General features: G+C 41.8%; 1 protein-coding gene and 1 non-coding gene across 3 annotated transcripts; both read right to left on the bottom strand.

Moving 5' to 3' along the window:
- Positions 1-729: 729 nt before the first annotated feature.
- CCAR1 (cell division cycle and apoptosis regulator 1) lies at positions 730-44,673 on the bottom strand. Of its 2 annotated transcripts, none has more exons than XM_045024426.1 (25): positions 44,530-44,673; positions 42,612-42,729; positions 29,851-30,023; positions 29,254-29,298; positions 28,159-28,191; positions 26,896-27,089; positions 25,996-26,110; positions 25,721-25,913; positions 24,138-24,267; positions 23,695-23,856; positions 22,508-22,733; positions 19,394-19,507; positions 17,910-18,076; positions 16,956-17,166; positions 16,078-16,161; positions 15,005-15,190; positions 12,275-12,466; positions 10,167-10,400; positions 9,691-9,802; positions 8,073-8,155; positions 6,645-6,791; positions 6,221-6,341; positions 5,165-5,350; positions 4,359-4,564; positions 730-1,557 (listed from the first exon to the last, which is right to left on the bottom strand). In XM_045024426.1, exons 2-25 carry the CDS (start codon positions 42,682-42,684, stop codon positions 1,498-1,500), a joined length of 3,447 nt encoding a protein of 1,148 aa, XP_044880361.1. In that variant the 5' UTR covers positions 42,685-42,729; positions 44,530-44,673; the 3' UTR covers positions 730-1,497. The 2 variants fall into 2 exon arrangements, with proteins under 2 accessions (XP_044880361.1, XP_044880362.1); XM_045024427.1 differs by having other exon boundaries at positions 28,159-28,185.
- On the bottom strand, positions 18,355-18,417 carry LOC123375248. Its single transcript, XR_006581369.1, has one exon. It is a non-coding gene; the product is annotated as a small nucleolar RNA SNORD98 (small nucleolar RNA).
- Positions 44,674-56,731: the final 12,058 nt, after the last annotated feature.

Raw genomic sequence — 56,731 nt, 5'->3', positions numbered from 1 at the left:
GCTTTTTAAAACAAAATACTAAAAAGGTATTTAAGATGTTGCATATACTATTTAATCTTAATTGAAATAAAACAAGAGGGGGAGTTTTTGCATGCTATTTTAATGGTTAAGAATGTTGCACTAGTTTGGCTTCAAATAACCAAAACACAAACAAGTACCAACTTAAGACTTTTTTTTTTTTTTTAAACAAAACAATTTCAGGCATTTTAATGCATTTTTTTAAGGAGCCACATGAGTTCCATGTAGGTTATTTATACATATTATGGCACTTTGATTTTTTTTAACAGGTTATTTAGTTATCCAGGATAGCTAGGTACAAAATCAGTTGGCTAAAATTCTCCATTCTAGCAAGAAAAAACAATTTGTCTACCCCCAACCTTTTTTTTCTTCCCCTCTGAAAGTTTTCTGAAAAGATGCACCAAACTATGATTTCTCATACTTCATATTTGATATGTTGCCATTGACAAAGATGCCAAGTCAACTTTTAATTTAGATCCCTGGTAATTTACACACACACACACACACACACACCCCCCCCCCCCCCCCCCCCCCGCAACCACTACCATCAAAACAAAAACTGTCCTGCCCTCTATAATTTAATCTTCTTCTGGAGGGCTGTTTCAATCTTAGAAGGAATTACACAAGCTATGAAAGAAGTCAAATTCAATTAAAGGAGACAATTTAAAATGGTAGCATTTTCTCCAGGTAAAGCAATTATATGACATCCACTGGCCTGGTATCCAACCATACATTTTAATACACCGCATCTGTTATTTAAAAAGTAGCATATATATCAATCCAGAAATAAGAACAGTTAAAGGAACACAAATGACATACATTAAAACCGACCTGTATATTTTCATATAAATCCCACAGCCCTACCAACACTGTAGAGGGTTTCTATTGCTTTCTTAATTCATCTGAACTACTATATATTGTGAGGCTTTTAATAGGAGCAGCCTTGGGGGAGAAAATTACAATTGGAAGGGAAAAAAGTTGACAAGTAAAAAAATTCAAGCATTTAAAAAAAATCTTAACTTGCAAAATTAAGCCGCATGCTATTGTATGATTTATATTTGAATTTAAAAAGACTAATTAGACAAATAAAAATAAAACCGTAAAAATGGCAATTCTATAAATAACGAACATTTTGATTTCACTAGACTTTAATGAAAAACCATTTGGTAATTAAATACTTGCTACTGTCCATTAAGTTGATGAACTTTATTAGGGTTAAAACTATAACAAAGTTCATCCTAAAACATTTTGCAATGCAAAATTATTTTCTCTCAAGGAGTGTCTAAATAAATTGAATGCTATGAATTACAAGCAATCTTCAGAAGCTGACTCACATTCATAAAACTTTATACATCTTTTTAGAACTAAGAAATTTATACTACTTAAAAAAAAATCAAACATGCATCACTTCCATACACTCTGATATCATGATTTATATTACATTATGTAACACCTTTCTTCTAAACAGCAGCAGTTTTATCATACATTTGCTCCATTTTCTTTGGATTTTTGATCTTTATCTTCGTTCTTTACAATATCCTATAAAAAGGGGAGAAAAGGTAGTAGTGTAAGTTCTGTTAGCAGTATAACTAAACTAAGCTGGAAACCAATTTAAAGGGCCTATAAACTTAAAATGAAAACCAGGTACACTGTTTTAACTTGTTAAACTGTCAGGTGTGTTTTATGAAAACTATTATTTCTAAGCTGCAACACAATTCCTTCCTGAAAAATTAAGGGCCCACAGATTAAGCTAGGCACAAAATTAGGTCCATTTAAATTACCAGTTTTATAGTCCCTTTTTTTTTTTTAAATTATTATTAAAGAAACCAAAAACATCTAGAGTGCAATGTTTTGCAACCCAAACCCTGTTACCACATGCCAGTATATGAGAATCTGAAAGTGAAACTGACTAAATTGGCTTGTTGATTTTCATTGTTCAAAATAAGTAAAACATAAAAACTAAACAAACATGAACAGTAAAAAGCAAACTGGATTCTTAAAAAATTCAGTTTTAATGATCTAAGATGCTGTTTTTAACATGTTAATTACGTTTAAAAAATAAACTCTCTTTAAATGACTGGGTCCATTCAGTTACTGATCATCTTCCTCTCATGTGCAAGTAGTACTCCTGAGGGCATTCTGCGCCAAAAATTAAAAATTCTGTACCAAAACACTAAAATTTGTGTGCACAATATTTTAAAGTTCTGCAAATGTTATTTGTCAAATAAGTGTGGAGGCTTCGGCATGGCATTGGGGAGCACAAGCCACTGGCTGCACAGAGGTGGGAGATCACTATGCGGCTCCCCCACCCCAAACACTGACTCTGCAGTGAGGCTGCACCCAACCCTGACAGCACAAGAACTGGGCTGCCCCAGAAACACCTGCCCCCCATGCCATATGCACCAGGTGTGGGCTGCCAGGCTCAGCAAGGCAGGATCCAAGTGTGCAGGGGCTTAGCATGGGGGGATCCAGGTGGGGGTTGAGAGAGTTCTGTGTGGGGGCAATCTGGGTGCGGGCGGCTCAGTGGGGGATGCGGGCACAGCAGGGCTCTGGATGCACAGGGGCTTGTTAGGGGGTTCTGGGTGCAATGGTAATGGGACTCTACAGGGGGTGTCCAGGTGAAAGTGGTTGGGGCTGAGCATGGCAGGGGGGTCCTGGATGTGTGGGGAGAAGAGAGCTCAGCAGGGATGTCTGGGTGTGGAGAGCTCAGTGAGGGGTCCGGATGCTGGGGGAGTAGGGCTCAGTGGGATGGGGATCCAGGTGCAGCTGATTGGGCCTCAGTGGGGTGGGGATCTGGGTGTGGGTGGCTCATCGGGGCAGTGCAGGGGGAGTGGGGCTCATCAGGGCAGGGGGTGTTCTGAGTGCAGGGGGGTGAGGATTGGCGGGAGGGTCTTGATATGAGGGGGTCTGGATGAACAGAGGTTGGGTGGGTGGGGGAGTAGCTCCCTGTATAGGAATCCCTCCCCTTGCAGCTGAGGAGCGATGGGTACAGGAAGCGGGGGTGGGGAGAGTTTGCAGAGCTTCCTGAAGCTGGGGAAGAAATCTGGGGGTGGGTCTGACCCAGCCCCAGATGCTGTGCAGGGGAAGTGGAAGTCCCGTCCTCTCCAGCTGGGACTAGCAGCTGAGCCTGGTGCAGGGTAGGGAGCTGGGTCTTCCCCAGTCCCACCCCCTGCCTCAGTGATTTACCTCTCTGCTGGCTGCCCTGGGCACCTAAAACATACTGCTGTGGAGGGTTGCATGACCACTCTCATGGCTTCCCTTTGCTTCCCCAAAGAGTCTTTTTTCTTCAGGGAAGCAAAGAAATCTGCTGGGGACATAAATCATGTGTAGTGGTGCAGGATTCCCCCAGGAGTAAAGTAGGAGATTCAGAGGTCAGCACCACATCTAAGTAGCAGCTTCGGTGAGCCCTCCCACAGAAACATTGCTTTGGTGAAAATAAATTATGGAGAAATGACCATCTCTTCATGGATAAAGTTGAAGCTAGCTTTCCTTTATAAGTCTGACTTTGTCCATTGCCCTCATCTTCAAAACTACAATTCTCCTGAAATTTCACTTATATCGTTTGATGGTAGAGTAGAATTTTTCTGGTAAATCAAACAAATCTGGCATGTTTCCTAATCTTTATTTTTTAATGGGCCCTTCCAAGATGCCATATAGTGTCACTGAATGAACCTATAGCTGAAAGCAAGGAACTTTTGAGTTCTAACACCACCACTGCCACTAAGTGTCAGTAATAGCCTACATTTATTCACGCATAATTTAATTAAGCCTTATAACATCCCAGTCAAGTAGATAAATATCATCACTCCAATTATAAATAAAATCAAACTGATGCTTACAGATATAAGCTACTTGTCCAAGGCCACACAGGAAGTTATTGTCACAAGCAGGATTAGACTCCAGGCCTCCTGACACCCAAAGTTGTAGGCCTTATTCACTACACCAGAATGCCTCCCATGCAAGTCTCTGGAAATACTCTACCCACCTACATCACAAGGATTTCCATATGATCCTTTTGCTCAACATAGGATTTAAGGTGGTGTATGGGACAGATTTCAACCAGTGGGTGATACGAAGGCAGAATTACTGTGGTTTTAGATACCTGAACTGTTACTTTTCATAGATAAGGTTGCACCTTAAAATAGTTTTCTGGTTTTCAGATTTTTTTTTTTTAAAACTACAACACTATTAATATTTCTTTCCCTTAAATGACCAATATGTATTTATAGCCTTAACTACAGATTAATATGTACATTGTCTGGGAATATTCTGAAAACTCATTTTAAAATAGCTTAGTTTATAAAGCGATTACATATAATAAAGAGTTTCAAGATTCTAACCTTTTTAAGAACGCTGTGTATTTCATCCATAACTGTGGCTAAATTTTTGATTGTCTTATTCAGCTGCCCCTCAAATTGCAAATTGGTATCTTCTGAGGTCTTCAAATTCTCTTGTAGTTGGTTTAGGTCTTTTTTTACATCTTTAAGCTCTCCAGACAGGCTTTTGTTAGAGTTCTCCAAATGTAATATGGTCTTTTCATCTTCATCTTGAAAAACAAACAAACAATCTCAAGTCATCTCAAATACCTTATACTATGCCTCTTACCATTTCTTTCTGCAACCTAGAAAAAACATTAGTACAAAATTTTAAAAGATAGTATTAAGCGTTAGCACTAATAAAATGTGATAATTAATATTTAAGCTCCTTGGAGTTTGAGAAGTAAAATAATCTCTGTGTTATACTTCTCCACATGGGGCATTAAATAATTCACTCCCCAGAAAAAGTCCTCAGGTAAAATAACCTGATTTTTTATGCAATTCAATACTGAACTCTGAACTTGCTTGTTCTTTGTATGACATAGATTTGCACTTAATTTGATCAGTAAAGGCAAACACCACAAAGGACTAACATGGCTAACAATGGTACTCCAACCTATTTGATTGGCTAATCAAAAGTTTTAGCTGTGCAAGTTCAAAGTGTGTGACAGAAATAGGGGAAAATAGAATTTAATAATGCATAACTGTTTTATAACACCAGGTCATAAACCAAACTCTAGAATGTTTGAGTGTTATCTACTGTATATGTAGTATTTTATAATAAACATTTCGGAACAATCATGGTATATCTTCAAAGTACATTCTCAAACCTGTTTTCTCTTCCAGCAACTGAAGTTTTTGTTCTATTTCAGCCCGCACTCTTTCACTCTTCTCTAGTTTCTGCAACAGGCTCCCTACATCCACCATAGCTCCATTGTACACAATTAGGCCAACATTTTCTTCTGTGCCCTTAGATTCCTGTTTTATAGTAGGGGATGGTAGCAGCAATCTGTTTCCTAAAATAAATTAAGTAATGTTACAAAATATGTAAAACCATTAAAATTGTGTTAGTTTTCAACTGACCAGAATACTAAGAATGATCAAACTCGAACCTTCCGCCATGTGTTCAAAACCTTCTAAAAAGACCAAAATCTTAAATATGAGAACCAAGGTGCTCTCTGCATATGTGGGGGAGGAGATAAAAACCAGGTAGAGTCAGATGGGGGGCCTGAAAAGAGAAAATGCTGCTTGCATAACATTCTTCCCATCCTCCTTTTATTGAAGGATGGCTGCATGAATTGGACTCCATGCTAAGGGAGAGGGGTAGAATGGCTGCCCTTTGTGGGGAATGACACTGCAAACACATTCTCCACAGGTAAGTAATCCTGATAATCAGCAAACTCACCCACTTTCCCGTTCCAATATACGGGGTTTGCACAGTAAACACAGCAGAGAGCATGGGGAGCCTGAAGCCCTGGGTTCTGCAAACTGTGCAAGATCTATGTAGTCTTCACAAGATCTGCTGGTTTGAAGGGCTGAACTTGTAACTTTTTCAAGGGAATACATATTTTATCCACTCTTATCTCCGTAATACAGCAGTGATTTTAGGTGAAGTTTTGCAACCAGGCAAATTAGTACTAGCTACCTAACACAGAGGTCCCCAAACTTTTTTGTGCCTCCCCCATACCCGTCTGTGCCCCCTGCCCCGCCAGCCACAGTTGGGAGCCGGAGGTGGGGCCAGAAGCAGACACAGGGTAGAGTGGGGCTGGGTGGCACTGCCTCCCTGCCCCTGTAGGCTGGCCCGGGTCCCACCACACCCATCTGACACATTTCTCTGTACCCCCACCCCCCCTGAGATCACACCCCACAGTTTGGGGATCACTCACCTAACATATCTTCCTGCAGGGCTTCAGACTCTTCCTGATTTTCTTCATCTTTTGAGGTATCAGTTAATCTTCTGTAAAAGCAAGATTCTCGAAGTACTACCTTATTAAGTAGTTTCTTAACCTAAAATATGAATATCAATATTATGTTACTGTGTTGAATAATGCTATGATAATAGTTTCATATATTTAGAATAGTATTTTTAAAAGAAATATTTGATTTAAAATATTAAATTAAGTGATTGTGTTAAAATGCAAAGAAGCCTTACTGACTGCAACTTTAAACAAGTCAGGGAAAAATTAATATTTATAACAGCACTAACTTGCCCACAATGAATATGAAACCTTTAAATATATTATATAGTTTTTTCCTGCAGCATTCCTGCCTCATTGCAAAACACATTTCTATATAATTATAAAACAGAACCTGAGCACGTGAAAGATGTAGTCCAAGTGTATACAGTATCTCCTCCATGTCCTTTTCAAGAAGGTATCCACAATGACTTTGATCAAAATAAACAAAAGCCATCAGAAGATCCCTGTTAACTGTAATCATCTGTGTCTTATCTTTCTCCTGTAGAGAATACATTGTATATTAATTAGTAAGTTACAATATCAGTGTTTCCTATTCTTTATAAACAATGACTAGAGTGCTTGGGTTAACAAGGTAGATTCCCTCTACCAATTTTACCATTTACTTTATGAGGCAAAGTTACTACTATTGCCAGTATTTTACACATTAGGCTCATAAGTATAATGTAGCTTCATTTAGTATGACCTCTCTCATACAAGCTATACCCAAAAATTCTTAACAGAATTAAAGCACAGAAGACAGTTTTTTGTACATGTAAACAGGAAAATATTCTTCTTCCTTTTGCTCAGGCTGCCATGGCTCTATCAAATGAACATCCCTGCACCAATGGTATACAAGTGTGCTCGTAGACAATGCCCCCTCAAAAACAATCTCAAATCTTTGAATTGACAATTATTTTCATATCAGAATACCCATAACTATGATTAATGAATATTAGAATCACACAAGATCCTGGGATTGATCTGCAGTTCTGCATGCATGCTTAATATTGTTTTTACACCTCCTTAGCTTAAGAGGAGAAAAGGGGTATGATTAAAAATCTGTTTTACTTTCTGATTTTTGGTAAATAAATCCTAGATTCACTATGTTATGGTTAGTTTTCATTGTTCTGAACTTGGAATGTGGCGAAAAGCCATGGTTATTTCTGAAGAAGAGGCTCTCTTTTTGTGTACGAGGAGACTTCCAAAAGGATTCCGGACATTATAATGGAAAAGTTAGTTTATAGCCTAATATTTTGTTGCATTAAAAGAACATCTGATTTACTGAGACATGAACATGGAAACAGCTAAAAAATAAAAAGAACTAATTTGGGATTAAATCACAGAAACCTCAAGGGGCCAAAAGAAACTTAAGTGGCATGAATGCATAGGCTGGGCTAGGCCACACTTCTTCCTACCCTCTTTAATAGACAGAGGCAATTTCACTGGATTTCTGCCTGCCTCTAATTAGCGCTTAAAGTCAGACCAGTTGTCTCTTATGGATGGGAAGGACTTACCCACAAATCTTTCAAGCTAATTAGTATCCCACCTAAGAAAGTTTTATTATGAGATAAAAATTTAAAATAACTTATGAGAATTTAGAAGAAAACATATAAGTTAGTCTTCAGAAGCACTCCCCTCTAACTTATTTAGATGTAAAGTTTCAGGCTAAAAGGAAAGTTTCTGAGGGAAACAAACCAGTGAAAACAGATTATATAATGAAAATGAAGGCGCAACCTTTAATATTAAGGCTATGTATAGTTATAAAATATGCAGTAAATACTTTATCTTTAGAAGATCTCTCTTTGCAGTGTCGGTTTCCCTCTCTTCTATCATCTCGCTTGTTCATTTCCTCATCATCCCGGTCTAAAAAACAAAAGTGGCATTCAGCAAATTCAGAGTAAATTAGAGTCTAGAACCACTATTTCAAATGCTTGTGTATAATTTTTAAAGGAAATACAGTTTGCACAAAAAAGTGATCAGATTACAACATTCTCCTCCTAAATATGAAATTGAAAGGTAAAATGTCATTTAGCAAGATTAAAATACTTTTTTTTTTTCTTTTGGCCTACTTTGACACAATGCACTCAAAACTGTCAATTTTATCTTTATATATTTTTCAAATTTTCATACATAGGTTTGCTTTTTACATGGAAACTAGATGGAACATTAGATAAGCTAACTTTAATATAGTTCAAGCGACACCATGTAAGTGAGTAAGAGCCACAGAAAGTCATGCAACTTGCTCTATTAAGGCTCAAGTGTCTCTATATGAGGCAGTATCCTTATTTTTATAGTTTTTATTTCTCCTATTAGGAAAATGGTATTGCTTACTCTCTTGAATATTTTCCATAATGAAAAACATCCCACCCACATAATCAAAATCATGTGTCTAAAAAGTCTCCAAAATTCAAAAGTTATAGCCTAATAATTAACCCAAATGAGAGAAAAGGGTAAGAAGAGAAGATAGATGTTTTACTGTAAGTTCATTTGATTGTGACATTTAGGTTCTCAAAAAATGAGTTATTAAAAGCTTTTTAACAAACTGCTTCTTGTAAGGTAGGCAATATAGTACTAACAAATTCTGAAACAGAAGGGAGAAAAGTTTGGGGAAAGCAGGGCTGGCTTAAGGTATACAGCACAGTAGATCTGTACCTTGGGCCCCAGTTCTTGGGAGCCATAGGATCACTTCCCAATCCAAGTTTTAATAATAAAAAAAGTTTTTCACTTTCATTGTGGAATCTGACCCAACTGTAAACTGCTGCAATGGTGTTTGCTCAAATCTGCTGACAGCTTGACACTCGCTCTGTGAAGTATGAACTTCCCCATACAACTCAACTGGGTGTTCACTCCAAGACGCACCAATCTGAGGGACTCTGTCTACATCTCTCCAACAAAGGAGCGTGTATGTGGCAAAAGGATACAGAATGTCCTTCCCATTTATCCTCTCCTGCACTGATAGGCAGGGGGGACAGAAGGCCACTGCTGCTGCTCCTGGAAAACGGAAGAGGTTTCATTCCACTGTTGCTGCTTCTTTGGGAGGAGATGGAACCAGAAGCCACCAGTCCAAGTGGGGGATGAAGGGACGCAGAGCCAAGGGGACCCTTTATTTTATGGTGGCTAGAACCCATGGATTGTGATAATTTGGCCCAGGAAAAAAAGCATAAAAACACAAGCCAACATTTTCAAATTTGGGTGCATAAAGTTAGGCACTTAATAGGGCTTCAATCCTGATTTTGGCCCTTCAGAATTACACCACCACAAACAAACAGTAATATTAGAGAGTGTCTAATTATACCAATACTTTAATTTTCTAAATTCTAAAGCTCTCAAGTTCAAAAAACATATCCAGACACAATACAAAAGTTCTGAAGAAGTCAAAAAACTTTCACATAATATACCATCATCCTCATCTTCAGCATCTTCCGCTTCCATTGGATCATACTCTTCCTGATTATTGTCATCTTCAGTTTCTTCTTCATCTTTAGTATCATCTTTCCTTTTATCTTCCCTCTGTAATGAAAATGCCTAAAAATTAAGCAATCCAAAGATGGGCAATCGCAAAATGAAAAAATCTCACCAGAATTAATTAAAAACCTCAATACACTATGTATATTCATCCAAATTAGTATGTCTAATGAATTTAAATAATTTTTACGAAACAGCTGAGACACTCAGCTACAACAGTAGACACAAGAGAAAATGCATAATTGTAGAGTTCTTAAAGATTAGAACTACTGTATCTGAGCAATCTTGATCCAGACAAATTAATTAACACAAAAACATGAAGTCCTGGAAATTGCAAAGTAAAATACAGTAAACTGATTATTGCTTATCCAAGCAACGTAGTGTATTTTTACATAAACTAATTGCAGACCTTCCTCTCTTCTTTATCTTCCTTCTTATCTTTATCATCTCCAGATTTTCTCCTCTTAGGTTTTGGATCATCATTTTCATCATCTTTTTCTTCTTTTTTATCTTTTCTCTCCTCTTTTTTGCTCTTTTTATCTTTTTTGTCGTCTCTCTCTGGAAGGGATATCAGTGCTTTGTAGATTCTGACACCAAAATCCCTTTGAAGCATTTCATTGAATAGTTCTGCAAACAATGAAACCTGAATCAAAAAAACATGAGAAAGAGCTGGTGAAGAGAGATATGATATTCTTTTAAAAATACAGTTATACTGTATTTGCATTTAAGTAACCGTATCACTCCTTCCTTATCAAAATTCGTAACACATTAATCAAAACATGGCACTGTATCAGAGTAACATACTGTTTATCTAAAAAAACCCCAGTTTGTTTGAATATGGCCATCTGAAAAAGGAAAGTTAAAATTAAAAAACATTTAAAAAAATATATTGCAGCTCTCAGGTCCCAGATTAATTTTTATTTTGCTATACAAATTAAAAAACAAATACTTGTATAGTACTAGGAGGCAGATATTATGATTTGTTATTGTAACAAATACTTAGTTTAAGCTACACCAGTTCCTAAAGTTAAGAATGATGCAGAGCATAAGAATTTGGGGGGGGGCGGGGGGAGAGATGAGGGAGAGAATGTGGACAGGGAATCAATACTGTCTTGTTGTATCAGAAGAAAACAGTACTGGCATTTAGAACATGTGAATAAAACTATTTTTAAAATGCAGATTTGCAAAGCATAACACAAAAATTAATACAAATCAATCAAAAGCCATGAGCAAACAGTCAATTCACATATCTGCTTCACAGAAAGCCTGTGTACATAATTTAAGTACTGTAAGACTGGCTACAACTATTAATTTATTTTGACTAAAAAGCAGGCTTGTGAATTAGTCCACATAGGAGGATGTGACTGAGTATTACAAAAAGGGGTTATATGAAAACTTGTGCAAGAAAAATAGCACCAGTTAGCCAGTTAAAAATAGAAGCCTGGGGGTGGGTGGGGAGTCAAGATATGTCAAGAACATAAGGAAAATATCAGTAGACTTGACATTGGAAAATGCTCAAAGGGGAAAGCAGAGACCTGGTAATTATAAACCAGTGAGTTTGAGGTATGATAGAGGAATACTGGAAAAGGAAAAACAAAATAGTCTCAAGAGGTTTGCAAATGGATAGTGCTTTTGGCAAACACTATGGTGATCTAAAGATGTCATAAAATATTACATATCCTAGAAAAGCAATTAAGTACGAATTCTGAGCCAAGAGTATGTTCATTAAAATACTACACATATGTAAACAAAGCGTAATTACAGATGTCTGAACATGATGCTTGTCATTTAAATAAAACCAATACAATATTTAACAACAGTTATCAAAATGCGGTATCTGAAATACCGAGGTATTTCTATACACCAAGAGGAACAGCTACAGTACCTATGAGAGTGACTAGCAGAGACAATCATGTAAGTTCCACGAACTGCTTATGTACTAATATGCAAGACATAACATTCTGAACATGTAATGTATTAACACGCTCTTCTCATATGAATACGCAAGATATTCATGAGTACAGAAAAAACACCCAATTGGCTGTGTGTGTGAGTGTGTGTGTGTGAGTGTGAGAGAGAGAGAGAATATGAATATCAAAGGGAGAAACTTGAGAACCTGTGTGTTTCTTTTAGAATTTATAGAGCAGTCATACTGCAGTGATAAATGTGGTACCAATACCTACACAGTTTTTCCAAGTATGGACCAAGGATTAAACTTCACTTAAAATTTGTCTGTTTTTACACTAGTACCTTAATATTTAGAATTTCAGGATATAGTTGCTAACATGAAAAAAAGGTTCAGTTGTAGTAGTAAGTTATAGCAGAATCTGAATATTATATTATGTAATCCTTTCACTGCAACAGAAATACAGAGTTTAAGAACTATTGCATTTAAAAAGTACTTACTCAAATATTTGGTGTGAAAAGTTGGTATTTCTCAGTATAACATCCTACTATACTGAACTCACTAAAATTGCGTTTCATTATGCTGTACTAGATACAAAGTAAACTAATTACCTCAAAAGAATGCTCTTTGTTATCCTCCAACCTGTAATCCAGAAGAACACTAAGAGACATAATACTACAATCAAATTTTCCACTTTTTGCTGCCCAGTTAGGATGTACAATGATTGCTGGTTCATCAGGCAAGATGTATCGTCTCTCTCGTCGTTGACGCTCCATTTCTTCCTGACGTTTCCTTTCTTCTTCCTAAAAAAATAACATTTTAGAGATGAAATTTCAAACCATATATTAGCTTTAAATGCTCACTGCCTTTCGTAGAACGGATAGAAGGCTTCAGTGCTGGGAAATTTATTAACAGAGACTGTGGGCCAGTGGCTCCTACAGAGAGTAGGGATGCTGTCCAGTGTCATCCTCTGCTGTAGAAATCCTATTAGCCAAGGCAACATTCCATAGGGTATGTAGTAGCACCAGATCCTCTGTAAGGAGCAACATACAAACCCTTACTAGCACACGGTGCTAACTGCAGTGTACTTGCTTGATAGCTGGAACGGGACCAAATGATGTCCCTTAGAGGTATGATATGCAAGCTGGCAAGTCAGCAGACATTCCCAGGGCTCTTTTGAGCCCTTAAATTGCTTACATGAGAAGAGTAAAAGCTCCCTACACCACCTTCTCCCAGTGCATAAAAGCAGCACAGATTTACCTTTAGAAGGTAAGTGGTTGATTTTCATTTGTTTTTGTTTTTTTTAAGCAGGGTATCATGTTATATGCAGAAAGAACAGGAGTACTTGTGGCACCTTAAAGACTAACAAATTTATTTTAGCATGAGCTTTCGTGAAAGCTCATGCTAAAATAAATGTTAGTCTTTAAGATGCCACAAGTACTCCTGTTCTTTTTGCGGATACAGACTAACACGGCTGCTACTCTGAAACATGTTATATGCAATATCTCTAGATACAACTGCTACGGACTAAACAAAGATAAATAAAAATACCATTTTTTTAATGTGATTGCAGTAAATTTCATCTTGCAGCAAAAAGCACACAGATTTTAGCTTTTTAACTGCTAGGCCAAGAACATCAAAGTTTTGCCGTTTAAAAATACTCAAGCACAGTCTCTGCTTGCTTTTAAAAACAGTGCATTATTCAATGTTCCAAGAAACAATGTGATTGCTATATGAAGTTACTCATTCAAGTTTGATTAACTTGGTTGTTAATATACTGTTTTCTGATTCAGCCTAAAGGAAGGAAAAATACCAAACTTATCTCTGGGGAAACTGTCACTCAGTGCAGCATCAGTGGCCAGAGACATGCAACAAATATCCCTCAAAGCAGAAGGAACCAGCAAACTTTTCAGGGCTGGCACTAAGAATAAAGTAGTCACCTTCCAAACTGAGGGACAAGAGTCACTCACAGCACAAAGGTCTCCAACTCCGAAGTACTCCCTGGAATTTTGGTGCCTCATTGCTTTTTTGGGAGTCAGCATTGGGTCTTGGGGGTAGAGACGATTCTTCAATGCTACACTATCTTTTACAGAGCTGTAGTAAGAGGAACTGAGGCCTCTACCTGAGGAGGACTCAAATGAACCATCAGAGATAGGCCTATGGAAGACATAGCACTGACCAATTCCCTTCTCAGAACAGGCTTTTCAGTAACAATGATACCTGTGGGAGAGAGGGTTTCAGTTTTGGGCACTGAGGCAAGTCTTTGGCATCAAAGAAACAGGCAACTGGTTTTCTGGTGCCAACAGATGCACTTTGGCATCTTTGTAAAGTGTCTGGTGACAATGGCATCTCACTTGGTCCTTTGCTTAAAGCATGATTTCAAATGCTTATGAAAAGGACAGACTTGAGCATTCAGCTCTTAAGATCTACTTCAGTAGGAAGAGCTGAAACCATGTCCTTCTTACATGTTTTTTTATTATTATTTGGCACCCATCCCTGAATTACCTTTGGTACCATGGTATAGAAGCAGGGCACAAGGAATAATGCACCAGGGAATTGCCTTCTGCCAGACATCAGTCATCGAGTTTTGTTGTTGGAATGGCCATCCCAGAGGAGCAGGAATGCTCACTTCTGGAAGCCAGATTTTTTTATTCAGATCAACTAGAGACACTCTGTGCAGCACCATGCGGAACAGAAAAAAACCGGAACAAAACTACATTGTGAATATGGAAACTACCACTATATTATATGATGGAAAATTTAAAACTACTATGATTTAGCCAAAACTTAAAATTTAATTTTCAAGCTAGAGAATGACAGCCCTAAGTCTGCAACTAACAATGGAAAGGAACCAAGGTAGTTGTGGTCCTGTAGCTTTTTATAGGATTAATTCTGAACATTTTTCAAAATGGTTCACTGAAACTTGTAGCACCAGAAGTGCATACCCCATAAGAGGAAAAATGTGCAGAGCCAATATACTTAAACTCCCTGAGCCTCTTAATGTTTAAAAAAAAAAAAAAAAAAAGTTAAAATCTTACAAAATAATTTATTCTTCCTGTTCCCCTCAATTTTTTTTTAAATGGTCTGAATAACTTAACTCAGGCATGTCTATTTTCAGTGAGTTTATATTTCTGAGTTGGGTTTACTGAGGTGAAAAGTTCAAATGACTTAGCTTAGACAAAGGTTTCATTACAAATCAGCAGTTCAAATTAGAGCAAAAGCTTTCCCATCCCAGACTCTCAATCTGGCTAGTGGAGAACTATAAAATCTTGATTTAACTATTTCCCTCTCCTGCATTGCATAACATTTTTAAATTAAACCAAGTACATCTCAATACCGACCTCTTTGTCATCTTCAGATTTCCTATCCTCCTCCTCCTCATCCTCTTTTTCAGATTTCTCTAACTCCTTCTGTTCTTCTTTTTGTTCTTCTACTTTCAGTTGCTTTGTCAGTCGGGCTATAAGTTGGGATTTTAGTCCTTTAGAGCTAAGAGTACGACTTTCTAATTCCTTGCGAAGGTCATTTACCTAGTAAATAGAAGTTGTGTAAGTAGTACTGATGGATGCCATAGCAATATACATAATCAATAATGCTGAAGTCAGAAATGCAAACATTAGCTAATGAAATCCTTTTTCATCAACATTGGAACAAACTAAATATTAAAAACAATGTATTAATGGCAAAACACATTAGTTTGTAGGTTTCTTGTTTCATCCCCTGAAGCCCCGCCCTTTTCTAGAAGGTATTTTGGTAGCGGTAAGCAAAAAATTGGAGATTTCATTTATTTATTTTTCACTATTTATGTCTACTGTGGAGGAAGTTTTGTTTTATGATGTCTACTGGAGTATAGTTTTGTATATTATTGAGCATATTTAATATGAGAGTTAAATTATGTAAGGGTCCAGAGGAAGTTGTAAGCATTACTTTTTACGTTTGTATACATCAAAATATGTTATATAAATAAAATATTTCCATAGGAAACATGAATGAAGAACTTTGTCTTCCTAAACTAACCTTCTTCTAAACACCGGAGAAGGAATCTCACTTGAGTATAAGTATATAGGCTGGATTACTGTAGACTTCACTTTCAGTTAAATAAAATAAATCTCACTGATTTCTTTAAATTGTACGCAGTTTGAAGATTTTCAATGAAATAGTTACAGCTCCTTTATTGGAATCATAACAGACACTAACACACAACTTATATATTTGGATATCTTTAAAAGAGTTGTTTACCTATAAAATTAGGAAAGAAGATAAAACAGAAGTATTGTTTACCTTTTAAAACTACTGCAGTTTTTTTGAAAGTTTGAGCGAAGAAATGTATCACAACTTTGGCTCTTGATATCAATAATGTTCTTAAAAATAAAAATATACTGTATAATTAAAGACACCTAAAATATTCAAGAGTTACCTTCATTGTTTTTGGATCCAGTTTAGACCAGTGGGTAGGAGTAGAGATCTCTTTAGCTTCCCCATCATCCTTTTCCTCTTCATCCTGGCAAATAAAATTAAGAAATCATTCAGAAAGTTTAAGAGTAATTAATTTATTTTTTAAAATTCTGTTGCTGATCTGTGGCAAGGTCACAAATGTTTCAGACAGTCTTCTCCTAAAGTTATTGTTTAGACAAGTCCACATACACACATTCTACCACTTCATAACTGATCACAGTGCCACTCATCAGCCAATAAAAGCCAGATCTGTGAAACGCAAAAGGGTGATAAATAACACCACAAATAATGTCAGGGATACACAGACACTGCTGGTCTCCGCTAACCATACAGTGTTGTGATCTTGCCCCGATTTTCAAACATCCATAGTCACTCTTGATTTAGTCAGACCTTTCAATATCCCAAGATGCTGATCAGCCACGTGGCCTGAAATTCAAGTGTTTCAGACTAATTCTTGTCCAATTTCAAATACCATAATTAGAACTGGCCACCAGAGAAATTTTAGAAAATGGCAAAATATTTAAGATTGCTATTAGTACTGAATCTCACTCAACAACTGGTTCCAGATTCCAGCAACTAGTTCTAAGATAAAAACAATATTCTGCGCATCAAAAGCACAATTTACTTTCATTTGTGGTATCAGCACACACATTAAAAGTTAGTATACTAGCTGAAATAAAAAAAACATTCACTATACTGCTGAAAGCTGGTTTACCAGTCATTGTTACCAGTTATGTTCCTCCTATGTATGTTTGTTGTGTAGTATGTGGTGTGCATTTTGTGCCTGTGTTCCTGTGCCTGTGAGAAGCAGAAATAGAAAAAGGGATTAGCGTTCAGTGCCTGTTCTCCATCAGCCTCCTTGCGTTCACCCTGAAGCTTCTCGACCAGCTGCTGCTTGTATCCTCGGGAGAGGGTTTCCCACTCTGAGCGGGTGGGAAGGCAATGCCAAACATCCGGGAAAAATAAAACCACTGTCTCCACATGAGCTGGAACTGTACGCCCCTTGTGGGTCTCCTCAGGGCGATGGTAGCGAATCTCTGCAAAACGGTACCTGTTGCAAGGGAAGAAGCATGTTGGAAAAAAAATTCTACAATACATTTTAAAGAGCCTAGTTCACTTGTAGCACATCAAGTAAAGAAACTTTGCTGCAAGAATCTGAGGTTTATCTAAAGAAAAAGTTATGGAAGCCATATTTTCTCTTTTGGCACATTTGTACAATGTATTGCAAAATAAAATGGAGACGAGTGAACAATATGCTGACTGCTATAGGTAAACCGATGTACTTGCCAGTTTGTGTTAGGAAATATAATCCTCAATTAAAAGGAAAATTTTCAACACTTAAATTTAGTGTTAAATAGCAACTTCATTCATAAATTGGTAAAACAGTGGTAAGTGTTAGACACAGGACAAATAAACTCATCAAGAAAAAATATGGCTATATAACCAACAGCTAATTAATTATTTACAAAAGAATAATGAAATGAAGTTCTCTTGACGATCTTCTCCAGCTATGCATGAAATGGAAAATATTTTCAACATACAACCATTACAAAATTACAGCATAACATGTACAAAATTCAGAATTTTTAATTAGTTCTTGATGCATTATTGAACACATTTGGCACCAATCAACCTCTTGTTACAAAAGGGAACATCCCTTCAAGCAGTTTACCTGCACCACCACCGGCTGCTAATAAAGAAAAAATGGTTTAGGTTTTAACAACAGTTCTGTCTAAGAATAATCAGAAAACATTTATTTCTATAATATATTCTGTTTTGGAGAACGGTACTTACCATTGTGTGCACACACTTAAGTCAATGCCTGTTAGAGCCTTGCAACAACGGATAGCAGTCTTAATCAGCACAGAGGGGTCCTTTTCTGGATCAGGTCCATCCAGTGATGGGGACCAGTGTCCTCCAATAGCCATAGCTTCATCTTTGCCTTTCATACCCACTAAAAACTGGATAAAAAAAGTCTCCTGAATGTTTCCCTGATAGGGAAAAACAGTTCCCCAAACTGTAAGAATAAGACTATAGGGTACACAGAGCATGAAATATACATCCAATTTTGAAGTCCGTTAGTAGACTACAAAGAATTATTCTGAAATCCATACTTAAAAGTCTCAGTCAAGAAAGACTTGCATCTGAAGAAGTGGGTATTCACCCACGAAAGCTCATGCTGCAAAACGTCTGTTAGTCTATAAGGTGCCACAGGATTCTTTGCTGCTTAGTCAAGAAAGAGTTCAGCTAATTTTTTTCCACAGCATTTCAGAAATGGAATAGGTTTAAAACATCATTACTCATTCTTGATTTGCAAGACTTTCCATTAAAAAAATACTTTATGGGGACAGGATTATGCCGTGGAACATTAGTTTTGTAGTATGGCAACATGCAGACAAACCTTTATGATAAAAGGTAAAAATAATGTCTCAATTGTAAAAAAGATAAACAGATACTGCCTTATAAAAATGAGCTAGTAAAACAACTAATGACTGATATTTATATAGCAGACTTCATCCAAAAATCCAAAAGTGCATTACTGATTGATGTACAAATGATAAACTATGGGGTTCATTTGTCTACTGAAATGCAACCATATTTGAAGTAAAGCAGATGCCTTGAAATATCATCCAGCAACACTACATGACAGCTCATGATGGAAAGTAAGTATTGTACCTTCTCCAAATAAAACCATAAGAACAGCCATACTGGGTCAGACCAATGGTCCATCTAGCCCAGTATTCTGTCTTCCAACATTGGCCAATGCCAGGTGCTTCAGAGGGAATGAACAGAACAGGGCAATTAGCAAGTGAGCCCACCCCAGCCATCCAGTCCCACAGGGAGCAATCAAAGTTACTCAACTGCAATACAGATTGGACTCAGGGTCCAAAAATGCTTATTTATGGCAAAAAGGGCCATGGGAGTGTTTTAAAGACCACAGGCTCAAGCACCTCGATCAGTTACTGAAAAAAATAAGTATTTATAGTCACCAGAAATTTCATAGTACATTCTGCAGCAACAGAGTGTTAATTCCAAGGATATATTTTAAATTTCAACTTGGATAGAAAAAAATATTTTTACTTAACTGTTGACTCAATTGGGTATTTGTCACTCCTGAGACTTGAAAAAGACATAATGCTTGTGAAAAAGGACTACATAAAATAAGTATATTGCTAATTAGGCCTCTCTAGATATTTCAGTTTGAATACACAAGGTTTAGACCTTTGTCCCACCAATCTGAATTCCCATGGTACCTCCTGCTGAAATACATTTTTTACCTTGACAAGTCTAGCAGGATGTTGAAATCCATCACGAAGTTCTTGTGGATCTTCAGCAAGGGCACATGATTTATGATAAAGATCTTCCATACTAGGACTAGCCATCAGCATCACCTGTTACAGAATCAGTTAAAACAGCCTTGTTAAGACATCCTAGAACAGTTGTAAAATGCCCAAACCTTACCAACACTTAATCCCCTTGAGTATTCCCACTGAAGTCAACAAAACTACTTGTGTGCAACAGTAAGAATGTGCATTGTATTTCCAGGACTGGGCCCTAAAGTAGCAAGTCAGAGTTACCCTACTACTTCTACTTTATTCTAATGACCTTTAAGACACCCAAAACAGAAAAGAAACACTGAGTCTGGTAGCAAGTTGTCTATATTAGTGCATATGTCAGCATATTTACTGTATATACAAAAGCACTGAGTTACTAGGATATGTAATTAAGACACTATTTCAAAAGGTAACTCGAAAACCTACTGTTTACTAAACATATTCACGAACTATAGTATTATGCATTCAATGCTCTACACAGCGATGGGCACTGAGCACACTTCTGGTTTCAGTCAGGATCTTGGTTTCTGAATACCGCCATAACATGATCTGTCATCACATTTTTGTTACAACCTGGCCTAAGATACTAATAGCACCTCTCTTCTTTCAACCACTATTTAGTGTGGTTTTAACAAAAACTTATTTACTACACTAACATTAATTATGGAAATACACAAGTTGTTCCATCATTAAGTTTGAAGCAAGGTTTCCACTATATTCCTGATTTTGACACTCAGCCCTAACTTCACTAGAACCAAGTGAAATTTTAGATAGATTTTACATAGGGGTAGAACTTTTCTGGAAGTTTAAGGCAAATTAGTCAAGGCTTTTTGGAAACACATGGATTAAAAGAGAAACACTTTTTCTTACTAAAATGTTACCCCTTATAGCAACTCTAGAACAGATTGGTCTAGAAATTCCAGATTTGCTGTTATCTGCTAGCCTTAGAAGGGACTGGGGCATCTGACTAGTTTTAGGGAAGACTGTTTACAAAACTTAGTTATTAAGATGTTTTAAATGTTTATTATGGTCCTGATACAGAGTTTATGGACTCACAATGGTCCCAACACGTAGAATAGCTGGCCGACAACTCAACTGAAAAGGGAGGTAGTCTAAGAGTAGTGGGAAAGAAAGCACCACTACATGAGGAACGGTAGGAAGGAAGCCATACGGGAGGGACCAGTCTAGAGAGAAAATGAAGTCCTATTTAGCTGTCTAGAGACCACTCCCTAATAAATGCACTCAGTGCCCCACTCTCTCAGCAGCTAGTTTTTTCCCCATAACAGGAAGAATGGGATGCTGGGATCAACATTTGGTGTGTGTGTGGTGGCGGGAGATGAGAGGTGCAGTCTATTCTGGGGACCAGAAGGAGAGAGATCTCAAGATAAGCATCATTCTGCCTAAAAATGTCTTAGAGATGACAGTCAATCTTACAAACCTGAAGAAATTCTGAGGCAAAAAATATGATTAAGTTATAATATATAATATAATTAACTTATAAGTTTATAACCAGTTATTTATGGGAAAATCCTTTGAGAATGCTGTACTTCTCTCAAATCCCTCAGATTTTCAAACATTTGGAAATTCAAAGTTAAGTTTACATTAAAACACACCAAATAGGTGTGGAAAAGCACAACTAAGGCCATTCAACAGCCTAAATTCTACTCCTGTATCACTACTCAAAGAACAACTGATATGCAGGAAACCATCCTATCCTCAAACAGAGGGCATCTTAATTGCATCAGTGATTCAATACCACCTTACTTGCCTAGAGACTAATCATACTGCGAATTCTCCAGATGTCTAACCTACTTGTTTCAAGATAAATGCAAAGCTCTTGAGAAAATGGACGTTAAGTAACAGATGGCATTAAGGCTGTAAATATCTAAATTTAAGTATTTTGTCTGGTAACAGATAAATTGCAATCTCTTTAATTCAAAGATCTCAAAATGTTTTACAAGCATTAATTTCAACACACCCTCTCAAGTTGGCAGGCATCATAACACCCATTTTACAGAGGAGAAACTGTGGCATAAAAAGTGACAACCAAGGTCATACAGTGGCAGCGCTGAAGACAGAACCAGGGGCCAAAAGAGAGAACTACTAAACCATCATCAACCATTATCCTACAGTTAGTGATTATTTTAAACTTTAAGTATCTGCAGGTCATCTTTAAGTTAGAAGATCTAGAAAAGTGAAAACTAACATCCACTTAAACCTCAGTCAGTTTGCTATATGAAATATTAATACAGTAAAAACTTTTTAAACTGGCATGCTGGAGGAATGAGGGGGTGCCAGTAAATTTAAAATGCCAGTTAACTCGGAGGGAGGGACTTGGAGTGCGCACGGGGGGGGGGGGGGGGGGGGGGGAAGAGAGGCACGCCTTGAGGCAAGGGCATGGGAGAGGGCTCGGGGTGCTGGACGGGGGGACACTCACCTCCGGTGGCCCCCCGCAAGTGGCTCCCCATCCCTATTGCTCCTGGCGGAGGCGCGACCAGGCAGCTCTGAAAGCAATGGGCTGGGAGCTGCAGAGTCAGCGCTTGGGGAGGGGGAACAGAGGCAGCATGCCTGCAGAGCCGCCTGGCCACAGCTTCGCCAGCAACAGCAGGGACAGGGAACAGCTTGCGGGGAGCTGCCGAAGGTGAGCGCCCCCCACATCCGGCACCCTGAGCCCCTCCCAGCCCCTAACAGCCTGCCCTAAGCCCCCTCCCAGATCACACCCCGCAGCCCCTCCCACACCCCAGCCCCCTGCCGGCCCTGCACCAACTGCACTATAAACCAGACTTTCAGTGCAGATCAGAAATGCCGGTTTATAGAGCTTGCCAGTTGGTGAAGTGCTGGATAAAAGAGCTTTTACTGTTATAGACAAGAGTCAACTAAAAACATTTGAGCACAGTGAAAAACTATTTGCTAGGGAAAGTAAATGTAAAGATATGACAAAAACAATTAGAAAAATGTTACTCCGCAAGTGTATTCACAAGCTTCTCTCTGCCACCTTACCCCTTTTGTTTTCAAAAATTTCTAATGAAAAGTTGAACTATAAGGTGTCATACAAACCTTTGCGCTGTACAGGTGATCAGCATCTGGTGGATCAAGGACAGCAGTGTTTTTATCTAAAGGATCTACTTCTCTGTGCATTACATAGAAATTGCAGTAGTTCCCCAACTGAAATGGTCTTGACATAGGGAAAGCATCCACCCATGTAAACTGAGCATCAAAAAAGTCACTAGGAATGTACAAATTTTGATAACGTCGTCTCAGTTCCATCATATCACAATTAGGGCTGAAATAACAAGAAAAATGTATTTTGAAAGGTACAGTAATAAGGGATCTAAATCTGAAAATAATTAAGCACTAAGATGTTTAAAGGGTCACTTCACCTTGAATGGGTCCCTTAGAATATGTGCTAACTACTTATGCTAAGCAATCAGTTCAATCTTGTATTTAGCTGTGTATCTTTCCCAGACCCGAAGACAACATCTCTGTGTAGCTAGAAAGCTTGTCTCTTTCACCAACAGATGTTGGTCCAATAAAAGATATTACCCTCACCCACCCTGTCTCTCTACTAATCTGGGACCAACATGTCTACAACACTACATAAAGCTATTCAGAAATATCCACCTGCACTAAGGGATGTGGCAACACCCTATGCTAATGCAGATTTTGTGCATAAAAAAAGGTCTCTGTCATACTTTCTGATGGTTTCCACTTACAAGAAGTTAAAAGAACCAAGAAGTTGTAAGTGGAACAAACTTATATTCACTGAAACAATTCTTGAGAATCTACCCACATTTGCTTATGAAGGATAGAGAAACCTACTTGACAGAAATCCATAGAGGATCAGCTCTACAGGAAGTATGCCCTGCCTACAATAACTAAAGCCACTGGAGGATGGTCTCATTGCACATCACTCAGGTCTACGGGTGACCCAAGTGAACAATCTGGTGTGCCTCTAATAGAGTAATTTCAGAAAGTGGGAAAAGTAAGCTGAAACATCTTCAAAAATATCCAAAAAATGTTGGGCTTGAGTCACACATTTGGCAAACAGCTTTCCAACATCTGTTACTGCTTTCTCTATGTAGTCTAGAAGAAAGCTGCTTATATTTAAATTAAGGAAAAGTCCAAGATAGTTGTTGGGGGGTTTTTTTTTTGAGCTAGCCTAGAGACATGCATCTTACAATAATATGTATTCATTTCCATATAAAAATGAACTTCAACAAAAAACTGATGGCCAATGAACATACCAGTCTAACGAAAACTTGGAAAACTGAACTGTGTAACGTGGGACAACACGCCGTGGTCTTCGAGGTGACCTTTCCCTCTCTCGCCGAGGTGATCTCTCTCTGGAGCGTTTTCTCTGGGGTGACCTCTCCCGTGACCTACGTCTCTCTCGTTCTCTTTCACGACTTAAAAAATGTATATAAGATATGAACATTCCTCATTTTAGAAGCAACAACAAATTTTATGAAAATAGGCCTCTCACAGGTCAATAGTTCTACAAAGATACAATGCATTCAAACAAGAAGCATTTATATAGAACTTTTCATCTGCAAAACAAATTGATGGTACAATCTATGAGTAAAGAAAGAATAAAATCTCTATCAGGACTAAGCTGCTCAACTATACTCAGAAAATTAAACATAACATTTGCTGAACTCCATAAGCAGATTTGTCATCAACAACACACCTTCTGTCATCTTTTCTGTTAGGCATAGGGTCCCCTCTGTCATTCCTCCCTGAAAATCTGGATGGAGGGTCTAGTCTTCGTGCTGGTTGAGGCTGTGAAACTATACGGACAGGAGGCTGTAACAAACCAGCTAAAAAATAAAAACAATTTTTAGGATTTAAGCACAATTAAGAACCATTGCCTATTCTAAACTGTTATAATATTGAATATTTTTAAATCATTCTAAAATTCACTTAATAGTGTTTTGTCCACCAATAAGCCAATTGTAAAACAGTGTATTTAATAGCTTAGTGTTTCCAAAAACACCATTTGATGCCTTTCTTCACTGTGTGAAACAGAAGGTACACCTCTACCCCGATATAACGCGACCCGATATAACATGAATTCGGATATAACATGGTAAAGCAGCGCTCCGGGGGGGTGGGGAGGGAGGGCTGCGGACTCCGGCAAATCAAAGCAAGTTCGATATAACGCCGTTTCACCTATAACGCAGTAAGATTTTTTGGCTCCCAAGGACAGTGTTATATCGGGGTAGAGGTGTACCTTAAAGCAATTTTTAAATTTGTGCAGTAAATTTGAATGGCTTAATAGAGGCTATTACGGTAATCACTTAAAAAACTTCCTGACAAAATGCAATGGATTATTTAGGAAATATCTTCAACTCAACAGAATATATTCAGATTTTGAAGCATATGCTGGGAAAAAACAAATAAATTTCTATTGACCTTTCATTAGGGTTCATCTCAAAAAAGCAAGTGGACAGCTGGATTTGTAGTTGCATTTATTTAACCCCATCTCCAAACAGTTTTGATAAAAATATGTCCAAAAATAGTATACTTAACTGAAACATCATAACTTTCCTAAATATTGTGCTCTAATGGCACCTGCCGGAATACAGGACAATATTTTATTCAGGAATCATTTCTGCTAAAATGGTGTTATAGGTTTTTAATCACTGGCAACATGTTTATGAAATCAATGCCTTTGTTTCATTGGAGTACTGCTCCTGCTACTTATTAGTCATATATCATCATAATTATACTGGTGACATCACAACAATCTTCTTGGTAAATACAACAATAAAGGATTATTTGCCCAGATGCAGAATAAGCAGAATGTAGCAAATATGTTAAAAAAATTGTAAAACATAAGAATTCTCCTAACTTGAAAAACTAAGTTTTCCAGGACATTTCAGGGGATCTTTTAGAATTGCATTCCAATTTTTACTTTGAACTGCATGATACTGTCGGTGAAAATAAATACTATTTTTACATTTTATGGAGGATTTGTTTTTAGATTATAAAACCAATCTCTAAATCATAGGAATTGCAGCAGTCCAGAGGAACTTCCCTTAGCAGGTTTTGTTGAGGTACTACAGATGAGTTCCACATACTGTATGGCTTTCTTCACATAACTCCATGTTTCAACCTGGAATATGATACAGTCTTGCTCTTCTACAATTAACTACGTTCATTTTAATTTTCTTTGGTTTTGTTACTTCATTCCTGTCATGGAACAGGTTTAAACATTACCTATATCAACACAAGAGGGAGAAAAACAAATTTCATGTTTTGGAAGAATACCTTTCTGTTGTGGCTGTTGTAGTAAAGGCTGAGGCTGTGTCTGAAGCAAAGGTGTAATAGAAGCTGCTGATATTTGTGCCTGCAACAGAGACTGTGGTTGTGGCTGTGCCTGAACACTGAAAGCAGTTTGCTGTGCAATAGGCTGAAGTACAGTTGGAGGTGTCTTGAGCAAAGGTTGGGTTTGAGTCTGGTTCTAATGGAAAAAGAGGGAATGCATTGTCAATTAACTTAATCAAAAGAATTCAACAAGAGCTAGATTGGGTAACCACATATACCTGATTTGGAAGTGTTTGAATCCTCTGTGCATTCCATTTGAAAGGCATATTGGGGTTATAAGTAGCTTCTACCAATACTCTATCTCCTACTTGAGGCGTCTTCCCTTTAACAGCACTGCAAAATTTTAAAATAAAAAAGTTGTATACAAGAAAATGTTGTTTAGCTACAAAAATTAGCTTTATACTTGAAGAGTTAATTATGAGGGGAAAATGCAAGAGTTACTAGTAAGACAGAGCCATACTTCTGGGTTCAGCAACTTCATGTACAACACTTCAGAAACTGACCAGGAAGATATGAGAGCTGTTTTTATACTTTAAGCATCTTACAAAATGTATCTAGGGTCACACTGTACCTTACTAGAGTTAAATCTTAAGGTTGAAGGGAGAGAGGACCCAGGGGTAGATCTCCAGAGTTCCCTTTAAATACTCCACACTCAGGGGAAAGAGGAAAACTAGTGTGCGTGGTGGTGGTGGGTTTCAAATTCCATTAACTTCTGTCTGAAAATCCAGTGGAAATAATGTCTGCTTCAGACGGGGCATATACTTAGAGCTGTTACATTCCCTTCCTGGTCCCACACCAGCAAAGCCTCAAATGCATGTGTTAAGACAGAGAAACTGCATGCTACATTGGCTCCACTACTCCGAAGTTCTGCAGCTCCATGGTTCTCAGTCCATTTAGGTTCCTCAGACCTTCCCACCATGGGGTTTTGAGTAAGAAAAGTCCATATTATGAACCTAGCATTAACAGCCACTATCCTATCCAGGCATCTGCCTTTCACTGCTGCTAGATGTCAACTAGCTGCAGAAATGGTCCCCAGTAGCAGAGAATTTGTAAGCTAAATTCTGAAACATTGCTTAGTGATGACATCACAGAACACAGCTGCAGCCAAGTGCACTTACCTGAGCTGAAAAAAGACATCTTCATCCACAAAGCCAAATGTATCATGTAGTTTTGTAACTACCCCTGTGAAGACACGCTGCTTCTGTGGTTGTGTTTGCTGCTGACTTGACCGCGGTGTTGGATAGGAAACAGTTATCTGTGCTGCTGGCTGAGGAGTAGATAGGCTCAGGCTAGTAGGCAGTGCAACAGTTGGCTGTAACCAAAATAAAACATCAAACTCTATAAGCATTCAGATCCCACTGAGCCAATTATAAAGAACAGCTACTTGAGTAAGGCAATGATAAATTCTGGAAGAATCTTTCTAAAAATCAAATACTTTATAAATAAAGGGTTACTTTTCAAAGCGAAAAGCACAATACAAAGCCACACATTACTCCTAAAAGAAATAATTAACTTTAAAATAAATTTAGATGATTCCCTGACACTAAAGAACTCCAATCAACCTAAAAAAAGTTAGACTGCATAGTTTTCAAAAATCCATAGCTCTTCAGCAGGGCCACCCACCATTAACTCAAGCTATTGGGTTACCTGGGACTGCATTCTTACAGTTCCTCCACTCAGCTTACTGGTTCGATTCTGCAAATTAGCAGAGTGTGCAACTAACAAGATTCTATTCTAACTAGTCAATTCAATTCCTTGGCTATTCATAAAAACAGTCAGCAGAATGATGTGCACACAAGTGAATGTGACAAAGTCAGTATTCTGTTTTTGCTGATGGTGGATTTTTAACACCCATTGTTTTGAACGTCTAACACTGAAAAATCAACTACAAATACTTTAAAAAATTGTGCATTTTGGGCCTATCAAGATCTGTAAGATCCCTTTAAAACACTGAAATACTGTTTCTAAAAATACAGAGCATTAAATTATTTTCTCTTAAGTAAAGTTTACCCAAACTGTTGCATACTGTAAAATAATAAAAATCTTAAAGCCCAAGTTAAATTATTGTATGAGACAATATGCAAAAAAAAGTTATTCCTTCTATAGTTGAATGATAAAAATCTTTCCTTTAACTTAATTATTAAAACTAAAACTATGCAAATTTTTACAGCTGGATACAATACAACAAAGCTGTACCAGTAAAACTTCTATCATATTAGTACAGCTCAGATACTACACATTGTAACAAGACAGTATACAAGCAATCCACCATTATCTGTAAAAAAAACCCTTAAAATAAAAACAATGGCCAAGATTACAGATTTACATTGCCCTATTACCTATGTCTGGAGATGAAGACCAAACAATACAGCCAAACTAACCTGGGTTAAAAGGGTCTGCTGAGGTTGCTGCAACTTAAATTAAAAAAATTATAAATTAATTTTATACACTTAAGGAAACTGTACAGTTTTACCTCCTCTTTACAACTAAGGGAAAATAGCTTTTGCTTCATTGACTTAGTTATCTGAGTGGAAACAGTTAATGCATTGGAATTCGATCATTTCTGTAGTCATATTGTGCATATCTATGAAAGTGTGTCCATTTGTACATTTCATTAGGACCACAATTTCCAGACTTACTCAGTAATAGACATTTCAGTTTTCTTGGTTGTTTCACCATCATAAATCACTAACATTTACGACATGTGAGGGAGTGTCTCAAAAGAGACAGTTTGAGCAGCTGGGAAGGGTTAGGACTGTAATGTATCAATCCATGTATTCTCTCTCACAATACTGTAATTTCAGGTATGACAACAATGTATGCAACAGGGAACCCCTTTCGACAAAAGCATTCCAGCAGTTGAACTACATGGTATATTTAGAGCACGGCATTTGTCATGGACCATATACAGTAGAACCTCAGAGTTATGAACACCTCAGGAATGGAGGTTTGTTCTTCATAACTCTGAACAAAACGTTATGGTTGTTCTTTCAGAAGTTTACAACTGAACATTAACTTAATACAGCTTTGAAACTTTATGTAGGAAAAAATTCTGCTCTCTCCTTTTTTTTTTTGTAGTTTATGTTTAACAGTACTGTATTTGCTTCCCTCCCCTCCCCTCCCCGCCCCCGTCTCTGCTGCTGCCTGATTGCATACTTACAGTTTCAAATGAAGTGTGTGGTTGACTGGTCAGTTTGTAACTCTGGTGTTCATAACTCTGAGGTTATACTGTACATACATGGCACAGTATTTCAAATTCCCCATGCAGCACAAAAGGTAAACTCCTATTCTAGAGATTTCTTTTTATAGATGTGAAGTTAGACTCAAATTCTCTTTCATAAATAAAAACAAACTATTTACATTGTTTGTTTAAAGAAAATATTCAGTAAGGAGAAGTTTCTGGAGACTAATCCTGCAAAGACATGCACACTATAGTATAAGTTATTTGTGATGTACACAATAAGAATTAGACAAACCTGTTGTTGTACACTATAGAGCGTCTGCTGAGGTTGTGAATATTGCTGAAAAACATACAAAAGCAAGACCACTGATGAACAGAAATTACAAGCCAGCTGCTAAATCCCTTAGGAAACAAACAAATACAAAATCTAACGTTTATAAATTGCCCTAAATCTGTTTTAGAGGACACACTGTCAAATTCGCTCATTTCTAATACAAAACTTGACCAATACAGTCCACCAATTACTCTTATAACAAAGATCTTCAGAATTAAAAATTCATCCTGGATCATCTCAGCGTTCCACAATATCAAACATCATCCATTAATCCTGCCACTCAAAATAATTAAATATCTAGGTCACAAAACATGAAATTATGTCAAATACTGCTAAACTATGCATTGTGGCTTAGTGAAGTATTTGTAACGATCAATGTGGAGCTTATTGACAATAAAACTCAGTTCACTAAAAATCGATCTTGTTTGTACAGGGAAGGCAAACACATTTTATTCTACTGGTCCTCAAGTTAGGCTACTTTAGGCTTGAAGAGCCGTTTTCTATATTACAAAGTTCGTGTATTCAGCAGAATCACTCCTAAAACACAATTTTCTTTACCTGTTGTAATGCAGCAGCTGCAGCTGCAGCTTGTTGCTGCAAAGCAGCTGTCTGAGTTAGCTGATAGTTGGCTGGAGTTTGTGTAGTGAGGCCTGCTGCCGCCAATGCTGTTTGCTGGGTATATATTGTAGGAGAGGCTCCAAGCAATGATGGCTGCTGAACACCAAGAGCAGCTGAAAACAGAACAAACAGTTATGCATTAAGACTCTCATCATGGCAAGAAAAGAATCCTTACTCTCAGTGCTAGTGCTTTCTTCCCCTGGCCTACTCCTAACTCTCTCAAGGGGCAGGGGCACTCCTGAATCTTGACTCCCAGCTGCCATTTCTCCTGGATAACAACAAATATTTAAAAAGCAAGCCTTTAAAAATCAAGCTTTGCCTCATATTAAATTAGAATCCATAATAAATAGAACCCACACCCATAATACTACAGTCACCAGGTTTCTATTCTAGCAACAAAAGAAGTTGCTGGAACTCATGCCTCTGTAACAAGCTCTTCTGCAGAAGGGGGTTGGCTGCACTAGCAGCTGTAATTCTGCTACATGGCCGCCCTTGATGACTACTGTGGCTAGTAAGGCGTTAGTTGTAGATTTTTGCTGCTCATGACTGGCAAAAAGGTGGACAGCTTCAGCCTTGCAAGCTCTGCCCTGGTACCCCAAAGTGAAAAATGTTATTTTTTGATGGTAGTTACAGAGCACTGACAGCCACCACAACTCTGCCAGATTGACAAACAGTGTTGTTTCAGATACATTTTTCTTGGAAGAATCAAGAACATGGTACCACGTATAGCATGCACACATACTCTCATGACTTAGCTCTGATTTAGGACAAAAGTGCCTGTGACAAAGAGATGATGCTGAAAGACGTCATGTTTTAGTAATGAGAGCACAAACAGATGTCATTACCAGCGCAATGAATCTTTTAAAATATTTACTTATACTTTAGGGCATTTCAACCCCCTCTGTACCAAATGAGCCCTTTGGATTATTCCTATTTGCTTGCCACCCACTATTCATAAATACAATCCCAAGAAAAAGGAGCAATTTAACATACTCCGTAACAGTGTGACATACTAGCATCATATTGGCTATCCTGTTAACTTCTCTTCTAAAATTACAAGGAGGTAAGGAGTTTGATTTGCTAGTTTTTTAAATAACTTATGTAATTTTAATGTTGTCAAATTAATAGCTTACTTCCTTCTTTCCGTGGATTTTTGCTAATTTTTATAGCTGGATTAATATTTCATTCTGTTCTGAGTTTTTCTACAGGAACCAGAGACAGAAGAAGTCCAGAACCAGAGGGAAGACATCCTAATGGGCCCCTCCATACAGCTCAATGAGATTTCCTAACCACCTTCCCTTCCCCCAATCTTAATGCAGTAAGACCCCCCCCCCAACAAATATATCTGTCCTTTAGTGAGAGACGAAGGAGTAACCTGGAGCACCACCAGGTAATGGGTAGAAAGCTAAGATTTACTTAGGGATAAAGAGGTGAGAGGTAGCTATTCTTTGTCTATTTTCACTAGAATCCCCCTTTTTCTGTTTCCTCTAAGGCCTTAGCACTGTGGTCTATATGCCTCATGCAGCTCCTGGATTGCTTTGATAACTCCCAGAAGAGTATCGATATATCAACCAATCACTTTCCTGGGCTACTCTCAGCGTTATTGAATCATCAGAATTGTTACTGGAGAGACCACAAGAGCATGGTGGAATTCTGCTAGGACAGCCAAATGAATGGATACTTACAGCTACATTACCTAAACATTCATTCTACACTAGTACTGAACTGGTCAAACTGAACTGTAAACCTTGCTGTAGCTCAGGGGTGGGCAAACTTTTTCGCCTGAGGGTCACATCGCATTTCCAAAATTGTATGGAAGGCCAGTTAGGGGAGGCTGTGCATCCCCAAACAGTCAGGCGTGGCCTACCCCCGCCCCCATATCCGCCTCCTCCTGCTTCTCACCCCCTGACGCCCCCCCCCCCCCAGGACTCCTGCCCCATCCAACCCTCCATGTCCCCTGACCGCCCCTGGAACTCCTACCCCTGACTGCCCTCCATCACCCCATCCAACCCCTCCCCTCTCATTCCTGACTGCCCCCCCCAGGACCCTTCCCCCATTAAACCCCCCCTGTTCCCTGCCCTCTTACCGCCCCGCCCCCTAGCCACACTCCTGCCCCCTGACCACCACCCCAAACTCCCCTGCCTTCTATCCAATCCCCCTGCTCCCTGCCCCCTTACCGCGCTGCTTGGAGCACCGGTGGCTGGCGATGCTACAGCCGTGCTGCCCAGAGCGCCAGGACAGGCAGCCGCGCCGCCCATCTGGAGTCAGCCACGCCACCGCGCAGCACAGAGCACCGGATCAGGCCAGGCTCTACAGCTGCACTGCCCCAGGAGCTCGCAGCCCACCACCCAGAGCATTGCGCTGGCAGCAGAGTGAGTTGAGGCTGCGGGGATACAACAGGGGAGGGGCCAGGGGCTAGCCTCCCAGGACAGGAGCTCAGGGGCCGGGCAGGAGCGTGCCACGGGCTGGATGTGGCCCACGGGCTGTAGTTTTCCCACCTCTGCTATAGCTAGTGTGCTTACAATGGTACTTAGAATGTTTGCAAGCACTTTCACGTGTAGACACAAAGTTCCATGAGCATGAACTAATGCTGTAAATGCCAATACTTTCTAGTGTAAACCAATCCTAAGAAAAATCTAACTAGAAAGTTTGTGAAACTCACAGGATATTTTAATAATTTCTATTATGTAAATTTGAGGGGCAAAATCTGAAATTGTACCATTGTAATTTTGTAAAAAGAGTTGCATCTTTGTTGATTTTAGTTAAATTTTGTTAAGCATTTTGCCACAACACCACAGCACAACACATGCTGGTAAAAGCAGATCAGAAGAAATGAAACTGAAAGAACTACTTCTGTAGATAACACTGTTTCTACTTGGAAAAATACTTCACGGGTTCCAAAACTACTTTCAAATCTACATTACGGATGCCAAATTATAGCTCACTAATTAAATACAGAAAGAGGAGGCTTTTCAGAGCGGAATTAATGGGATCTGAAGGGAACCATATCCTCCTTTGAGCTTGTCTTCTAGGCTTGTTATGAGGGAAAAAAAATATACAGAAAAAAAAAAAGGAATCCTCAGAACTACAAAATATCATCTAAAGATTGTAGAGGTGAGCAGACCAGGCCAGAATCCATTTAACTTTTCATAGATTTAATAGTTTTAGGATTTTTACTTAAATTAACAGAATTGTATATTTAAACAAAAGACATAATCTTCACTTCATTAAGCAAGTAGTGAAGTAATAATTCTAAATTTGTAACATTACAATCATTTCCTTATTAATAAACCAGACTAAATCTTTGCTACAAGATGAAACAGGAGAAGTTGACTGAGAAAGGAGAAATAGATCTATATTTGCAGGATGCCTATGCAACCTTAAGTGTCAAGGTAGAAGCCTCTAAAAACAGCAGTGTGTTAGGGCTATGCACACATGCCCTCTTCGTGGGACCAAAAATGTGATCCTAGGATTACTTAAGGAGCCCTAGCACAGCCCAGTTCCTTTTCACAAAGAGCCTAAGACTCAAAAAGAAGAGGAAAAGTGCACATCTAGATAAGAAATCATGTCAACTAACTACATTTTCTATTAAGTAGCTTCTCTTTCTCCTTCAAAAATCTCAAATACAGAATCCCACTTATTGGACATTATGTAATCAGAAAAACCCATGGAATAATGATGGTCTAGCAGCTAAGGCACTGGATTGGTATTCAAGAGACCCAGATTCAATTTCTAACTCTGACAAAAACTCCTTCTGTGACTTGGCCAAGTATTTAATTTGTGTCTAAACACCCCCCCTCCACCCCTCTGAAGTGAAAATACTACTACTCTCTTTCAAGGGTTTCTGTTGAGATTCATAAATCTCCAAGACAAAGAAATTTCTCATGCATAAAGACTACTGCCTTAGATTTACTGGCATTTGAGTTTAGATACTGAGACATCTGTACCCTCATAGTAGGTTTGTATGTAAAGTGTTCTTGAGTTAGACAACATCTGAGTAAATACAGACTGTCTTCTGTGGAATTCTCTCCATATGCTATACAAATAGTGTGTGAGGTCTACGTAAAGGTAACTAAGGACATATTTAAAATGTAGGCTGCATAACCATCTACCACCACAGGTAATTCTTGAGGATTTGAGGGGAAAAGCAAGGTTTGATTTAGGTTTAAAAAACAAAACAAAAAAAACAGATTTTTTTAAGTCAGAAATTCAGGATGGCGGCACAAGACGTTCTTATTTATATGGAACACCGTATAAAGACCTTGGATTTCACGCATTCTCCCTGTCAATAACAAATCATTCCTTCTAGATATATCAAGAGAAACTTCAAATGGCTCAAATAGTGATCCCATAAGGACTGCGACCATCACATCTAAAGAGCAGGAAGGTAGACTCCTTAGGCCTGGTCTACACTGGGGGGGAGGGGGGGTTCGAGCTAAGGTACGCAAGTTCAGCTACGCGAATAGCGTAGCTGAACTCGAAGTACCTTAGTTCGAAGTACTTACCCATCCTCACGGCACGGGATCGAAGTCTGCGGCTCCCCCGTCGACTCCGCCACCGCCGTTCGCGGTCGTAGAGTTCCGGAGTCGACGGGAGCGCGTTCGGAGTTCGATATATCGCGTCTAGATGAGACGCGATATATTGAACTCCGAGAAGTCGATCGCTACCCGCCGACCCGGGCGGGTAGTATGGACATACCCTTAGTATTGTTGCAAGAAAATCCTAAAATAACTAAAGCTAAAGAAGAATCTATTTCGTTTGACAGTACTTTCTTTGTACAGTCAGTTTCAGTTTCCCCTGAGAAGTCTAAGTTATTCTTGTTTATGTGGTTTTCTTTCAGAGGATATCAGGAGAGAAAAAAGTTTAAAGAAAATGTGTACACGGAACCAAAAAAGATGGGAGAGAGACCAACTTCCAACAGTTTTTATTTACTACAGTTAATACAATCCTTTCAAGTATCAGAAAGTTTAGGATGTTTTTATAAAGATTAATGACAATAAGGAGACCCTTAAAAAATATCTTTTCAGTATCATGTGAAAACATGAAAGATACTGAATCTGAGATAGGGCTTCTAGGTTAACCTGCCTGAGTATGCTGATTGAAGAAAAAAAATAAAGTAAGTTGAATTGTGGACATTAACTGAGTACTACCCAAGCAGAGTCCACAATGAAAGGTCTCCCACTTCAGGGCACAAGTCTTCACATAACGTTTACTGAATCACCACCATAATTTTTACTTTATATTCAAAAGGTAGTTAGAGAAGTGAACAAAGTACAGCGATAATGTACTCTCATCAACCTCTTAGTAAGGAGATGGGTCACTGATTTCTGCACCAGAAGTCTCCCTCCCCAATGTTGGTGCTTTCTTACCAAGTTACCTTGCATTACAATAAATCAAACCTCAAAGTCACAAATACATGGAAGGTTAAGGCCTGGACTGCATCAGATAAGATAGGGCACAGCAAAAGTAGCTTTTTTATAGTTGTCACTAGATGAGATTCCAGGTTGTATAAGGCATCAACACGGCGTAGAACACGGCACTTGAATTTGACAATGAGGGGGCAGATGTCCTCCAGAGATTCATGTTAGTGTGGTAGCATGTTCTTCCAAGATTTTGCCTGTCCATTCCAAAGTGATCTGAGTCATGCCAAGGTTTAACTTCATCCAACTACTCTTTATCCAGGTACTGATCTTTGCCATGCAGGCCTTGAGATAAGTGAATGATGGTGTTTGTATTAGCGATAAGGGAAATATCCACATATTGCTGTTATCTGACTCAGCAGTCTTATGATTTTTTTCCCAGTAAAGTAATCTGTATTGCAAAACAATAGCTTCTTGAGTATTTAGACTACTGAATGCTTTAATGAAAGTGATAAGACTGCCCTCTTCAAATTAAGTCTTAGCAATTTCTATTAGTAGGGGGTCCTAGATGCTCATTACATGTTCCAGTTTCACCCAGATACTCAGTAATGCAATCAACCACATTCTCAGTGGGGATGGAGTCATAAAGCTGTGTCTCATCACCATATTGCAGACATTGCAACTCATGTCTCCTCCCAACATCACATGCACATTAAGCAAGAGGAGATGACAAGATGGGACCACAAAGAACCACACAAGAGCACCACTAGAGAAGGACAGTGCTACTCAAGAGGAAGAGTGACAGTCCATCATCAAGAGCACCCTCAGATGTGCTGACAACCACTACCAACAATGTACTCAGTTCTCCTCCACAGGCGGTCAACAGCCACAAAGGACATGGGTCTTGAGCACAAGTTGATGGATGAACTACTCCCAAAACCCAGAGAGTGACACTGATTGAAACTTAAGCAGAGAAGACTTGCCATTTGTCCCCTCCTGCACATATTCTTCCCCAAGCAAGGAAGACAATCTTAACCAAATCAGCAGTGGAATAGGCAAATTAAGAAAGTTACTCAAGTCCTGTTCGTTTAAGATTTCCAGATTGAATTTAGAATGAAAGGAACTGCAGGAGAGTCATACAGGTGCGCCTGACTCTAGAATACATGCAAAAGCATCTTTCAAAGAATCTAAACCTCTACGTCCTCTTGATCAAAACAGAAAGGAATATGAATTCTCTTTAGAGGGAAAGCGATCTAATGGAAGTGTTCACTTTTGAAATATGCAGGCTAACACTGAAGACTTGAGGGATCAGTTATGCTGAGCAGCGTATACTTTGGAATGAGGCTGTCCACTGTGCTTGTGCTCCTCCCCAGAAGATCATAAAATCATAACAATGTAGGGCTGCAAGGGACTTTGAGAAGTCATTCAAGTCCATTCCCCTGCACTGAGGCAAGAACTAGTAAACCTAGACCAGTCCTGACAAATGTTTGGCCAAATTTCTTTCTTTCCGGCTGGTAGCCTGGACGTACCCTTGGAAGCCTATTCCAGAACATAACTACCAGTATAGTTATCAAGTTTTTCCTTACAGCTAACAAATCTCTCTTGCCACAGATTAAGCTCATTATTTCTTGTCCCCACCTCCAGCGGGTACAGAGAACTGATCGGTGTCCTCTTTATAACAGTTCTTAGCATATGTGAAGACTTATTAGGGCCCCCCCGCCCATTTTCTTTTCTCAAAACTAAACATGTCCAATTTTTTTAATCTTTCCTCATAGGTCAGGTTTTTAAACCTTTTACTTTTGTTCTTCTCTGGATGCTCTCCACTTTGTCCCCATCTTTCCTACAGTGTGGAGCCCAGAAATGGATACAATACTCCAAATGAGGCCTCACCAGTGCCCAGTGGAGTGGGACAATTATCTCCTGTGTCTTATATACACTCCTCCTATTAATATACCCCAGAATATTAGCCAACAATGTGATGTACACCTGCACCTCAATAGAACGCGACCCGATATAATACGAATTCAGATATAACGCGGTAAAGCAGTGGAGAGCCCTGGGCCCTTTAAAGCACCACCTGAGCCCCGCTGCCAGAGCTCTGACAGTGATTTAAAGGGACCAGGGCTCCTCACAGCAACTGGAGCCCCGGGCCCTTTAAATTCCCGCTGGGGCTCTGGCAGCCAGGCTTGGGCGGTGATCTGAAGGGCCAGAGGCTCCAGGCGCTGCGGGGAACCCCGGGCCCTTTAAATCCCCATCCAAGCCCTGCTGCCGGAGCTCTGGCAGTGCTTTAAAGGGCCCGGGGCTCCCCACAGTAGTTGGAGCACCAGGCCCTTTAAATCACCGCCAGGGAAGCTAGTCCAGTCTGGCACGGCGTATCGGACCAAACCCGATATAACACAGTCTCACCTATAAGGCGGTGAGATTTTTTGGCTCCTGAGGACTGCGTTATATCGGGGTAGAGGTGTAATTGCAGAAAAGGCTCAGTGTGTGATCCACTATCAACCCCAGATCCTTTTCAGCAGTTATTCATCATTTTGTAGTTGGGCATTTGATTTTTCCTTACTAAGGGAAGTACTCTGCATTTGTCTTCATTGAATTTCACCTTGATTTCAGACCAATTCTCTAATTAGTCACAGTCATTTTGCATTCTAATCCTGTCCTCCAAAGTGCTTGCAAAAAACTATTCCCAGTTGGTATAAAAGCCCAAGATTGAAGATGAGGTTCAAGATGGCAAAGTTGGGTTGTCCAAGCGCCCCAAGATTCATTTTCCTCACTGTCAATTAATATAGCACAGGGGTTCTCAAACTGGGGGTCACAAGGTGGATACACAGGGGTTGCCCCCATTAAATTACCCCTCATTTTTAATTTATGGGGGGTCACACTCAGAGGCTTGCTGTGTGAAAGGGGTCACCAATACAAAAAGTTTGAAAACCAATGATATAGCACAAAGCCATGTGTTAAGATTAATCAGAAAAAGAAAAGCTTTCAAGTCAAAATCAGATTGTTCCAGGTTCAAAGAAGTTTATAAAAAAAATCTGGCTTCACTGGTTATCCACAAATCTTGATTCTGAAGATGGTCCCTACTAAGGATTGCAGCCAAAACCTAAAAGGTGTCACAATCACTGCTGATGGAAACCCTTGCAGGCATTTATGGGAAATGTCCAGCACTATTACTAGGATCTGCAAATATGCTTGCATCTATGAGACTCATTCTCAAGATTTTCTGTAATGCTCATCCCCATAATATCTACCCTTAACCAGCGCAGAAAGGCTTTATTCCAAGTCTTGCAAACAATAAATGCAGGAAGCCATGAAACCAAGGATCTTTACTGGGTTGCTTGCAAGCTGCAATCTTGACAGAGAAGGCTGCTGGAGAAAAGTTGCTTATAACTTTGCCAAACTTTAACAGTTTCAGCTGAAAATTTCTGTGACAGATGTCTCCTCTTTCAGAGAATGAAGATGGGGGAAACACCTTATTTTGACCACATTAAAAAGTCCTTGGGACCTTCTCTTCAAAATACTAGCACTTCCATGCTTTGGAGCAGGCACTTGAAATTTGAGAGGTGGAGGCTTTTGAGTCTGGAATGTGCCTTTTGCCCTCCCCATGAAAATCCACCCAAACTTGGTCAGGTTATAAGCCTTTGAAAAAAAAAGTTCAGTAAAGGTTTACTAGAATTCAACAGCTAAACCCTGGTGAGTCCATTCTCATTGAGCACGTTCAAGTCTCTCACCTCTCCTAGTGTTGACCAGTTTGCTCATGCACCAACTCCAGAGTGACTGAGCATGGTCCCTCACCTCACAACTCTTACAGCTCTGGTGGTTGCATGCACCAACCCCCTAGCGCAACTGAACATGTGCCAGGCCACTTCACTGCAATGGAGGCTCTGAACCAGGGTAGGGCCAAGCACTGTATCTATTAGATTTCTGGGAACTGGGCGGGCAGAAGCCCGCCCAATGCTAAAGGATCCCCCCCACAGCCTAAGGGGAGGACCTACAGGACCTCAGAAACCCACTAATTTCGGGGGACAACTAATAAAAGAACAGGGACAGGAGTGCAGTCAAAGGGTTATAAGAAGGGAGCCTGACGGGGACACCGAGCAGAGAACCCCAGACAGCGCCCACTGCTCCTTGAAGGCGTCAAGGGAGCCAGTGGACGCCGCCCAGAGGAACTCCGCCCAGATACGTGAACCGACTAAGGACCAGAAACAAGCCCCACAGTCGCAGGAGTCTCCATTGGCCAACCGCCTCTCCCTGGTCACGTAGATGGCCAAGCATTGTAACAAGGCAGAAAGTCTCTCTCCTGTGCCCCCAATGGCTCCCGCTGCTGGCAGTCAGAAGCCATCTGATTCAAATGCAAGGGGGACAAGAGACAGCAAAAGTGAAAGGAATAGATAGGGAATGCCACTGGTTTGGCAATGAGAGAAAGACAAGGAGACAGGGAGTAGAGCTGGGAGAGTCTGACTGGAGGGGGAGAGAGCTTGGACAAGGAGATGGGAGGTGGAACTGCAACTGGCTAGGCAATGAAACTAGGATGGGGAGGAGAAGTCTAAAGAGTGGTGATTGGGATGTGGTAGGCAAGGAGAATGAGTCTGGAACAAGGATCCTGGTACGGGGAAGAGAAAGGATCTGGACAAGTTTGAGGGGACAGGGCAAAGGGGGTTAAACTTTAAGAGTGGGGAACAAGCAGAAAAATCTATGCTCCCCAGAACACATTCCCCTATAGAGCCTGGGATGGAACCAAAGATTCCTGATTCTCAACATTCCTCCTGCTGTCAGCAAATACTTTGCCAATGGGTTTCACAGTTATACCATCCCCCTCTACTGTTGCTCCATATAGAAATAGTATGTTATCTTCTATTAGTTACTCCATTAGCTCAAATGGCATTAGTCTGAGTGGTGGAATTAAAGGTTCCAAATGTGATGATCCACATGGGTGTCAATATACTGCCATGTGATGGAAATTGTGTTTTCAGTTTGCTTTTTTAATAAGTCAGGAAATTACATACAAAAAATATACTAAGAACATTATTAAGGTTGCATTAAAGTCAAGCACTCAAAAGTTAGGAAATGCCCCCAATTAAGGTTGTTTGTGTAACCTTAATTTGGCCCCCTAGTGAATATGCATTGGGAATGAGTCTTCACTTACATGATTACATACTATATTTTTCCACAGAACCCCTGCCTCATCCAGTGCATAAGATGGACCTGCACTGAGGATGAATTAGGACTGTTTAGCGAAGGAGACTTGTCTGCAGAATTCCTGCCTCATTTGTTACAGAAGTTGGAAGATGAGTAACAAATGACACAGGTGATGGCAAAAAGAGAAAGGTATCATGATTAAGACAGTTAAATGCTGCCTTGGAGAACTGAATTCTATCCCTGCCTCTGCCACCAAGTTCCTGTGTGATGCTAAGCAAGTCTCTTAAACCAAACTTTTTGGAGATGGTCACTAACTATGTTTCTTATTTTTTCTGGATGCCCAGCTTGAAACCCTGGAACCTCATTTTTGTAAAAGTGCTGAGCACTCTCAGCAGCAGCTGAAGTCAATGGGAGCTGTGCTTGAATATATAGTCACCTATAATGCTAAGTACCTTATAAAATCAAGTCCTAAGCATCTCAAACTGAAAACATAAAATTAGTGCATACTTTTGATCTTACTCGGTGCCTCAGTTTCCCATTTGTAAAATGGAGATGAAAATACTCTTTCACAGAAGATTTGGGAGACAAATTAATTTGTGTTTATGAAACACTCTGATATTATACTGATGAGTTTCACAGAAAAGTCCATGAGAAAATTAATAATTCTGTCTTTAGAGAAGAGTTTGAATAGTGTGCTGTAAAAAAGGCCTAAACTAAAGCCACACACTGAATAATGGGAAAACAAAATATTGCTTATTTGCTCACTAACTGAGCACACTGAATGAGGCAGGGGCTCTGTGGAATAAAATAGTATGTGATTGTGTAATTAAAGTCAGTATCATAATACATATGCACAAGGGGACCAAATTAAGGTTGCACAAGTAACCTTAATTCCGGCACTTTTTTAACTTCCACGTGCTTGACTTTGCAATCTTAATACTGAAATAACCCACAATGTTTAGTTCTGGAGTGCCTCTGTCTCCTCTCTTGGGTCGTAGCAAGCCCACAGCAACAGAAGTACCAAAACACTTGATTTCTTTGACTACTATATAGCAATCTTCAGATTCACGTTGCTGCTTGGGAACCTTTACACTCCTTTACATCTAGAAGAGATCCCTCCCTAAAATACAGCCAGTTGACATAGCTTCAAACAAGTTAGCCTGCAATTTGATTGGGGATTTTAGAATTGCATTAAGATAACTGGCCACAATGATTGAAAAACACTCTTTTGAACATCAAGACAGGACTTGTGGTGCAGGTAACTTTGATAGAGGGTTCCAGTTTGCACAGAGAGTGCAAGCACATCCCACGAATAGGAATCTATACAAGCGATTCTCAAAGAAGAAGTACTTACTACAATACACAAGTACATTCAGTAATAAGCAAAAAGCAAACACCCATTGTGTAGATATGTGATACTGGTTGAAGTTTCCTAAGGTGAAACTCTTAGGATTTCCAAGCAGTTATTCCATCAGCCTTTACTAATCCTTTTACATTTCATCTTGAGTGACGAATTACCATGGTCAAAATGCATTTTACACAACTTTGGATATAAGTGACTTAAGTTGTTCACTAAGATACCTAACTGATTACCATTATTATTTCATTCAAATCTAAGACAGTCAACCTTTAAACGTTAACTGACTTGTTTGGTAAATATTCTGTTATCACTATATCATTTATGTATAAATATCTTCTTGCTGTATGTTTCAGTGTATGCATCTGATGAAATGGGCTGTAGCCCATGAAAGCTTATGCTCAAGTAAATGTGTTAGTCTCTAAGGGTACATCCAGACTACCCGCTGATTGATCGAACTATCAGGGATCAATATATCGTGTCTAGACGAGATGCGATGTATCGATCCCCGAATGCGCTCCCATCAACTCCGGAAGTCCACCAGGGCGAGTGGCGGTAGCGGAGTCGACAGGGGAGCTGCGGCCATCGATCCCGCATCGTGAGATGGGAGGTAAGTCAAAATAAGATACGTCGACTTCAGCTACCCTATTCCCGTAGCTGAAGTTGCGTATCTTATACCGACCCCCCAGTGTAGACCAGGTCTAAGGTGCCACAAGTATTCCTGTTCTTTTTGCGGATACAGACTAACACGGCTGCTACTCTGAAATATATCATTCTGCACAACAGTAGAATCTGCAATTCAACTAGATGTCAGAGTTCAAACATTAAATGATATACAAACTGACCTGGTTGAGATACTGCAGTGGCTGTAAACTGAGTAGCCCATGGGGGATTCTTCTGTCCTCCAAACTGAGCCATGATGGAAGGCAAAATCCTCAGTGTTTTATCTTCTATAACTGTGATCTATTAAAATGAATAAGCAGCTACTGTTATAAATATTTCAGCTAATATTAACAGTATTTTAAAACATGTTCCACAAACTTTTAACTATTCCATTCCTAGGTCAAAGTTTTCTTTTTATACATGAGTCTGGTGTTCAACATGCAAAGCTTCTGAGCTCTGTCAAATCAATGTGCAATCTAACAAATGACAGAATGAGATCTTACTCTCATTGAGACACTGAAGAGCCCTTCATAGAATCATAGAATATCAGGGTTGGAAGGGAACTCAGGAAGCCATCTAGTCCAACCCCCTGCTCAGGGCAGGACCAATCCCCAGACAGATTTTTGCCCCAGACCCCTAAATGGCCTCCTCAAGGGCTGAACTCTCAAAACCAGGGTTTAGCAGGCCAATGCTCAAACCACTAAGCTATCCCTCCTCACATCTTGACAACAAAACTAAAGATATTTAAATGTACAGGAAAAGCTGAAAACTGAATTAAATTAAAGTTTCTAATGAGGTCTGGGGGGATTTTCACAGAAGAATAAAACAATATTTAAATAAGCAAAAATCATTTTTGTGCTCAAAGTCACTCACTCTCCAAACATGGTTGGTTAGGAACATGCAATATATAAATTTTGGGCACTTTTGCTGAGCAGTACAATTGGAAAGTTACACCCAGATAGTTACACCTTTAAATAGGAAGGTTAAGATAGCAGTGAAGACACAGCAATCCTTCTTTTAACTAGAGTTGTTAGTCTCTAGGAGTGCAAGTTAAAGCCAGGTTGAACTCATGCTGTTAACCTGAGTTGCCTTCACTGCTATTTTAACCAGAGTTAAAAACACACTTTTTTTTTTGCAGCGTAGACACCCTAAGTAAGTAATAAGTGGTAAATCCAGTCAATATACAAACAGTTCTTGTGGCATAGAGAGAACGCTTAAATGCCCTCCTCCTTCCCACCTCTGTCACTCTCCCCCCGCCCCCGCCCCATTAGCTAGAGTCACTACAGGAGTTATCTGTCGCTCTCCACCTGTTCCTGGACTTTTTCAATTCAGATTATTTGTTAACTTGCATAGTCATTTGCAAAATGACTAAAGCTTTAACACTTTCATTTAATTATGTATTTAATTATGTACAGACCGTCCCACTAATCTCACAGGAATGACTCACATACGTATGTACAGGGTTGGGACGTAAATTTGTCTACCGAACATTACTCTTCATTGCGATTTGTATTACAGTAGCACCACGGGGCCCCAGGCATAGAGCAGAACCCTAGCGCGGTGGGCCCTGTACAAACACAGACAAGACAGTCGCTGCCCCGAGAGCCACCCCGCAGAGTCCCGGTAATAACCAAGGAGGAAGGGGGCTCTGCCCGCAACTCACGGTAACCTCGATGCTCGAACCCCCTAAGAATCGAAGCCTGGGCCTGCAACCTGAACGGGCAGACAGCGAAGACGGCAGGGGCTGCTCTGAGGGAGTCTCCGCGCGCCCTTGTGAGGCGGCGGGGGCGAGGGCAGGTCCGAGTGAGGGAGTCTCGGTGCGGGAAGCCGAGGGCAGGTGGCCGTGAGGAAGCCTCCCGCTGCCCCGAGCGAGGCCGAAGGCCTCTGAGGGATGGAATCTGCTCAGTAACGGCCCAGGCGAAGCAAGCGGCTTCGTGCGCTCCTCCCCGGCAACAATGCGGGGCCTGAACGCGGGAGCGGGGCCTACCCCCAAGGGATCCCGTCCTGCCTAGACGGGCCTGTTAGAGGGGCGGGCGGGCCGGAGGCCCCCATCGTTCCCTTCGGAGCCTCTCTGCCGAACCCCGCGAGCACCCCTCGTACCTGAGCCAGGCCAGGCTGGGCCTCACTGGAGCCATTTCAAACCCATCTAGCCCACACACATACGCTGCCGCGGCTCCCCACTGCGCATGCCTCCCAGGACGGAGCGGAAAGGGCCGACGGCGCCTACTGCTGACGTTAATTAAAACGTGCGTCCCCCCGCACGTGCTCCGCCAGGGTCTCCGGCGCCACAGCAAGGAAGACGTCACTACTGCGCACGCGCAAAGAGGCGACCTCCGGGCGGGCTCCTGCCGTGGAGGTCGCGGGGAGAGGGCGTAGGCACTTGCTCTGGATGAGGCACTTCGCCGCCATGTTGCTTCGGGGCATATGACTCAAAGGCCGACAGTACCGCCATCTTGTTTTCGGGCAGAGGCTCCCTTGTTGTGTCAAGCGATGCCAATGTGACCTATTTCTCTCTCGCTTGGACCCCGCAGGATTCTCCCTGGCTGTGCTGAATTTATGACACCTTTATGATGCCTCTTCCGTGTGCACCTGCCCCCCCCAAGACTCCTGTACAAAGATCCCAGCTAAAGGAAACTCCAAAGGCTACATGACTTTTTCCTTATTATTTACATGACTCATTACAGAACCTCAGTGTAACTATTCTTTACTAATGATGTACATTATTTCAATATAAAAGTGATGAGGCACCACATTTGTGTGGAACTTTGGTACTGAGATGAGGAATATTTGAGAGAAATGTGCTCCATGAGCATTCAAGGCACTAAATGCTGCATGGCTACCATGCAGAAGGGCAGATCGAGCTGCAGTTGTGCAATGGGACTCCACTCCACAAAAAGTGCACACACATTTCACAGCTGTTGTTGCTGCACCAGCACACAGGACCATTTGGGATAGAGGAAGAACAGAAACATGAGCAGGGCTATGAGTATATGCAACTGCTGGAAATATGTTCCATACAAATAATACAGACGTCTTAGCCTACGGGAGGGGGGGTGTGCTAAGGTTTGACTTACATGGAGATTTCTTGCAAAAAGCTACGTGAATTGGGCTTTTGACTGAAGACAAGCATTTGCTTTGGGCTGAAAAGCACCATAACAACGTAAGATACTGCTGGTTTCATTAAGAGCCCAAAAAGGCATGGATCTTACAAAAGCAAAATTTTACTCTTAAAGAGTTTACTGATATATATTGCTCCATTTCCAATTATATATTGGAAATGGAGCAAAATCCATTTAAAAGGCACAGTGCAACCAGAATTTTTCCCTGAGGGTATATTTTGGCTTCATCCCAATGAGTCATGACACATTCCACATTCACAAGTGGCACAAACTGCTTTATGTTCTGGCAGAGTAACTAGAATCAAGCAACAGTGCACAAAGTACTCCAGATAAATATAGAGTTGAAACAAATAAATTATCTCATTAAGGTGCAAAGAGAGGCAAAGTTATCATATTTATAACTTTATTTATATTGCATTTTAGCTACTGAATAAATTTGATGATTTAGAACAATCTTTACATTGTGAAGCATAGTTCTATAAATTTAAATTCTTTATTCATCCTACTATGCTTACTCAATCTAATCCTTAAGTAGTCTCATTGAAGTCATCTATCTTGTGTGAGTAACTACTCAGTCCAAATAAAGACTGCAGAGCATGGCCCCAGTATAGTTGGTACAGTTCAAGAGATCAAGCGATGTTTACAAGCAACACTCCCTACCATGCTCCTCAGTTATGGAGCATCTCAATGTGCTTATGAAGCATTATAATAAACAGGTCCAAACATTTAAACTGAAAACTAGCTGTGCCATGGGGTATGTGATTATAGCTGTTTACACTCACAGAGTTCCCTTACTGCATTTTCTGAGCTAGTAGTTTTCAGTGTGCTAAACTAACATCCGTGGAAGGAATGCCTCTTTTTTGTTAGTGTGAGGAGCAGTATCAGATCAGCACAGTGAGGGGCTGGTAACCAGAGACAAGACAGAGGGGTAAGTGTAGGGACTAATGGTGACCTGGCAAAGAATGTACAATAATTAATAACATAAACAATAATTGTAAAAATACACATAAGAGAAAAGTGTCTGGAGTTAGAGAACAAACTATTGTGGGTTGGTGGAATAGGAAGAGGATCTAGAAGAAATACAAAAGTGAGCTCTGAGCATATTAGCAATGGTTATAGTCATACTCTACCTGAGACAACAGGAAATCAAGATTGCAATTCTCCTTAAACCTCTAAATCAGTGGCTCTCAACCTTTCCAGACTACTGTACTCCTCTCAGGAGTCTGATTTGTCTTGCATACCCCCAAGCTTCACCTCACTTAAAAACTACTTGCTTACAAAATCAGACATAAAAATACAAAAGTATCTCAACACATTATTACTGAAAAACTTACTTTCTCATTTTTACCATATAATTATAAACTAAATCAATTGGAATATTAATATTGAACTTACATTTCAGTGTAAATATATAGAACAATATAAACTAATCATTGTCTGTATGAAATTTTAGTTTGTATTGACTTTTCTAGTGCTTTTTATGTAGCCTGTTGTAAAACTAGGCCAATATCGAGATGATGCATCCCTGGTTAAGAACCATTGCTCTAAATCATCTCCCCACAAGAGGAGGTCAGTGGAATAACTCATAAAAAGGCCCTTTGGCCAACAGACCAGAGAACAATAATTTTACTAGAAATACAACTAATTTTCAGAACTATGGTAAGAACATAAAAATGGCCATATTGGGTAAGACCAAAGGTCCATCTAGCCCAGTATCCTGTCTTCCGGCAGTGGCCAATGCCAGCTGCCCCAGAGGGAATGAACAGAACAGGTAATCATCAAGAGATCCGTCCCCTGTCGCCCATTCCCAGCTTCTGGCAAACAGATGCTAGGGACACCATCCCTGCCCCTCCTGGATAATAGCCATTGATGGACCTATCCTCCATGAATTTATCTAGTTCTTTTTTGAATTTTTTTTTAAATTTAAATTAGCCTCCCCCTTCACTGGCAAGTTTTTGGCATTGTCCTTTACATGTATGGTGTGGGCAAGACTCATATTGAGTTATTTGGTCTCTGGATCCGCCTGTTTCCAAGTTAAAGCAGGTTGTTGTGACTTTAGTGCTAACAAATAGCAGAAATGGCATGGAAAAAGCACTGGGAAAATATGGTTAAATAAATATTTTATATATTGTGATAGAATCTGATGGATAACAAGGATTTATGGGAGGAGAATGAACAAAGGAAAGAAACTGAACATCAGGAAATACAGCTTATTAGTTAAATTTATTAGTGGGTCTTTCTTTGTCTTTGCCCTATGGCAGGGGTGGGCAAACTTTTTGGCCTGAAGGCCACATCTGGGTGGGGAAATTGTATGCAGGGCCATGAATGTAGGACTGGGACAAGGGGTTGGGGTGCAGGAGTGCAGGGTGCAGCAGGGGGCTCAGGGCAGGGGGTTGGGGTGCAGGAGGGATGTGGGGTGCAGCAGGAGGCTCAGGGCAGGGGATGGGGTGCAGGAGGGGGTGTGGAGTGTGGGAGGAGACTCAGGGTGGGGGGATGGGTACAGGAGGGGTGTGACAGGAGATCAAGGCAGGGGGTTAGGGGCTCAGGGCAGGGGTTTGGGGTGTGGGGTCAGGGCCGGCTCCAGACCCCAGCGCGGCAAGCACGCGCGTGGGGCGGCCCTTTCCCGGGGGGGCGGGAGGCTGGGCCGGCGGACCTGCCGCAGTCATGCCTGCGGGAGGTCCACCGGAGCCCCGGGACGACTGGACCTGCCGCAGGCATGACTGCGGAGGGGGCGCTCGTCCCGCGGCTCGGCTGTACCTCCCGCAGGCATGCCTGCGGCAGCTCAAGCACAGCCGCCGGACCTGCGAACCGTCCGCAGCTGCGGGAGGTCCAGCCGAGCCGCGCGACCAGCGGACCCTCCGCAGTCATGCCCGCGGGAGGTCCGCTGCTCCCGCGGCTCCGGGGCGCCTCCCGCGCATGACTGCTTGGGGCAGCCAAAAAGGTAGAGCCGCCCCTGTGTGGGGAGCAAGAGGGGTTTGGGGTGCGGGCTCCAGCCTGGCGCTGCTGACCTCGAGCGGCTCCAGGGTGGCAGCGAAGTGCAGTGGGGCTAAGGCAGGCTCCCTGCTTGCCCTGGCCCCACGTCACTCCTGGAAGTGACCAGCATGTCTGGCAGTGGCTCCTGGGGGTGGGGCAGGCAGCTCCACCACACACTGCACTCGCCTGAGGGTACCACCCCCGAAGCTTCCATTGGCCGCAGTTCCCTGTTCCCAGCCAATAGGAGCTGTGGGGTGCGGTGCCTGCAGGCGAGGGCAGCACATGGAGCCCTTTCCCACACCCAGGGGCCATAGGGAATGGTGCCGGCCACTTCCAGGAGTGGCGCAGGGCCAGAGCAGGCAGGAAGCCTACCTTACTCCGCTGCGCCATGGGGCTGGCAATCCTGCGGGCTGGATTGAAAGTCCTGATGGTCTGGATCCAACCCATGGGCCGTAGTTTGCCCTCCCCTGCCCTACGGTGCACCTTAGAAATTTCGAACAGGTTTATTTTTCAGGACATTTAAATGCTGATATGGAAGAGCTAAGAGTTGAAAACCATGTTTTGTCATGGCTTGCGTGGCAGTGTCGCTAAAAGCTGTGTAGTGTAGACATAGCCTCAGTGCTTCTACCACCCCACTCCACCCCAATTTTATCATCTGTAACCCTAGGCACCCTGTGTTCAGACCTAAATACTACTGCAATTATATCTTAGGCTGGGGGGGATCCTTTAGCAGTGGGTGGGCTTCTGCCTGCCCACTTCCCGGAAACCCAATAGGTACTGCAATGATATTTGTATACAATGTGCCTTGTGAGGGTTCATCTGAAAACTAATAACTCACTCATCAATAATATCATTGTGAAATGTATGGGATAATGCTTTGTGAGGAATCATGGATACTCAGTGATATTATGCTTTACAGTCTGTGACTGAAAGGTGTTTAAACTAGGCACAGCACGGGAGTTAATAACAGGTTTTCTAAAGACAAAGCAAAGAGGCCAATCGAGGTGTGGCCTAATTCAATGGGCTATTAATTTGTAGCTGAAGTTGCTGGAAGATAATGTTTACACTGTAAATTGGAGCAGGAAGCATCACATTGGAACACAGCAGGGGACACTTTATTCAAGATGGAGTCCCCCCCAAGGAGACAGAAACTGAACTCAAAGGCTTAATGTTACTGTAGCGGGGTGGGCACCTGCTCCAGCCTTAAAGGGCCTAAAACAGCCCAGAGAGGCGTGTGGCTGGGAGCAAGTAGTTCCCAGGCTGATTGGGGAAGCAGGCTCAGCTGTGGCCATGCCCCAATTAGGGCTCAGCTGGCCCTTATAAGACCATGGCTACACTTGCAAATTTGCAGTGCTGCAGCAGGGTGTGAAAACACACCCTCTCCAGCGCTGCAAATTGCGGCGCTGCAAAGCGCCAGTGTGGTCAAAGCCCCAGCGCTGGGAGCGCGGCTCCCAGTGCTGTACGTTATTCCCCACAGGGAGGTGGAGTACGGACAGCGCTGGGAGAGCTCTCTCCCAGCGCTGGCGCTTTGACTACACTTAGCGCTTCAAAGCGCTGCAGCCATAGCCTAAGAGGGCAGCGGGCCAGGAACAGAGTCACTCTCTCTAGCTTGAGAAGGGTTTATTGGCTGGGAAGTTGAACAGTGTACCTGAGGGGAACAGAGCTGGAGAATAGGGTAAGGGAGCTCCTGCCTGGAAAAGCCCCAGCCTGTGGCCTTGTTGGATGCAGCCCAGGGTAGGCAGAGGTAGCTGATCCAAACCCCCACCCTCCCCTTGCCTATGATGAGTGGCTTTTACACTGCTGTCTGACACAGTGAGTGGGGTCTAGATGGTGACTGGCAGTAGCCCAAGACTGAGTCAAGGTGGGGATAGTGGGGCGGGGGTTCCCCTGGGTGGGCAGATCCTAAGAGTGGGTGTACTGCCAAGGGGCAGCACTGGTGGACAAGGGGCACTGGGTCCAGCAGGGACATGGCGGGGGCCTAGCGGCAAGCAGGATACTGGCCTGCAGAGGGTGTCCAGGTCAAAAGAGCTAATTCGCAGGATGACTGACAGAAGGTGCTGCAGGGGTGAGTCTCACTGTATTACATGACCCTTGAAACAAAGGCAGATTTTGAGAGATGACACACAGAGACTTTGGATTACCCTTCATCTAAGGCAGGGGTCGGCAACCTGCGGCTCCCGGCTCGCCAGGGTAAGCACCCTGGCGGGCCGGCCCGGTTTGTTTATCTGCCGCGTCGGCAACTTCGGCCGATCGCGGCTCCCACTGGCCGCGCTTCGCGGTCCCAGGCCAATGCGGGAGGCAGGAAGTGGCGCGAGCCGAGGGATGTTCTGGCCACGGCTTCCTGCCTCCCGCATTGGCCTGGGACCGCGAATCGCGGCCAGTGGGAGCCGCAATCGGCCGAAGTTGCCGACGCGGCAGATAAACAAACTGGGCCGGCCCGCCAGGGTGCTTACCCTGGCGAGCCGGGAGCCGCAGGTTGCCGACCCCTGATCTAAGGGGACAAATAAAACTAACACCTTGGGCTCTGCTGTGGAACCTGGATACATAAGTCAGCCCTTGCTGGGAAAGAGAGACTGGTGAGGAAACAACTTTAAATAAAATCTGTAGCTTTTTAAAGTTAGGTCTTAACTATTAGAAACTATATTTTTAACTTTAACTATTTCTATCTTCTATTTTGTATCACTTAACCCATGTCCTTTTGTTAATAAACAGGTTTTATTTTTATCATAAACAAACTCAGTGTTGTGTTTAAAGGGAAGGATACGGTTACCAGACTAATAAACTATAATATACTGATTTATTTAAAAGAGCAGCAAAATGATTATCTTCTGTGAATACCTGGTGATAGAGGCTATGCATTGCAGAGGAACATCTGAGGTGCTCAAGGGCTGGTGTTCACTGATAGGCCACGTTTGAGCCACGAGAGCCGTGAGGAGTTTGCTGCTAAGGAATACAGACTCATTTAGCAGGAAGCTACACACAGTCTAAGCTCCAACAAAGCTCACTCATACTGAGACGGAGGTAACAGTGGCTTAGAGCTCTGAGTGTTCCCAGCGGCATGTTACACTGTCACAATACAAACTGGAGCTGTATAGAAAGGGGGTGGTGTTGAGGTGGATGGGGGTTACATCCCGAAAGCAGAAGAGAATGCATTGGCTGTCTGAGGAAAAGTTAGTCACAGCACTCCTTTCTTCCTAGGAAGATTATGAAATTTTTATCATCTGTGGGTACGTCTACACTACAGGATTATTCCGATTTTACAGAAACCGGTTTTGTAAAACAGACTGTATAAAGTCGAGTGCACGCGGCCACACAACGCACATTAATTCGGCGGTGTGCGTCCACGGTCCGAGGCTAGCGTCGATTTCTGGAGCGTTGCACTGTGGGTAGCTATCCCGTAGCTATCCCATAGTTCCTGCAGTCTCCCCCACCCCTTGGAATTCTGGATTGAGGTACCAGTGCCTGATGGGGCAAAAAATCATTGTCGCGGGTGGTTCTGGGTACAGCCTCACCCCTCCCTCCATGAAAGCAGCAGACAACCGTTTCGCGCCTTTTTTCCTGGGTGAACTGTGCAGACGCCATAGCACAGCAAGCATGGACCCTGCTCAGCTCAATACCGCAATCGTGGATGTTTTAAACACCTCGCGCATTCTCGTGCAATCTATGCTGAACCAGGACCTGCAAAGCCAGGCGAGGAGGAGGCGGCTACGGCAGCGCGGCGATGAGAGTGATGAGGACATGGACACAGAATTCTCTCAAACCGCGGCCCCCTGCGCTTTGGTGATCCTGATGGTAATGGGGCAGGTTTTAGCCATTGAACGCCGATTTTGGGCCCGGGAAACAAGCACAGACTGGTGGAACCGCATAGTTTTGCAGGTGTGGGACGATTTGCAGTGGCTGCGAAACTTTCGCATGCATAAGGGCACTTTCATGGAACTTTGTGACTTGCTTTCCCCTGCCCTGAAACGCCAGAATACCAAGATGAGAGCAGCCCTCACAGTGGAGAAGCAAGTGGCAATAGCCCTCTGGAAGCTTGCAACGCCAGACAGCTACTGGTCAGTCGGGAATCAATTTGGAGTGGGCAAATCAACTGTGGGGGCTGCTGTGATGCAAGCAGCCAAAGCAATCATTAAGCTGCTGCTACGAAAGGTTGTGCCTCTGGGAAACGTGCAGGCCATAGTGGATGGCTTTGCTGCAATGGGATTCCCTAACTGTGGGGGGGCGGTAGATGGAACCCATATCCCTATCTTGGCACCGGAGCACCAGGGCACCCAGTACGTAAACCGCAAGGGGTACTTTTCAATGATGCTGCAAGCACTGGTGGATCACAAGGGACATTTCACCAACATCCACGTGGGATGGCCGGGAAGGGTTCATGTCGCTCGCATCTTCAGAAGCACTACTCTGTTTAAACGGCTGCCGCAAGGCAATTACTTCCCAGACCAGAAAATAACAGTTGGGGATGTTGAAATGCCTGTCGTTATCCTGGGGGACCCAGCCTACCCTTTGATGCCATGGCTCATGAAGCCATACACAGGCAGCCTGGACAGTGGTCAGGAGCTGTTCAACTACAGGCTGAGCAAGTGCAGAATGGTGGTAGAATGTGCCTTTGGCCGTTTAAAGGCGCGCTGGCGCACATTACTGACTCGCTCAGACCTCAGCCAAACCAATGTCCCCTTTGTTATTGCTGCTTGCTGTGTTCTCCACAATCTCTGTGAGAGTAAGGGGGAGACCTTTATGGCGGGGTGGGAGGCTGAGGCAAATCACCTGGCCGCTGATTACGCGCAGCCAGACACCAGGGAGATTAGAAGAGCACACCAGGAAGCGGTGCGCATCAGAGAAGCTTTGAAAATGAGCTTCATCACTGGCCAGGGTAGGGTTTGACTGCTGTGTTTGTTTCCCCTTGATGAACCCCCACCCCCTTGATTGACTCATTCTCTGTAAGCAAACCACCCTCCCCCTTCGATTACAGCTTGCTTAAGGAAATAAAGTCACTATCGTTTAAAAATCATGTATTCTTTATTAATTCATTATAAAAAGAGGGAGAGAATTGAGAAGGTAGCCCGGGTGTGGTTTGGGAGGAGGATAGGAGCGAAGGAAAAGGCCACTAAAAAAATTTCACATTAATGACAGCCTTTCGGTTGGGCTGTCCACGGGGGTGGAGTGGGCGGGTGCACGGAGCCTCCCCCCCACGCGTTCTTACACGTCTGGGTGAGGAGGCTAAGGAACATGGTGAGTCGGGAGGGTGGTTATACAGGGGCTGCAGCGGCACTCTGTGATCCTGCTGCCGTTCATGAAGCTCCACCAGACGCCGGAGCATGTCAGTTTGATCACGCAGCAGCTCCAGAGTTGCATCCTGCCACCGCTGATCTTCGTGCCGCCACCTCTCATCTCGAGCGTCTCTCCTGTCCTCACGTTCGTCCCTCCTATCCTCACGTTGGTCCCTCCTGTCCTCACGGTCACTGGCATCTTTCCTGTACTTTACTACCACGTCCTTCCACTCATTCAGATGCGCTCTTTCATTGCGGGTCACTTCCATGATTTCGGAAAACATTTCTTCTCGCATCTTTTTTTTTCCGCCGCCTTATCTGAGATAGCCTTCGGGACGGAGTAGGGATGCTTGAAAAATTTGCAGCTGCATGAGGGAGGGAAAAAAGGGAGAGAAGTATTTAAAAAGATACATTTTACAGAACAATGGTTATACTCTTTCACAGTGAACTGCACTATTCACCTTACATAGCACATGTGATTTCACTACAAGGTCGCATTTTGCATCTTAATATTGAGTGCCTGCGGCTCTGGTGTTACAGATCTCACAGACGCAGGTCCGGGCATCAGAATTCAGCTTGCATGCGGCCATGGTAAGCCACTGTCTTTTGGCTTCTGCAACCTTCATATATACACAGTGCTTTACCCCTCCCCCCACCGCATGGCTGGTATCATGAAAGCTCACTGCTAATCACCCCCTTCCCCCCCCCCACTGCGTGGCTAGTAGCTGGGAAGATCCCTGTTAGCCAAACGTGAAAAAGCTCATCGCTATTTCACTCCTCCCCTCCCCCCGCTTGGCTACGTGCAAGGAAGGATTTTTTTTTAAGCAGCAGGCCACGAACCCAGTAGGAAAATGGGCATCTCTGTCCCCTTAATTAAATTCCTGATTTTCAACCAGGTTACCCTGAACAATATCACTCTGCTGAGGATAACACAGCGAGATAAAGAACGGATGTTTCTTGAATGCCAGCAATCACCGGGACCATACGCAGCTATGTTTTGTCATGCAATGATACCCGATTACTTGCTACATGGATGGCGTGGTAAAGTGTCCTACCATGGTGGACGGAACAAGGCTGCCTTGCCCAGAAACCTTCTGCAAAGGCTTTTGGAGTACCTCCAGGAGCGCTTCATGGAGATGTCCCTGGAGGATTTTCGCTCAATCCCCAGACATGTTAACAAACTTTTCTAAGTAACTTTACTGGCCGCGAATGCATCCCAAGTCCTCAGGGCAAATCAATCATTAAAAAACGCTTGCTTTTAAACCATGTTTTATATTTACAAAGGTACACTCACCAGAGGTCCCTTCCAAGGCTTCATTGTCTGGGATAGTGGCTTGGGAGGGCTGGGAGGGTAATTCCGTCTGGGTCAGAAAAAGCGCCTGGCTGTTGGGGCTAATGGAGTGCTGTGTGCTCTCTGCAAGCTCATCCTCCTCTTCTTCATCGTCATCTTCCCCGTCCGCAGAATCCTCAGCCATGCCTGAGATTACAACCCCCACCTCGGAATCCATGGACAGGGGGTAGTTGTGGCGCAGCCCCCTAAAATTGCATGCAGCTCAGCGTAGAAGCGGCATGTTTTTGGCCCTGCACCGGACCTTCCGTTTGCTTCTTTGGTTTTCTGGTAGGCTTGTCTGAGCTCCTTAACTTTCACTCTGCACTGCACTGAGTCCCTGCTGTGGCCTTTTTCCATCATAGCCTTGGAAATTCTTTCAAATACTTTTTCATTTCGTCTTTTGGAACGCAGTTCTGTTAGCACTGAATCCTCTCCCCATATAGCGATCAGATCCAGTACCTCCCGTGCAGTCCATGCTGGAGCTCTTTTTCGATTCTCAGGAGACTGCATTGTTAACTGTGCTAATGAGCTCTGTGTGGTCACCTGTGCTGATGAGCTCTCCACGCTGGGCAAGCAGGAAATGAAATTCAAAAGTTTGCGGGGCTTTTCCTGTGTACCTGGCCAGTGCCTCCGAGTTCAGATTGCTGTCCAGAGCGGTCAGTGGTGCACTGTGGGATACAGCCCGGAGGCCAATACCGTCGATTTGCGGCCACACTAACCCTAATTCGATATGGTAATTCCGATATTAACGCTACTCCTCTCGTCGGGGAGGAGTACAGAAACCGGTTTAAAGAGGCCTTTATATCGATATAAAGGGCCTCGTAGTGTGGACGGGTGCGGCGTTAAATCGGTTTAACGCTGCTAAAATCGGTTTAAACGCGTAGTGTAGACCAGGCCTGTGTTCCTGGTATCTGGCCTCTCCCCACACTGAGCCATGCTTCCCAAGCTAGGGGAAATGTGAGTGGGAGAAGGATGCAGTTGGGGAAACAGCGTGGTGTCCTTTTGCTGTGAAGAGGCATGGGCTCTGTGTGGTGCTCATCTGAAACCTGTCAAAATAAAGTTGTAATGTGTCTTTCCTTCTCCATTTCACTGTTAGGCAGGCACGGGGACAGGATTTTCTGGTGATGCTGCAGTGTAGGGGGGATGGGGGCTTTCTTCATTTGCATCTCCCTTTGCTTGGAAACTCATCTACATGTGAGAATATAGGCAATTCCCAGTCAAATTGCTTCCCAGTTGTGGAAGCATATTTCAGCAACTACCTCTGACCCAATGGAATACAACTGTATCTAATGTTAAAACTATAGACCTGATACTACAGCTTATTCATCAAAACATATTTTAATATTCTGGTCCCCACAGAGGCTAATAGTATTGGGCCTTATAAATGCTGATCGCTCTTGGAAATGTAATTCCCTTGGTCAAGTCCTACATTAGCTCATCTTTTGGGAGTGTCCCATCACAATTTCAGGCATGAGATGGGTCAGAGTGTTAGGTAAAAAGCAAGTCCTACTCACCTCTCCAGCACCCGAGTTTGTGCGGAGTTGGTATAGGGCTCAGAAAACTGTCAGAGACCAGACAATAATTCGTTGATCAACGGGCTCACACCATCC

This window comes from Mauremys mutica, chromosome 7 (genome assembly GCF_020497125.1).
Source record: "Mauremys mutica isolate MM-2020 ecotype Southern chromosome 7, ASM2049712v1, whole genome shotgun sequence".
Classification (NCBI taxonomy): domain Eukaryota; kingdom Metazoa; phylum Chordata; order Testudines; family Geoemydidae; genus Mauremys; species Mauremys mutica.
This window is presented reverse-complemented; position numbering and strand designations above follow the sequence as displayed.

Bases quoted from the DNA above. Each gene is read 5' to 3' on its own strand.
- CCAR1 (XM_045024426.1), bottom strand. From the start codon at position 42,684: ATGGCTCAGTTTGGAGGACAGAAGAATCCCCCATGGGCTACTCAGTTT. The intron at 16,162-16,955 runs GCACTGAACGCT...TTTATTTGCCAG, and splicing joins AGGAGGCTGATGGAGAACAG to GATGAAGAGGAAAAGGATGA. The intron at 6,342-6,644 runs GTTCTGTTTTAT...TTCATATTTTAG, and splicing joins TACATCTTTCACGTGCTCAG to GTTAAGAAACTACTTAATAA.